The 72,089-nt window shown below is 35.0% G+C and overlaps 4 protein-coding genes across 4 annotated transcripts; 3 read left to right on the top strand and 1 right to left on the bottom strand.

Annotated features, from left to right (window-relative positions):
• Positions 1-15,704: 15,704 nt before the first annotated feature.
• On the top strand, positions 15,705-18,583 carry LOC139872059 (high mobility group B protein 3-like). Its single transcript, XM_071859863.1, has 7 exons — positions 15,705-15,795; positions 16,107-16,214; positions 16,321-16,378; positions 17,858-17,902; positions 18,001-18,081; positions 18,197-18,287; positions 18,469-18,583. The coding sequence occupies exons 1-6, from the start codon at positions 15,743-15,745 to the stop codon at positions 18,284-18,286; spliced, it is 435 nt and encodes a 144-aa protein (XP_071715964.1). The 5' UTR covers positions 15,705-15,742; the 3' UTR covers position 18,287; positions 18,469-18,583.
• A 780-nt stretch (positions 18,584-19,363) lies between these two features.
• LOC139871231 (uncharacterized) lies at positions 19,364-19,855 on the top strand. Its single transcript, XM_071858964.1, has one exon. The coding sequence runs from the start codon at positions 19,364-19,366 to the stop codon at positions 19,853-19,855; it is 492 nt and encodes a 163-aa protein (XP_071715065.1).
• Positions 19,856-20,477: 622 nt separating this feature from the next.
• On the bottom strand, positions 20,478-22,480 carry LOC139872244 (large ribosomal subunit protein uL6c-like). The gene is made up of 3 exons (XM_071860086.1): positions 22,353-22,480; positions 21,627-21,932; positions 20,478-20,970 (listed from the first exon to the last, which is right to left on the bottom strand). The coding sequence occupies exons 1-3, from the start codon at positions 22,379-22,381 to the stop codon at positions 20,634-20,636; spliced, it is 672 nt and encodes a 223-aa protein (XP_071716187.1). The 5' UTR covers positions 22,382-22,480; the 3' UTR covers positions 20,478-20,633.
• A 7,243-nt stretch (positions 22,481-29,723) lies between these two features.
• Positions 29,724-42,176, top strand: LOC139872818 (uncharacterized). Its single transcript, XM_071860744.1, has 11 exons — positions 29,724-29,870; positions 30,028-30,113; positions 30,536-30,641; positions 30,737-30,835; positions 30,934-30,999; positions 31,133-31,249; positions 40,401-40,475; positions 40,606-40,708; positions 40,941-40,988; positions 41,473-41,594; positions 41,805-42,176. Exons 1-11 carry the CDS (start codon positions 29,793-29,795, stop codon positions 41,901-41,903), a joined length of 999 nt encoding a protein of 332 aa, XP_071716845.1. The 5' UTR covers positions 29,724-29,792; the 3' UTR covers positions 41,904-42,176.
• Positions 42,177-72,089: the final 29,913 nt, after the last annotated feature.

Genomic DNA, 72,089 nt, shown 5'->3' on the forward strand with positions numbered 1-72,089 from the left:
ATAAATACGCCATATACACATACGTATAATTATTCCACTCACAATATTAACCCTTCGCCATTCGGGTTATATAATCCACATCATACGCACATGTGATAACGTACACACAAGGTGAAAACCTCGCCAAAGGTGGTTAACTAAAACGCACAACCGTGCCAATTGGACCTATACACAAGTCCATCAATCCACCTATATGTGAAGTGAGCTCTATAACCGAGAACCACTTCACCCGATCCGCACCCATCCTACACATACATATGCACATAGGATATTAACACTCACCTTGTCGCCTTGAAGAAATAGTAATCCGCAACTCGTCAATGGAAAGTACCTAATCCATTATCACAAATTCAACAACACACTTAGATTGGATTTACAAAACAACCCAATTTGACACTTAGTGCAAATTCGACCCAAATGCACCTCCAAGTATAAATTGCGCCCAAACTAACCAATAATCACTAACACAAGTGATAATGGTCCTAATATACCAATTAAACCCGAACACAAGTGTTAAACACTTATCGTTCTCAAAATCGCCTATAAACCCTAATTTTGACCCATAAGGTCAAAATCTCACCATTTACAAGTTTTGACACCAAAACATGTTTAACTCGGTTTTATACTTCAACTTAATCCATTTTAAGTTTATAAACCTATTAAATCAACAATCGGGTCAAAATCATCATCAAACCCTAATTTTGGCTCTAGTCAAAATTAGTCAACCCCATGAACCCTAATTGCTTCCAACATCTCAATAATCACTAAATGCTAGTGATTTCACCCAAATTACAAGTCTCACAAGCATGAACTTGTACACCAAGCCCAAAACCCGCTAATAACAACAATAAACCCTAATATTGGTGTTAATCTCCAATTAACAACTAAATGGGTTCTATCTATGAATCATACAATCAAAAGCCCCAAAATTGAATGAAGAACACAAAAATGAATTTCGGAGTTAGAGCTTACCACTAGTATCACCGTGTAGCTAAGAACGAGGAGAACACACTTGTCAACTACGCCAAAGATCAACTCCCGATCCTTCCTTTCCAAAAATCCTTTTGAATCCAATTGGGTGTTTGAGTTTGAGACGAAAAATGAAAAGAAAAGGGAAATTAAAATGAGAAATGAAATGAATGGATGAGGCTAAAGCCTCAAATCTGGCTCAAACGTGAAAAGACCAAAATGCCCTTGCTCCTCATTTAAAATTACACAAAACCGGCACCAGTTTACCCGTATTGCTGCGCCGCGGCCTAATTCGTCGCGCCGTGATGATTGCCTTGAACTGGGATCATTTTTAAACGAACTTCTGGTCTGGATTTCTTCGAAACGCCGCGCCGCGACCCTCTTTGTCGCGCCGCGACACCATGCCCTTTCTGATTCATTTTTCTCGCGTACAACTTCAACACACGAACAAGTCTCGAACCTTTCAACCACTAGTCGTACGTACACTTTACACCTATAAATCATGTACGGGGAAAAACGAGGTGTTACAACTCTCCCCCACTTAGACTCGATCACATCCTCGTGATCCTCGTCACTTAACCAAACGGACCACACTTCACGGTCCTCAAACATAAGTCCCAACCGACTTTCCTAAGCAATTTTTCCCAATTAATTGCCTTTAACAACTAAATCGTCACCCGCGATTTATCAAATTCCATAATTTCGAGCACTAGCACTAACTCAATCCCTCACATCGGGAAAACTCAACCAATCTCGTACCGAGATATCAACCCCTTAGCGTACCCTTACCGAGTACAACGCTAAAAGCAACCAAGTCTCAACCTAAGGTCGATAATCTGAAACGATGATGACCGAACCAAACGACTCCTTACGGATAACACCAAATCACTAACCATCCATTGTAGTGCGCAACACAACCAATACGCAACTACCGTAACATCATAATCCAACGGTTAAAACCGATAGCGCCCAAACGACTATGGCAACGCAAATCCCAAGGTGTACCAAATCGACTATTGTCACACCCGTAACAACACGTGAGCGAAACACGACTATCGCACCACTAATCACACAACATGGTCCTCACGACCCCACCATCAGTGTATAAAACAACCGATAGTTCCCACAACATGGTCCTTACGACCCCACCATTGGTGTATCAAACAACCAATAGATCAAACATCATGGTCCTTACGACCCCACCATCGATGTATAAAACAACCGACAGATCACGCAACCCGAAGGCTGGCCGAAAACACACGCGATCCACTACCATGATGAAGTCAGCGGACCCTGAAGGTCATGCTTCACCAATCTCGACACCGGATGAAGTCAGCGGACCCCTAAAAGTCATGCTTCACCGATATAACACTACGCCCATGATGAAGTCAGCGGACCCCGAAGGTCATGCTCCACCAATCGCATACGCCCATGAAGAAGTCAGCGGACCCTAAAGGTCATGCTTCATCAATCACCAATACCATGATGAAGTCAGCGGACTCCGAAAGTCATGCTTCATCAATCAACGCCCTTTTGGCCTCGAACAACGAGTAGCGTAACATCGCGCTCTGCTACGCCATAGTGAATCCTAACGGATACCACTAACCATTCACACACTCGAGCAAGAACCACCTATATAAAACATAGGCACAAAATAATAATTCTCTAGAAGAGAATCCGACACACACCTCCCTTAACCGAAGGATTTCACCTTGCTCACCAAACACGTCCATTATCTCTCAACGAGATTTACCACATTACCACCTCGGTGATAATTCAAATCCAAACCATAAGTACAATTTATCCGAAATTGTAATCTACCACAAATCGACCAAAACCAGGTCTCGACAACATTTTCCGGATCTACCAAAAGCATCATCCGAAATCTCACACTAAAACTTCCTCGTGCAGGAGTGTAACTCCCCCACTTGGAACTACGTCACATATCCATAACTCGTACAACCGTACAATGCTACCAAAGGTAGACTTTACAACCGATTGGGCTCACACGACCCATCACCATATCTTGCTCCAGCCTTGAGCACACGAAGGATTTCAATCAATCCTTAAACACTTCGAACAAAAAGTGTACCACGATTTCACAAACCACACCCTCGCAATCATCCAATTGCTCTAGTTTGTCAATTTCCACCCGATCACTCATGTACCTAAGGGTTTCACTTCGGTACCCTAAGTACAATGTAACCGCAACACAATCGAAGTCGAACACCACGCTAGTAGGTATAAAAGAGGCACCTAATGTCGCGTCACGTAGACTCCTTTACCAACATACATCGAGATCAAACACTCGATCTTTCCGGGTTCCAATCCACCCAACGAACCTCATGGTTCATCAACTTCAACACGAAAGCGAACACGCGCTTAACAATCGAACAACAAAACCCATTTCCATGGTTTGGTAGAAACATTTCCCAAATACTAAGGAATGCTTGGTTGCACCAAGTCTTACGCCCTTCGCCCGACAATCAAATGTCACCATAGGGTACTTCCATTAGGAACGTCACCCATAACAATAACATGCACAACACAATGCATTTAACAAACTCAAATTCAACGGCACTTAATAAATAATCAAAGGACATATTTATTAAAATGAAACGTACCTTAACGTCTCCTTACCGCACCCGTCCCCGCTAACTTGGGACATTAAGACTTACGATGTCCTTCTTCTTGACAATTGAAACACACCATACCATCACCATTTGGTACCGAACATTCCCAAGACTTGTGACCCCTCATGCCACAATTGTAACATCTAGATGCACTAGAATCCGGTATACCCATCCGCATACCACCCGTGTTCACACTCGGACCCTTAGTCCTCTTACTAAGAGCACCATACGAAACAACCCTTCTCTCACTTGAAGGTTCACCAATCTTTGATCGCGTATACGACTCGAAACCTCTAGCCACGGCGAATAATTCCGCAAAAGATTTCGCGTGACCCCGACTAATCTTATTCTTCAAGTCATCATTCAAGGTTCGATAGAAATCTTGCATCAACAAATTATCATTCCCCAAATACTTCGGGCAAAACGAGTCTTCGCCATAAAGGTCGTCTTGAGAGTATTCAAATCCATAGAACCCTGTTGCAAATTTCGCAACTCATTACGTATTTCTGACAAATCGGCTGAAGTCCGGAACTCCTTGAAGAATTCCTTCTTAAACCCGTTCCACGATAAGGCCATAAACGTTTCACCACCGACAAGATCGATCTTACCATCTAACCAATCCCTTGCCCTGCCCCGCAACAGACTAGTAGCGAGTCTCGTCTTTTTCTCGGAGGGCAATCAATAGTACGAAAACACCCTTCGACATCCGAGATCCAAGTTGTGCTTACCAAAGGATCCGGTTTCCCGTCATACATCGGGGGTTTAGTCCTCATGAAGCTCTTAAGACAACGCTCCATTTCACTACTACCCCGAAATTCGGAATACTTCCTATCCATTTCTTCTCGAAACGCACTCATTTGCTCCGCAACGGCGGCCGCAACTCTAGCGTTAAACTCAACGTCGTTCGTCTCGATCCCATTTCCCGTCGCCATTCTAAGGAATGCAAAGCGATTAGACCACGAACGTATAAAATCACACGCACAACACCGCCCCACCTTGCTAAACATTCGTCGTACATCACTTTTTAGACACGATTTGCACCCATAATAAGGTTTGCAAGTCCTTATTACGCATACACGCCGTATCGACTCGTTAGTACAACGACCGCCTCGCTTGATGATATATGCAAACGCAAACACAAACCAAACATAACACAAGAATCATTATCACAGCACAATAGCATATTAATAATATCCGCATTACTAATATAAACGTTAGTCAACCTATAAACAAAGCACTAACTAAACCCATTCCGACCAGTAATCCTAAGTCCCGCAACAAATTTAGCACACATAAAAGTCTAAGTCTAGGCACCTATCTCAAGTCGCCTAAATCCCTTAGACCATGCTCTGATACCACTTGTAACAACCCAACCCGTATTAAAACCGGCCCATAAAAAAAATTCCTTTTAATACGCGTTAAATAATACTTTAGGTCCCAATTGTGTTTCCATAAACATCTTTAATACAATAGAAGGTTTAATAAACCTTAAAACATTTAATACATTGATTAATTGTCTAAACGGACATACACGACTCGACTAGTTTAGTTTCCAACCAAAACCGAGCATGGTGATTTGGGACTACGCTACCCAAATCCTAATCAAGTACGAAAGCAAGATCTTCTAAAGCATACTAGTCAAGATCTCTAATTCCCATGCTTACCCGAGCCACCATCATGCGAACCTATAAAAATATCAACAACGAGAGGGTAAGCTAACGCTTAGTGAGTGAAAATATACTACATACATATATATGCATAAAATGGACACGCTACAATAATAATAAAATAGCGCATACCGAAGCATCAAAGTATAAGGCAAGCTAAACCTAGCATACCGTACGTTCACTAAGCACAAGCTAACAACACCAACAATATAGTAAGTTCGCAAACAACGTGTGAACAATGCCAACAAGCTACAACCAGAAGATTAGCTACATCACGTCAATACAACATTATACGTATACAATATATATATATATATATATATATATATATATATATATATATATATATATGTATATAAATATATATATATATATATATATATATATATATATATATATATATATATATTTATATTTATAACAACGCGTAAAACACCCAAGGTTAACCATAACGCTATGGTGCTACCGGCTCGTGGTTCACACCATACGCATTTGAGTCATACTCTTTTATAGTGCTACCGGCTCGTGGTTCACACTCGATGCTACCGGCACGTGGTTCACATCAATTATTTTATAGTGCTACCGGCACGTGGTTCACACTCGATGCTACCGGCACGTGGTTCACATCAATTATTTTATAGTGCTACCGGCTCGTGGTTCACACTTGATGCTACCGGCACGTGGTTCACATCCTATCACACACACATTATGGCACTACCGGCTCGATGGTTCATACCATAACATTCACAAATAAATACGCCATATACACATACATATAATTATTCCACTCACAATATTAACCCTTAGCCATTCGGGTTATATAATCTACATCACACGCACATGTGATAACGTACACACAAGGTGTACACCTCGCCAAAGGTGGTTAATCAAAACGCACAACCGTGCCAATTGGACCTATACACAAGTCCATCAATCCACCTATATGTGAAGTGAGCTCTATAACCGAGAACCACTTCACCCGACCCGCACCCATCCTACACATACATATGCACATAGGATATTAACACTCACCTTGTCACCTTGAAGAAATGCTTCCAAGTAATCCGCAACTCGTCAATGGAAAGTACCTAATCCATTATCACAAATTCAACAACACACTTAGATTGGATTTACAAACCAACCCAATTTGACACTTAGTGCAAATTCGACCCAAATGCACCTCCAAGTACAAATCGCGCCCAAACTAACCAATAATCACTAACACAAGTGATAATGGTCCTAATATGCCAATTAAACCCGAACACAAGTGTTAAACACTTATCGTTCTCAAAATCGCCTATAAACCCTAATTTTGACCCATAAGGTCAAAATCTCACCATTTACAAGTTTTGACACCAAAACATGTTTAACTCGGTTTTATACTTCCACTTAATCCATTTTAAGTTTATAAACCTATTAAATCAACAATCGGGTCAAAATCATCATCAAACCCTAATTTTGGCTCTAGTCAAAATTAGTCAACCCCATGAACCCTAATTGCTTCCAACATCTCAATAATCACTAAATGCTAGTGATTTCACCCAAATTGCAAGTCTCACAAGCATGAACTTATACACCAAGCCCAAAACCCGCCAATAACAACAATAAACCCGAATATTGGTGTTAATCTCCAATTAACAACTAAATGGGTTCTATCTATGAATCATACAATCAAAAGCCCCAAAATTGAATGAAGAACACAAAAATGAATTTTGGAGTTAGAGCTTACCACTAGTATCACCGTGTAGCTAAGAACGAGGAGAACACACTTGTCAACTACGCTAAAGATCAACTCCCGATCCTTCCTTTCCAAAAATCCTTTTGAATCCAATTGGGTGTTTGAGTTTGAGAGGAAAAATGAAAAGAAAAGGGAAATTAAAATGAGAAATGAAATGAATGGATGAGGTTAAAGCCTCAAATCTAGCTCAAACGTGAAAAGACCAAAATGCCCTTGCTCCTCATTTAAAATTACACAAAACCGGCACCAGTTTACCCGTATTGCCGCGCCGCGGCCTAATTCATCGCGCCGCGATGATTGCCTTGAACTGGGATCATTTTAAACGAACTTCTGGTCTGGATTTCTTCGAAACGCCGCGCCGCGGCCCTCTTCGTCGCGCCGCGACACCATACCCTTTCTAATTCATTTTTCTCGCGTACAACTTCAACACACGAACAAGTCTCGAACCTTTCATCCACTAGTCGTACGTACACTTTACACCTATAAATCATGTACGGGGAAAAACGAGGTGTTACAAGTTCCAAGAAGTTGACATGGTGATGCTTAAAGTTTCGCCATGGAAGGATATTATTCGGTTTTAAAAACGGGGAAAGTTAGCTCCTCGGTTTATTGGGCCATTTAAGATTTTAGCTCGTGTTGGTGAAGTTGCGTATCGGTTGGAATTACCTGAAGAGCTTGCGGGGATCCATAATACATTTCATGCTTCCCATCTCCGTATGTTGAGGAGCCGATTGCTATACTCGATGAGAAGGTCAAACGGTTGAGGAATAAAGAGGTGAGAACTTATAAAGTTCAATGGCATCGTAGTAAAGGTTCCGAGTTTACATGGGAGCCCGAAGAGTTTGTGTTGGTTTATCTTCCCTCTTGTCATGTGGCTTGGATCGCGAGGACGCGCTCCGATTCAAGTACGGGAGAGTTGTAAGACCCTAATGTTTATCGTACAGTGATGTAAATAGAGTACATGAAGTGTAGGAGACATTGTGTAAATAAACAGAGGTCAGTGACTGATCTGGGCATCGTGCGCTCCGGGCACATCTAAGGGAGCGCGTCGCGCACTCTTACTGTTGCTGAATTCTGCTTCTTTTAAATTGATATTTTTGAAGGGCTTTTTGATAATTTCACTTGAGGATGAGTTAGGGCTTTAGTTGCCAGTTGTTTTGGTGGTTGAAACACACTAAACATTATCACCAACCTTATCATCTCTCCAATTAAAGGTTCTAGAGTGAGAAACCCATTTAAGAGAGAGAGAGAGCTCGAATCGAGTAGGAAGAATTTGATTTCGGGCCAAAGCGCGTGTGTTAAAGTTGTTCATCTATCCACTAGCTACGTTGTGATTGTGGTGGTAAGCTCTAACTTTGATTTCCTTATTTTAATTGGTTTAAGGGTAGGGTTTGGGTTAGTGATGAACATAAAACCCATATTTGGTGATTTTGGGTGTTCTTGGGTAAGATTGGGTTATGAGGACCCAAGGATGACTAACCTAGGGTTTTGGAAATGTTAAATGGACTTATGAGTCATAATTTGTTGGTTAATTACTAGCACACCTAGTTATTAAGCAAATGGGTGTTAATGGGGTTAGTGGATGACCCGAAATAGGTGTGTGACTTTAAAATGGTTAAATGGGTAATAATTGACCTAGTTGGGAATGATGGGTATGAAATACCCTAATTGTGTATTAGTTAGTGTTGTTGGACCTTAGTCACTAGCTTTTAGTGATATGTGATGGTCTTGACCTTAAATGGACGGTTTTGGTGAAAATGGGGCATTTAATGCATCTAAGTCATTAAATGCACATGAGTGAATGGTTGGTGCTTAGTCCAACTAATTTGTGTGTTGATTGAGTACTTATTGTATTAGGTAGTTTGCCTTGAAGCTTGCGAAAGTATAAAACATTCACCGAAGGCGTTAAGGTGAGTGGAATGATTATATGCGTATGTATATAATGTATTTATTTGTATGCTATGGTATGAACCAAAGAGCTGGTAGTGCCATAGTATGTGTGATTGTGCTATGATGTGAACCAAAGAGCCGGTAGCGTCATAGTACGTGTGTTGTAGTGTGAACCAAAGAGCCGGTAGCACTACGGCACGAGTTGTTAGAGTGTGAATCAAAGAGCCGGTAGGACTTTAACGCGAGTATGACTCGGGTTGTGATGTGAACCAAAGAGCCGGTAACATCATAACCGATGCGTATGGTGTGAACCAAAGAGCCGGTAGCACCATGACGCGAGAATGGTTAACCATGGTTGTGTATTGTATTATAGCATATTGTATTATGTCGATTATATGTTATTGATTATGCTAGTTGTGGTTTTGGAGATTATTAGCTTCGTACTTGAGATGGTATGCTAATTGTATTGCTAGCATGTATGCGGTATGTGTGTAAGTGATTGCAAGTAGGTATATTATATATGTATGTGTATAATTATTGCATTCACTAAGCTTTAGCTTACCCTCTCGTTGTTTACCTTTTTATAGGCTCTAGCGTGGACAAGGGTAAGGGCGTTCGTTTGGATTAGTGATCCTGCTTTGTTTTGATAGAGGACGCTTTTGGCATATAGCTTTTGGAGTTCAACCAAGATTTGGGTAGTTTAACCCCCAAATACCATGCTCATAGTGTCGTTTGGAATTTAAACTAGTGTGGTCGAAACTCATATTTTTGTACGAAACTCGTATTACGGAATATGTGGGCCCGGTTTCATAAAACTTATTTTATTATTGAATCATGTGAGTTTTAACTGTTATAACATGTTGTGAAAAGCGTTTCGTCTAAATATGTCAGAAAGTGGGAGATCTTTATTTGAAAAATTGTAAATTCGGACAGAAGCTGCCAGACCACCTGCGCGCCGTGCACTCAGCTGTAAAAAATATATATTTCGCATATTCGGTAGGATATTGGGTTTGGTTGTTACAGTATTTTCGTCTATTTCTTTTCTTTATTTACAATATTGCTGAGATGGTCCCTGTGGGAATCAAATTGAGCAGGTCGTCACTTCCATAAGAACACAAAATCAAAATCTGGATTCATAGTAATTTGAGCTCGAAAATCAATTGAAACCTCATCTATATGCAGCGACTAACATGTGTTGTGAAGCAACTTCCATCAAAACACCATGAAATTCCTGAATTCGATCATGAACAGTTCGTATCCTTCTTTATGAACTTCAAAATTAAAAAACAAGATCTGATGTTGTTTAGCATATGAATCCTTCACAAAAGTGGTTGCAAATGTATCCACAAACACTCGACAATCATCATCAGACTTGAGTCATAACAGAAATTACGAATTTGAAGGATGAAGATTCGGTTGACTTTTTACACGAATCTTTGACTCCAAAATTTAAACTCGATACATCAAATTGAGATATGAGATTGTTCATATACCTTCTTGAGATGAAAATAAACAACTCTGCACTTTTACTTTTCTCGATTTCATTCTGAAACGATCCGGAGCTCAAGTCACCATGACTTTCTGAAGAACGACGAACTCGAGATCAATTTGCTCAAATATGTTGTTGTAGAACTGAAGTTGTGATCGATGAGGTTTAGAAATTGTATTAGAATCATGTTGTGGTAATCAATTAAAGTTAACACTCAATATTTGAAGATTTAGATTTTATGAGCTATGAACATTCATACGATTACTGTAGGAAGGAGGTTTTTATTTTATGTGGTTAGATTTATATCTATTTAATCGATATATAGTTTTAATCAAATCAAATGGACGTGTTTACTTATTAAGCATATAGTGGATTTAATTTTAATTTTGGTGGGTTTGATTTTACATATTAATTAAAGTGTTTGAAGAAAATAAAAACTTAGGGTTTGTTAATATTTTTTGGGGATAAAGATGAAGGTGAGGAAGATAAAAATTTTGGGAATAAAGATTTCAGCAATTTTGTTACAAACCACATGGATGATTTCAGCAACTTTGTTACAAACTACAGGGACCAATTCAGCAATATTGTAAATAAAGGAAAGAAATAGACGAAAATACCCTCTCATGTCTGGCACATGACTGGAGTTAACTGCATTTTTTGACGGCCGTCAGAAATAGGGACTAAATCAGCAACATTAACAAACCACTGGGACCAAATTCATCAAAAAAGCATAGGGACGAAACCAGCATTTTGGTACAAACCACAGGGACCATTTCAGCAATTTTGTCTATTTAGTTTCCTATAAACTGGTTATTTTCTTCTTGTTAATGGGGCCGGTTGATATGTAGCTTTAGTTTCTCCATTTTGTTGACTGTTTGTAGTATCTAGTGTAACAATTGTACTTGTTTGATAATTAAATCTGTTTCTATAAATGATATAAGTTTTCTGTATTTGCATTCCATATAGTATCGAGTATATATACAGCATAAGACTCCCTAACCACCTAACAATCTTTCCACATTATATGGGGATATACATTATATCTTTAAAATGATTGACACAATAGTTTACATATTTGAAATATATTCACAATATTGGGCTAATACACCTCGCAGTCGAATCAGGAGGTTGACAGATGTTGAGATGGTTTTGGAAATCATTAAAAAAGAAGTCTTGGAAGTCCTTTGGTAAAAGTTTTAGCAATCTGATATCTTGAAGGAACATTTAGGACTCTTACTTGACCGCGAGTAACTTTATCTCGGATAAAGTGAATGTCAAATTCGGTGTGTGTGTTGGTGTTGAATAGGGTTACTAGACAGAAAAAGAGCGCTAACGTTGTCATAATAGACCAAAGTTGCTTTGTGAACATGATGATGAAGTTCAAGAAGTAGATTGCGTATCCAACATGATTCGGATAACACATTAGCAACGCTCCTATACTCAGCTTCGGCACTCGAATGCAATAAAGTTGGTTGTCATTTAGATGACCATGACACCAAATTATCTCCAAAATATATACTATAACCAGAGGTGGATCTTTGGGTATCTGGATATCTTGCCCAATCGGACACAAATCGTGGTGTTATGGTGCCCCTGATGTAAGGAAGTAGCTTCCATGTATGAGTCATGTGGGTCATGCATATGAAGGCATATTTGCTGAACTGCATACGATGTCGGACCTCGTAAAAGTAAGGTATAGGAGAGCCCTCTCTAAGCTACGAAAATATGTCGGGTCATGGTAAGGGGAACCCTTACGGTACCTCACTTTAGCTTTCGTGTCAACTGGTGTGAAAGATGGTTTACATGTTAACATTCCTGTTCGAACCAGAATTTCCCTTGCATATGGTGATTAGTCCAGGAACACACCATTGGCGGTTTTCTTAACATCGCTAAGTTTAGCCATGAAGTGTTGACGAAGAGTATTCAAGGAGGATGTGATAGTTATATCATCGGCATATAGTAAGATGTATGTTATGTCACGTCCCATTTATAGATAAAGAGTGAGTGATCACACCGACTATGAGAAAAACCATGAGTGAAAAACATATTCCGCGAACCGTTAATACTGGACTAGAGGAGCTTGTTTCAAACCATGGAGTGATTTCTTTAAAATACAAACATAATCGCATATAAGATTCCGAAAACCCATTGGTTTAAGCATATAGACAGTCTCGTTAATTTTCTGTGCAAAAAAGCATTTTTAATGCTAAGTTGATGAATATTCCAATTAGGTGAGAGTGCTAAAGTGAGTACAATCTGTAAAGTTGCCGGTTTAACAACCGGGCTAAAAGTCTCAGTACAGTCGATGCTCACCTGTTGAGACCTGCCATCACCAACCAAACGAGCTTTGTATCTCTCAAAAGAACCGTCTGAATTTAAACTTATGTTTAATAATCCACATAGATCGAATAATATTCATATTAGGATTGCCGGGGAGTAACTCCCATGTATTATTATGTATGAAAGCACTAAATTCGTCGGCCATGGCCAACTACCAAATCGAGTCATTTAAACCTTCTTTGATATTTTTGGTATGGGAGAGGGAGTGGTAGATGTGTAAAGATTAAATTGTGGTTTTGGTTTTTAAATCTCGGGCATACTCCGGGTAGTCATGTTCCGAACAAGATGTGTTGGAGTAGAAGGATTAGTTGAGTTTGTAGAGTGTGTTGTATCTGTGGAAGTGGGCGTAGAGGAAACAGAAGGTAGTACATTATGTGATGGTTCAATAATAGATGGTTGAGTGTTGTTAGCAGATTGGGCCTCAACAACTGGTTATGGGTCGTAACTATGGGTTGAGGTATTGATATATGGGTCTCAGCAGTTTGTGGTAAAGGAGTATCAGTGGGTTGAAGTGCAGTGTGTTGGGCTGATGTGGTAGTGGTATTAGGTTTTTGGCCTAGATTAGTGGATAGGACTAGATCGCAGGGAGAACTATGGAGTGGGTTTGCTGGAAACAGTAAATGGTCATGTAAAAAGGTGTAGTTTTATGTGGTGTAGTTTGTCAAGAAAGCGAAAGGAAAAACATTTTCGTCAAAAAGGACATGACATGAGGTGATTATTTTCTTGGATTTGAGGTAATAACATATATAACTTTTATGTGAGTTGGGGTAACCTAAGAAGACGCATGGGGTTTACCTTGGTAGTAATTTTTTATTGTGGTGGCGGGTATTAAGGGATAACACAAACACCCAAAATTGCGCAGATGAGTATAGGTGGGAGTTTTGTTGAATAGAACATGAGTATGAGATGGGAAGAATATTCAAGAGATAAGTGGACATGTTTGGTGCATGATGCCAAAAATTGTGGTGGTATGGATGCGTGGACAATGAGGGTTCGAAGAATGTTGTTAATGGCTCGTATTTTTTACGCTCGAATTTTTCATTTTGAGGAGAGGTTTAAGGAAAAGAGAAACGAAATATCATTCTGTGTTGTTTACAAAAGTTGTGAAAATTGGAGTTTTTGTATTTCGTACCATTATGACATTATAAAGCTTTAATTTTAGTGGAGAATTGCGTTTGTACATATGTATGGAAGGTTGTGAAAATATTAAAGACTTAATTTTTTACCGATGGTAGTCCATAGAAAATTGGTACAGTCATCTAGAAACAATACATAATATTTGTGACCCGCAGAACTAGTGATTGGGGATGTCCACAGATAAGCATGCACAATTTCAAAGGGAGAGTAACTAGAAGTAGAATTTGCAAATGGTAAATTAACGTGTTTACAAGCACACAAGAATCACATAAATTTTAAGTCTTATTACATGAAATGGAAATTGAATTTTTATTTCTAAGTAAATGTAAAATAGAAGCGTCTGGATGTCCAAGACGCTTATGCCATAAATCTTGAGAAAAAAACTACAAGAGAGTCAGGTTGTTTTCCGAGATTCTTCCAGAATGAGTCCTGATCTAGCATCATAGAAAGAAGTTAATGGATTACTTTGGTGAATCATAGTACCAACACTTTCATAGTTATCATTCAAATGTGCAACAAGCTGTAAAACCAAATCATGTGGTTCTACTTTCGAACCAACATTAGTCATTTGATCCGACAACATCTTCAATTCCTGACAATATGCCGTTAGGTTCAGAAAATTGTCAAATTTGGTGTTCATAAAGGTATTCTTGAGAGCCAGAGCACGAGAGTGTTGATTGTCATGAAAAGGCTACCCAAGCGTTCCCAAGCTTTCTTGGCGGTAGTGTTAGGTTCAAGAATGATATTGAGTATTTCTTTTGAATTAGTGGGCATAGATCCACTGAAGAACACCTAGCGTCGGATCGATCCAAGTTTCCTTGGATATGGGTTGTTGATTTTCTTTTGGTAGTGACGGGTTTAAGTGGTTAGATGAGACAAGAGGTCATGAGCGCGACAATGAACTTTAAAAAGTTCTGATCATGCAGCATACTGATTTGCGTCAATTTCTAGTTTAATAGGAACGAACATTTAGGATGTAATTGGAAGGTTGGGTTATTGGGAATTTGGAAAAGGAAGCTCCCGTTATGGTTGATGAAAGAAGGATGAAGAAGAAGAGGAATATGTAGAGAGGGAGATGGGATTGGCTTGATTCCATATAAATGATATAATTTGTCTGTATTCCATATAGTATCGAGTATATATTATTATATACTCCATCTGTCCCATTCCAATAGTCCACTTTTATTTTTCAAAGTCATTTATATTAAACTCTGACTCAAAATATTTTTATTTGTGTTATATATTATTCGATAAAATTTATGTGAATGAATTAATGTTCAAATATGTTTTCATTAGTATAATTTTCATCAAATAGTATATAACACAAATAAACTTGTTTTAGGTCAAAATTGAGCAAAAAAAACTTAAAAGTCAAAACTGAACTATTGAAATGAGACGGAAGGAGTACAACATAAGACTCCATAATCACTTAACAATCTGTCCATATTATATGAGATATACATTTACATTCTATCTTTAATATGATTGACACAACCATTTACATATTTGAAATATATGCACAATATTTTGCTAATAGTTTCGAAAAAATAAAATAAAAATGATACTCGTATGAAAGTATGGAGTGAAAAATAAATAAATGACTTGCTTGAACTTCGGGGTCGTCTCAAACATATGAGTTTCAAGTCACAACTTCGTGAAGGGTAATAAAGGTAATTTGCTATGACACTTGACAGTGACCTGTAACAAAAGGGTACCCCAATTATTTCCCGCCCAAAAGCCTGAATAAAACTCGTACACCACCACCATAAAAAGCACCCACGCCATCACGTCTCTACACTTATCCCTCACATTTGGCACATACACAGAGTCTCACACTCAAACACTCACCAGATCTCAGAATCAAAACGTGAAGGAGAAAATGAGAGGACCAAAAAATACTGCTACCATTGCTGAGAAGAAGCTCAATCCTGCGTAATTTTCTGATTTCTCTTCTCTTTTTCAAATCCTTCTTAGTTTTCACTATATTTTGATTTATTTTATAATCGTAATTGTTTATATTCTATCAATTTCGTATAACTTCCTTCTAATTTCATGATACTGTCAGTTTTGTCGTATTATCTCCGTGTAAACTGATTTTAGAGCTTAATACTATGTAAACGGAGTTTTAACTTCTTGTAACGCTCAGTTTTCTACTCATAATTGATTATATGAATTATATATCTGATCAATTTGCGGTGTTTGATGAAATTTGAAATAATTCATTGCGATCGGTGTTGTTACAGAGCAACGAAGAGTATGAAGGCTGATAAGAGTACGGCAAAGAAGGACAAAGCCTCGAGCAAAAATTCAGGTGCTCCAAAGCGACCTCCATCTGCGTTCCTCATCTTCATGTATGTATCATTCGTTTTACGATTTAAAATATGGACGTTTTTGTTTATTTGATGAGATCTATCTGTTTTGTATGACCTAAGCGTTGTGTATTTTTCGAAATTACAGGGAGGATTTCAGGAAGGACTTCAAGGAGAATTTTCCTGATAACAAATCTGTTTCTATTGTACGTTTTGAATCTCATTCATATAGATCTCTTTGATTTTACTAGTTTAGTTAATATTTTTCTATGATGAGTTATTATAGTCCTTGCCTTAAGAGCTTAGTTTTGATCTACGATTGATGATGTCAGCTGTTACATACAGTTTGTGAGTTTGATGGTCTCTGTTGTATGTTTTGAAATTCACCGAGCTAGAACTTTTGTTTTTCTGTATAATTTGATTAATTAGGATCTGATTGTGCTTAATCATTGATGTAACTTGAAATATCTTGTAAAGAGCTTGATTTTGATTGTTAAGGTCTCATTATATGTTTTGCAATTGACTGCTATTGATATTTTCAAACTATTATGTTATGTATGATATGCTGAATCAAAATTTGAAGGTATTCAATTACAGTTGTGATTTGGAATAACTTGTTAAGAGCTTAGTTATGATTCTGAAACAAGGTTGTGATGGTTACTGCTGATAAGTTGTCTGCTGTAGCTTTAAAATTCACTGACGTAATTGAAAGTGTAATATAAACTAAATGTGTGTGTATGACAATATGAAATAGTAATGGATTGTACTTAATGTTATTTTTAACAACTCATTAAGAGGAGCTTAATTATGATACCTACACGATGTTAGGTGTTGGACTGTTGGTTAAATATTGTGAAGGTCCTTGGTTTATGATTTAATTTATAATCACTTAGATCTATTACAACAACAACAACAACAACAACAATACCCAATCCCGCGCCTGCGAGGTATGGGGGAGGTAAGGTGTAGACAATCCTTCCTCTACCCTAAACTAGAAGAGAAGTCGTTTCTGTTACCACGAGTCGAGAGAATTCTCCACCCACGGTAAAGGAAATTCATCCCCCTCTCTACTCCAGGGTAGAGAGATTGCTTCCGTGAGGACCTCCGGCTAAAAAAAAGACTCTTTTTTTTTTTTTTTTAAACTAGAAAATAGAAATTAAAAAATAAATTAAAACATACATAGATAAATAAAAAATAATAATAATAATAATAATAATAATAATAATAATAATAATAATAATAATAATAATAAAATATAGGGGGGACGCCATGAAAATGGTAGAATCAGATTTTCATGGGGTTTAAAGCATGCCTAAGAATCAATTTAGGCTCTGAGCGGCAGTCAAGACGCCACTAAAACGACGCTTGTCGTTGCCTCAGTAAATAGAGCCAAAAGACCTTGTGGACAGCAACTCGAGGGCATGCCGGGTGGAAGTTGTTGCGCAAGCAAAGAGCCAACCACCCTTAGCAAACCAAAAACCACTCATGCACCTTTACGGTAGACACCCCCGAAACCACCCAACTAAGAATCACTTAGATCTATTGACTTGATTAATTTAATCTAATATTGTTCTATGATTTAATGCATCAGAAGCTCATTATGCTTGATTGTATATGTATTATGAAACAACATGTCAATAGCATCATTTTGATTTCCGATTAATGAGTTTAGGTGATCGTTACAGGTTGCAAAGGAAGGTGGAGTTAAGTGGAAGGCTATGTCTGAATCAGTAAGATATATTCACTTAATCAAACTGTATCTTATTAATTATATCATGTATATGGAGCATTTGTGTAATGCTGTCTGAATTGTGTGTTTTGTGACCAGGATAAAGCTCCTTATGTGGCCAAGGCTGCCACAAAGAAGGCAGAGTATGGCATTGCCATGAAAAAGCACAATGATGATCTTGTAATATTCTTTATAGATATAGATTTTTTGTCACAATTTATGACTAATTATTTGTTTGCTTTCTGCTATATCTTTCAACCATATCTAACTGATTCTCTTTGCTATGAAAAATCAGAGTGAATCTACAAAGGAGAAGTCTGGATCAACATCCAAATCATCAGTAGACACTAATGATGATGTGGAGCAGGAGGCTAGTAGCACTTGAGGTATTCATCTAGACAAAACAGTTACAATAAGATGAAAATTCAATTTAAGCTAATTCATTGTGTGTATCTGAACTTATTTTTCAATTAATAGAAGTTGCCTTCTTGTAAATGGTGTACAGTTTAGTTTTACATAGCCTTTTAATCATGAATTGATATAAATTCTGCTTCAAATGTTTTGCAGATTGAGGAGGTTCGTGTGCTGTCGTAATGCAGCATATATATTGGTAGAATAAAGCAGGGTTTGCTGTTACTAGATGTTGAGTTTGTTTATGAATTTTAAGTAATTAGTATTGGAGTTTATGTCTATATAGTCTATATCATGTGTTGGTACTTTGCAGCCCTTAGTATTATAATGCACTGCTACTAATATCGTGTCTAGTAAATAAAGTGTTTTCTTATGATTTTCAAGAACAAATTATATTGTAGTTTCTGTTGGTTCTGTACAATGTCAACTCGATAAAAACTATATATAGAAATGAATGGACTATTGTTACAAGTTGCCCCAAATTTAGACTAGAGCTTAACTTTACATTTTATTATTGGTAGATTCTAAAAAATACTTTTCAGGTCTTAATATCACAAACAATTTTCAGTTTTCACCACTTGACATATCACATATATCTTATGTGATTAACAATTAAACAGTTCCTGCAATTTGGATTTGTTCAACCGAAAACAAAATTATATTGTTATTAATAAATAATAAATTACAACTGTAAATGTCCACGTCCTTATGACTATATTTATATGGTCAAGAGTCAAGAACAGCTGAGAAAGCTATATATGACACACACAAACTTTATATTAAGAAAATATATTTAAAAACACATATTCTCCCAACTCATACTTTCAATCTCATTGAGTTTCCAAAAAATTTGTTTTAGGTTTCATCTCTCAAAAGTCAAAGTTTTAATTCACATCTATTTCTGGTATGTTTTCTTATCATCCATCATGTTAATGTTATTAGATCTATTTCTTGTCAACAGATCTTTTTATGATATAAAATTTGACAGAAATTGTTATTTAACTTGTAGGATTTGTTTTGTTGATCTGAATTGTGTTAACTTAAGGTAATTATGGTAAGAGTTTCTGAAAATGTCAAAGTCAAAGAGGTTGGTGGTGGTGGTGGAACCATTAGAATAGGGGCAACCGGGAAAGTAAGTGCCTTGATGATGCAAGAACTTGACACCAACGTAGAAACGTTATCAAAGAAGCCCGATGTAATTCAAAGAATCCAAACTGCACCTGTTTCGATCGGTTGTGGAGGGTCAACAAAGAGGTTGCAAAGGATGATGTCATTGAATGTTGGCAGTTCGATCAATGTTCGTGATCAAGTTACACCAAAAAAGAAGAAAAACGCGAAGCAGGCGTTTCAGCAGATTCCAATTTTACATTCTGAAGACTTGTGGATGGATAAAACACCGATTCGAGGAAAAGAACAGAAGAATGTTACTCGACGGATTGTCGAAGCTGTGGACTTGAAGTGTGGGAAGAATGATGTGGATTGGCCTGTTTTCAACATTGGCAACCAACTTAGCAGGCTTAGTTTTTCCAAGATTTCGGATTGAGTTCGATATCATTTGATGTTTTATGTCATCAAAGTATAAAACTATTTTGTCTTTCTGAAAAAACCAATTAAGTTACATTCATTGAAAGGTCTCTTTCATTTTTTAATGGGGTTGGTGGCTTGTAAATGGATGCTTAGGATGCTTTTCTTGAGCAAGAATGCTGGCTGCATGTGCATAGGAAGAGTTTGATTGATGAATATAAGCTATTAAAGACATAATTGCCTTTATTATATTAAAAAAAAAAAAAAAAAAAAAAAAAAAAAAAATAACCTAACAATTTTGCATCTTTTTCATGATTAACAGAAAACCCTATTGGTTTTTTTCATTAATCATTTAAAAATCAAAATCTTTTAATGTTTGTTGAACCAATTATAAAGGTATGTGGGGTCATTTGTGTTTCTTACTCCAATAATTTGTTCTTTACCTCCTGTCAATCATAGGGATGAGTCTTGTAACTCAAGTCTTGCAAATGAAATTTGTAAACCGGAACCAAATTACCAAGTGCAAAGACTACTCTTTAGGGTCATTGTGAACTCAATAACCGCAGACGCATCAAAATCATCTTTTTTACCCGTTGGATTTCTTGAATTACCGAACGCAAATAAGTACACAAAATTGGATATGATCATTCAATCTAAACCATTAATTATCTTACCAAAAGACAAGCCTCAAGGTTTTTAAGTAAGATTGAAATACAATTTTCAACACCAAGAAATAAAGTAACAAAAGGGAAATTACATTGAGATTTGAACTCATGTGATGAATGCATAGCCATAGCCTACTTCTTCTTGCCTGCTTTGCCCTCCTTTCTTCTAATGATCTCATCTGCATATTTCACTCCCTTACCTTTGTATGGCTCTGGTGGTCTCCATTTCCTTATCGTCGCTGCAAATTGACCAATGTTTGACTTATCGTATCCACTTACTGTGATTCGAGTGTTGTCTTCAATTTTGACCTTTAAATCATCCGGAATTGTCATTTTTACGGGATGAGAGAATCCAAGATTCAATATTAATTCTTTCCCTTCGACTGTTGCACGATATCCTACTCCAACTAATTGAAGTTTCTTCTCAAATCCCTTTGATACACCAATCACCATATTGCTTGTTAGAGTCCTGAATAAAATCGACAAATATATTCAGTGTTGGGCGGTATAATCAATAAAATCATCACCTTAAAAGCTAAGTTGCACCTTAATCTATATGAAATCGTTTACCTGTCCCCAATTGTTACATAACAAATGAAAAGATACGTGATATACCCTCGGGTAACACTAGTTTTGTATAAGCTAAACTTGGATTCATATATCAGTGGGTCATTTAAATTGGCCTTACACTCTCAATGAAGTAAAATTAATTTTTCTTTTACTAAAATGGGTATGGGTCAAATGAGTTGAAATTCACCAAACTGTAATCAAATGCAAATAATCACATAAGTCGCTTTATTTTTAAAAATCAAGATTCGTAGTGTTAATTTGTAATATCTTGGTAGTTGTAATTTACTTAAAATGCTGAATACTTATGAACTAGAGAAAAAGAAAGTATAAAAGGCGTTTCAGGTCAACGGTCAACCCATTACCTAATTCACCCATTTCACCACCTCTAGTGTAACCAACACAAATTATAACCAGAAGTTTACAACCTCCGTAAGTGTTTAACAACATATTTCAAATCCAGTAAATCTCATATCATAAACTGCATTCACTTAAGGTGCAATATTATGACTGGAGATATAAATTATGGAAATAATTTAAGATCTGAGACTGCTTTACCTAAATAGACCGTGCATTTGGTTGGCCCTTCTTGTCTCAACTGCTTTACAGACCTTAAGAATTGCCTCCTGCCTATCGATCATTATTTCTCGTGGGTACGACAGTGCAAGTTCCCCTAAAGGACCCTTCACTTTCATGTCTTGGCCTTCAAGCGTAATTACCACATTCGACGGAACTTCAATAGGTTGCTTACCGATTCTCGATTCTTTACACTCCACAGTCTTCCTTCTGAAACCGAGACGTGTAACAGGTACGGTAGAAATGCATAATCCATTTCTCTCACCCAAAAAAGTAGACCCCAATTGGCTGCATCAAATGATACTAATATTTCATCCCCAAAATTTTAGCACAGGTTATCATTTTCTGATAAACAGCAGAAAATCAACTTCCACATATTTAGCTAGTAATAGTATAGGCGAAAATAGATTGCACAGTATGAACCCTAATTCAGCTGATTATAGCATATATGATCCCAATTTAAGAGATGACATTCTTGAACTGACATACAGAAAAGCAGATAATTTTATCATTAAATTAGAATTATAGAGGAAATCCAAATAAAAATTGACATATTAGAAACCCTAATTAAGCTGAAAATAACATGTATGGCCTAAATTGTATGAAAGCTTTCGCATTTATGAAACTAACATGTAGAATTTAACAGTGAAATAACAGAGGAATGAAAATGGAAAGAGTAAAGAGGGAAAAATTAGGGTTTTGAGATACCTGGTTTGAAGAGAAGAAGCAGCAGCCATTGTCACTTGTCACCAGAAAGATGATAATGATGATGCAAAACACCTCACAAGACTACTTTATCCTTTCACGAGTTTTTGAAGATAAGAAAGAAACAGATACTTGTGTGTACATTTTTATATGGTCAAAATCGCTTTTAATGGGATGGCAACGGGCGAGAAAAAACCCGTAAGTCGCGGGTATTCGATCCGCGATGGACGGGTAACATCATAAATACTTACTCGCGGGTACGGGTAAAAATTATACCCGCTAACGGGTCGCGGGAGGGTCGTGGGTGGGTAGACCTGGCAAAATGGACCCAAAGTCTTAAAAATGGGTCCATTGGGTTTACTTGAAGACCCAAATGGGTCCAAGCATATAACATAACAAATATCTTAAAGACCCAAATAGGTCCAATCACATAATACAAAAATTACTTGAAGACCCAAATGGGTCCAAATGGGTTCACTTCCAAAGAATTGTTTTTCGACGCTCGTTTTTCGGGGCGCGTATTCGGGGCGCGATTTCGGGGCGCGATTTCGGGGCCCGTTTTCGGCGCGCATTTTCGGCGACCGTTTTCGGCTAGCGTTTTCGGCGCGCGTTTTCTGCGCTTGTATTCGGCGCGCGATTTCGGGGCCCTATTTCGGAGCCCGATTTCGGGCGCCCGTTTTCGGCGCCCGTTTCGGCGCGCGATTTCGGCCCGCGTTTTCCGTCGCCCTATTTCCATCGCCCGCTTTCAGCGCCCGCTTTCGGTGCGCGTTTTCTGCGCGCATTTTCGGTGCGCGTTTTCGGGGCCCGTTTTCGGCGCGTGTTTTCGGCGCCGATTTCGGGGCCCGTTTTGGGCGGCCGTTTTCGGGGAGTGTTTTCGGCGCGCGTTTTCGGCACGCGTTTTCCGTCGCGCGTTTTCGGCGCGCTTTTTCGGCGGCCGTTTTCGGCGCGCGATTTTGGGACCCGTTTTCGGCGCGCGTTTTCGGGGCCCGTTTTCCTGCGCGCGTTTTCGAGGCCCGTTTTCCGTCGCCCGTTTTCGGCGCCGATTACGAGACCCGTTTTCGTCGTTCGTTTTGGGCGGCCGTTTTCGGCGCGCGATTTCGGGGCCCTTTTTTGCGCGCGATTTCGGGGCTCGTTTTCGGTCGGCCGTTTTCGGCGCGCGTTTTTCGGCGCGCGTTTTCGGGGCCCGTTTTCTGCGCGCGTTTTCGACGGCCGTTTTCGGGGCGTGTTTTTCGGCGCGCGATTTCGACGCGCGTTTTCGGCGCGCAATTTCGGGGCCCGTTTTCGGGGCTCCTGATCGGAAGAGATACATAAAAAATACAAACAAGAAAATTTTTACTAGCCCGACCCAACCGACCCGGGTCTCGACCCAACCCGTTCGACCCATTTTAATTCTGACCCGTTTCGACCCATGACCCATTTCGACCCGAACCCATTTGATCTTTGACCCAACCCGACCCATCTCGACCCGTTTTCCAGGTATAGTCATGGGTATATACTACCCATCATGGGTAAAACCCGATCCGCAAATCTGTGTACTTTTTTTAATTTATCCGTGAGTTTATGCATATACAGTAATTATTAAATTTTAAAGTGATTTTAGCTATAATATAATAATTATTAGATATATAATATTACATATAAGAAAAAAAAAAATTAAGTTATTTCACATGTAACTTATACATATATGTAAGTATGTAACTTATACATATATGGTTTATAATTAAATCTATAGCCTTTTCATTTTTTTTTTACCAAGTTGTATATTATTATTACCCGCGGGTTACGGGTATCCACGGGTCACGGGCATGGGCGAAATATTTTTACCCGCGGGCGGGTAACGGGTCTCAAAGAGAAAAAAAAACAACCCGATGAGCGCGTCGCGGGTATATAAGATCCGCGCCCATTACCCGCAGACGCCATCCCTATTTTATACCCTCCATTTCTTCCACATTCAATCTCTTTAGTTTAATTTTACAAATTACATTAAATTAAATTCATTTAATGTAATTTAATTAATTACTACGTAAATAATACGAGTATGCAAAAATGTTATATGTGTTTTCTTAATATAATAATATACTAATACTGTAATTGCTAATTCAGGCTAGGTTATATATGGTGATAACAATAAGAAAGATTGATAAACGCGGTATTGATTTAGACTCAATTCGTTATCCTCTCTAGAACTCTCACATTGAAAGGATCGATCATGCGCTCATTCATTGCACTGCATCTTCACATATATGCAGTGGCGGAGCTTGGACGTTGCGGTTGAAGGGGCCAAATTTTGCCTAATGTGTGCTATGTTTTTAGCAAGAAAAAACACTAACTTTGGTGGACAAAATCGCATATTTTATGCGCATTTTAGGTGACAATACCGATTCTAATTGTACATTATCTAAGTTAATTTCTTAAACTTTAGCTTTAAAATTTATTTGAAGGTGAAAATGACCAAGAGATATGAAAAAATAAGTAGATTGTTGATGAAAACAAAATCTGTGCGCCCTTCACCATTTTCGTAATATCTTCATCATACGGACTCCGATTTGGTTGATTCAAAAGCCCAAACGTCCGTAATTCAAAGGGCTACAAAATACCATTACTTACCGAAACTTTTGGAGGGGCGAGGGCCCCCTCCTGCCCCTAATAAGCTCCGCCCCTGCATATATGGAACCTTGTTCTACATCGGTGGAACCAAATCACCAACAACAATCCTCAAATACAAACATGGATGCTGCTTTTTCTTCTAACCAGTCCTTCGCGAACAGTGCTTTAGGTTCCATATTTGGCAAGCTAACAAATGGTCATGTGGCTACATACTTTGGAAACATTGGAACCTCATAAAGAAAAAAAAAAGCGTTTCGGCTACAATTTTATCCGAAATACAAACTCAAAGCTTTAGTTGGATATCCAAACAGTGCAAAAGGGCATCACTCGTGTGACATCAATGGTTAATAAACCCTGCATCATTTGTGGCATCATCCCATCATCGAACTTTGATTGGTTAATTCGGCTAACGCATCACTCCCCAAAATTTATCCTTCATGTTTCCTAGATATACTAACTATGCAACTATGTTTTTGTCAACTGGCTAATATGGTTTTGGGATCAAATGGGTAATTTATGGATAGCTTTGTCGGCTGCTCGATCAACACTGATATCTTTATCTTCCCAGCTTGTTTTTCAAGTCTATCCCATTGTCATATTCTTATTGTGGGCGCATAGTTACCTCTTTCTAATTGGGTGATGATTCGTACACCACCAAGTTTTAGCCATACACTGTAGTGACCCGAACTTTTCCATGTTTATATATATATTAAATGAAATTGTTATTTACATGATTAAGTGTTTCCAACATATTAAGCAATCAAACTTGTTAAGACTTGATTAATTGAAATAGGTTGCATATAGACCATTGACCACCCAAGTTGACCGGTGATTCACGAACGTTAAAACTTGTAAAAACTATATGATGACATATATATGGTTATATATATATAGTTAACATGATATTATGATAAGTAAACATATCATTAAGTATATTAATAATGAACTACATATGTAAAAACAAGACTACTAACTTAATGATTTTGAAAGGAGACATATATGTAACGATTATCGTTGTAACGACATTTAATGTATATATATCATATTAAGAGATATTCGTACATCATAATATCATGATAATATAATAATTTAAAATCTCATTTGATATTATAAACATTAGGTTAACAACATTTAACAAGATCGTTAACCTAAAGGTTTCAAAACAACACTTACATGTAACGACTAACGATGACTTAACGACTCAGTTAAAATGTATATACATGTAGTATTTTAATATGTATTCATACACTTTTGAAAGACTTCAAGACACTTATCAAAATACTTCTACTTAACAAAAATGCTTACAATTACATCCTCGTTCAGTTTCATCAACAATTCTACTCGTATGCACCCGTATTCGTACTCGTACAATACACAGCTTTTAGATGTATGTACTATTGGTATATACACTCTAATGATCAGCTCTTATCAGCCCATTTGAGTCACCTAACACATGTGGGAACCATCATTTGGCAACTAGCATGAAATATCTCATAAAATTACAAAAATATGAGTAATCATTCATGACTTATTTACATGAAAACAAAATTACATATCATTTATATCTAATCCATACTACAATAACCAAAAACACCTACAAACACTTTCATTCTTCAATTTTATTCATCTAATTGATCTCTCTCAAGTTCTATCTTCAAGTTCTAAGTGTTCTTCATAAATTCTACAAGTTCTAGTTTCATAAAATCAAGAATACTTCCAAGTTTGCTAGCTTACTTCCAATCTTGTAGAGTGATCATCCAACCTCAAGAAATCTTTCTTATTTACAGTAATATATCTTTCTAATACAAGGTAATACTCATATTCAAACTTTGATTCAATTTCTATAACTATAACAATCTTATTTCGAGTGAAAATCTTATTTGAACTGTTTTCGTGTCATGATTCTGCTTCAAGAACTTTCAAGCCATCCAAGGATCCTTTGAAGCTAGATCCATTTTTATCATTTTCAGTAGCTTCATCCAGAAAACTTGAGGTAGTAATGATGTTTATGACATCATTCGATTCATACATATAAAGCTATCTTATTCGAAGGTTTAAACTTGTAATCACTAGAACATAGTTTAGTTAATTCTAAACTTGTTCGCAAACAAAAGTTAATCCTTATAACTTGACTTTTAAAATCAACTAAACACATGTTCTATATCTATATGATATGCTAACTTAATGATTTAAAACCTGAAAACACGAAAAACACCGTAAAACCGGATTTACGCCGTCGTAGTAACACCGCGGGCTGTTTTGGGTTAGTTAATTAAAAACTATGATAAACTTTGATTTAAAAGTTGTTCTTCTGGGAAAATGATTTTTCTTATGAACATGAAACTATATTCAAAAATCATGGTTAAACTCAAAGTGGAAGTATGTTTTCTAAAATGGTCATCTAGACGTTGTTCTTTCGACTGAAATGACTACCTTTACAAAAATGACTTGTAACTTATATTTCCGACTATAAACCTATACTTTTTCTGTTTAAATTCATAAAATAGAGTTCAATATGAAACCATAGCAATTTGATTCACTAAAAACGGATTTAAAATGAAGAAGTTATGGGTAAAACAAGATTGGATAATTTTTCTTGTTGTAGCAATGTGAAAATTGGTAACAAATATATATTAATCATATCCTAGCTAACTTATATTGTATTATATATGTATTCTAATATATTATGTAATCTTGGGATACCATAGACACGTATGCAAATGTTTTGACATATCATATCGACCCATGTGTATATATTATTTGGAACAACCATAGACACTCTATATGCAGTAATGTGGGAGTTAGCTATACAGGGTTGAGGTTGATTCCAAAAATATATATACTTTGAGTTGTGATCTAGCCTGAGACGTGTATACACTGGGTCGTGGATTGATTCAAGATAATATATATCAATTTTTTTCTGTACATCTAACGTTGGACAACTAGTTGTAGGTTACTAACGAGGACAGCTGACTTAATAAACTTAAAACATCAAAATGTATTAAAAGAGTTGTAAATATATTTTGAATATACTTTGATATATATGTACATATTTGTTATAGGTTCGTGAATCGACCAGTGGCTAAGTCTTACTTCTCGACGAAGTAAAAATCTGTGAAAGTGAGTTATAGTCACACTTTTAAAATCTAATATTTTTGGGATGAGAATACATGCAGGTTTTATAAATGATTTACAAAATAGACACAAGTACGTGAAACTACATTCTATGGTTGAATTATCGAAATCGAATATGCCCCTTTTTATTAAGTCTGGTAATCTAAGAATTAGGGAACAGACACCCTAATTGACGCGAATCCTAAAGATAGATCTATCGGGCCCAACAAGCCCCATCCAAAGTACCGGATGCTTTAGTACTTCGAAATTTATATCATGTCCGAAGGAGGATCCCGGAATGATGGGGATATTCTTATATATGCATCTTGTTAATGTCGGTTACCAGGTGTTCACCATATGAATGATTTTTATCTCTATGTATGGGATGTATATTGAAATATGAAATCTTGTGGTCTATTGTTACGATTTGATATATATAGGTTAAACCTATAACTCACCAACATTTTTGTTGACGTTTAAAGCATGTTTATTCTCAGGTGAATATTAAGAGCTTCCGCTGTTGCATACTAAAATAAGGACAAGATTTGGAATCCATGTTTGTATGATATTATGTAAAAACTCATTCAAGAAACATATGTCGATGTAATATATTTCTATTGTAAACCATTATGTAATGGTCGTGTGTAAACAGTATATTTTAGATTATCATTATTTGATAATCTACGTAATGCTTTTGAAACCTTTATTGATAAAATAAAGGTTATGGTTGTTTTAAAAATGAATGCAGTATTTGAAAAACGTCTCATATAGAGGTCAAAATTTCGGAACGAAATCAATTAATATGGAACGTTTATAATCAATATGAACGGGACATTTCATACACCACTAGTTGTGCTTTAAAGCAATGTACTGTACAACTGTCTGATGCACGTTTAGTGGTGTATGACTAAAAATGATGGTGTACGAATCAGCTCCCTTTCTAATTTAGTTTAGTCTCACTCATGTAATGTTATACTATAGAAACAATATGTATATTCATATTCATATTAATATTAATAAGAGATTCTCTTGCTTTTGAAAAAATAAAAAATGTTATTGTACAAAAAACACAAAATATCTCATAAATATATTATACGTTTTAATTTTTTTTCAGTTTTACTTATACTTTTTACCTTTTTTTTTTCTTTCCTTTATACAATAATTAAGGATATAAAAGAACATGATGTTATTATTTTTATCTGTTTATAAAAAATATGATTTATAAAAAATATGATGAATTTGGCATAACTAAAACAATGAATATGTGATTGATGAGTAATTGTTGTTGCATGTGTTCATATACACGAAATCTCAACCACTTTATTCAAATGATAAAGACAAAAAATAAAGAGGTTGACATAAAAAAAAGAAAAAAAAGATTTTGTGAAAAAAAAAAGACAAAAAAAAAAATTTAAATAAAAAAAAATAAAAAAAAAGATTAACATTTTAATGAAAAAAACTCGAATTGACTAATGGGAGCCTTCATTTTGTTCTGTCCAGCTGGATTCAAATTTGAGCTTCTATTTGACCCAATATAATGACGGGCTTTGATATTGGGCCTCAGCCTTTCAATCATCCGTTACCAATTTACTTTCCAATTCTCCACTATACGCTGACTGGTGCTGCTACTGTTTGGTTTTCAGTGAACAGTGAGCACACAAGTTTTATCTTTAGAAAATGGCGTAATTATATCCATTTGTATCTTCAAAAAATCAAATAAAAATGGCGTCTGGTGCTGTTTACTCTTCACCGTCACACATTATACGCTCCACTTCTCCTCCTTCAACGTCAAACTTTTTGGTATCTTTTTACATACATGTTTCCCCTTTATTTGAATTTCGGTTTCATTTTTCAAATTTTATTATCATGATGTAATAATAAATATAATAAATAATTAAAATTAAATAATCACCCTAATTCATGCGTATCTAAGTTTAATTAATTGTTTGTGTATTAGGGCGTGTGCTGTTCATTACATATTCGAATTGGGAACAATCATTCATTTCCGGTTACTAGTTTAACCCAAACCCAAACCAAAACCAGGTATTTTATTAATTAGGGTTTCAATCATTTCCCACATTGCATGAATTATATGATATATACAAAAATATATATTTAATTCCAAACTCTATTTACATGGTCATGATTTAGGGAGTGTCTGTATGCAGGATTAAAGTTAGTGACTTGAAGCTGCAATCATAAAATTTGGATATACTTTTGATTAATTAGGGTTAGGATAATCATATTTGAAGCTTGTAATAAATTGCATTTGCAAAAGTAAAATAAAATAAAAGATTTGGTTGATTTAATTTAATTTCAATTTTTCATCCATCGTAGAATTGCATTCTTATCATCCACAAAATTGCAATTTGGATGTCCTGTTTAATTCCAATGATGTATCCATTAAAGTAATCATATATCCGATTTGTGGTTCTGTTGATGCTTATTTTGGACATAATAAACAGGAGAAATTTGGTATGTGCAGTCAATCAAGATACCGAGGACGCATTTAAAAAGACGGTAGAAGTTGACAGACTTATAGATTTATTGAAGAATTCAAGCGATCGAGAAGTGAGCACACGTTTTCATACTTATTTTCATTAATTTTCATCTACTGATTATCGTCTCATGTAAAAAGCTAACATGTATATATGTTTTGAAAACAGCTTCAAAATGTTGTTGTAGAAAATATTCTTGCTTTTAATGAGGATTTTTGGATACGACTTGCAGCTAGAACAGACACCTGCATATCAGACGACGATAAAGTACAATTTCACATTTGAATTTGAGTTGCTTAAAATATTAGTTGATTTTCCGCTCCTAATTAGTGAAAGTTGTGATGTGATTTTTTTTGTATTTGCAGCAAGACTTGGAAGAATTGGCTTCATCCATCATGACCATAGTTGACCGTGTTGTACACAAGACTAATGTACCGTTCTTTAATCATTTTAATAGCATATTTACTCGCACATTTGTCTGTTTTATGATTGTAGCATGCCCTTAGGAAGCTAACTAGTTATTGGTTATCTAACTGCATTTATATCATAAATTTCTTTATACAGGAAAAAATCGAGTCAGCTACTGACGTTCTCAAGGGTATTTTAAGACCCGTTGTTAATGAAGACGAAGAGATTTCTTGGCCCCCTCGGGATCCTAATGCCATCAATCTCATGGAAAAAGTATGCCCTTCCCTCATCAAAATGGGTTATGTTTTCAGTATCGTGTCGATTTGGGCAAATATACATAATTAGAGTAACAGGAGATGGGTCTAACTGTCAAATGGCTAAATAGACCCCAAATTATATATTTAATACTTACAAGTTACAACCTTTGACTAGAGAATCAGTGATTTAGCTTTTGTAATCTCATTTAACACAAGAATTAGTAAAAAGGTACAAAAGTGAGGATAAAAGGTCCCAACCCGACATGTGAACATATTCATTTTGACCAATTACTAACTGCCCAGCATATCCATTTTGTCACTGTTGAGTTACGCAGTGGATTTTGCTTGAATTGAAGAGTGTGTTTTGTTATAATTCAGTAGGCTTATAACTACCTTTAATGGTTATAAGAACAAAGAGAGAAAAAGAGAGAAGAAGGAGAGAAGAAATATTGATATTGATATTTCAAGAGAAATGGTGCACCTTAAATGGTTACCATACATGTCTATTTATAGTATAAAATATTACTATGCAAGAAATATAATAATAATAAAATTAACATCCAATCTAGATATTTTATAACACTCCCCCTTGGATGACAATTTTATTAGAGAATAACTAGTACTGCCTCGTTAAAAACCTTGCTAAAGAAAACTCATTAGGATAAAACTTTAGCTAAGGGAAAAAGAGTGCAGCATAAAGTTGACTCCCCCTCAAGTAGGCAACGCCTGAGTTGTTACATCTTCTGAACATGCCTCATGCCAATATTATGAACGTGTGTTCTGAAAATAGCAGTTAGCAGTGCTTTGGTATAAAGATCAGCAGAGTTGTTGATTGAACGTATCTCATTTTAATCTGGTTGTCTTTTACGATATCTTGAGTATATGAGAAAAATCTGAGGTTTTCATCTGAAACTGTATCATCTAAATCTTTTATGTACAAGTTTGGCCCTCGTGATTTGTCTACAGTCTCCTTCATGGTTTGTTCAAACCGTTGTTTCAGTTCCTATTCCCTTTCAGTCTTTTTCTGAGCCTTACCAATATACCATTCTTTTCCATCAAACTTATGACCGTTAAGACCGTTTATAGCTTTAGCGCCTCGTCAGCATTTATGTTTTGTTCTGTCATTTTTGATACTCTTCTTTCATTTGTATTATGTAAGCTGTATTATCTTCATAGATAGTTGTTACGCTTTTATAGCGTTCTAGTCCACAAGAATCAATAATGATTTGTATCATTGATCTTAACTAAAATCATTCCCGAGTAGCTTCATGTAATGCAATCACTTCGGCATGATTTGATGATGTTGCAACAAGTGTTTGTTTTGAGAACGTCATGATATTGCGGTGCCTCCATTTAGGAATACATATCCAGTTTGAGATTTAGCTTTATGTAGATCGGATAAATAATCTGCATCTGTATAACCAAACAAATCTTGTTTCGAGTTGTTAGAATAAAATAATTATAAATCAGTAGTTCTCCGAAGGTATCAAACTATTTGTTTGATCCCATTCCAATGTCTTTTGGTAGGGGCTGAGCTGAACCTTGTCAACAAATTAACTGCAAAAGAAATGTCAGATCTTGTATAATCTATAAGATACATAAGAACCTCAATTGCACTAAAATATAGAACTTCCGATCTGTTAAAATTTTCATGATCTTCGCAGGGATGAAATAGATCAGTGTCAATATTGAGTGATCTAACAACAATGAGTTTGTCTTTAAAAAAAATGTTTTAAAATCTTTTCGGTATAAGTTGTTTGATGTACAAGTAAACCATTAGGCATATGCTCAATTTGCAATCCAAGGTAATACTTGGTTTTTTCAAGATCTTTCATTTCAAAATAATTCTTTAGAAGTTGAATGATTTCATAGATCTCTTTATTTGTTCATATGATGTTAAGAACATTGACATAAACAACTACGATCTCATATCCGAACATTGTTTTTATAAAACATACGTGCAAAATAAGTTTATATTTATACCCCTTTTTTTTATCAAGTAGTCATTTAATCGGTTATACCACATACGTCCCGTTTGTATAAACCCACTTAGAAATCTTTGTGATTTAATGGAATATATTCCCTTGGGTTTTACATTAGATGCTTATGATACCTTAACCCTTTAGGTATATTCATATATATCACTATTAAGTGATCCATACAGATAAGTAGTAACAACATTCATGAGATGCATTTAAATAACTACCAGGTTGATTAAGTATCTAATAAGTAATTGTATCCATTACAACAACAACAACAACAGTACCCAATACCACTTGAGTGGTGTATGGGGGAGGTGAGATGTAGACAATCCTTCCCTTATCCGAGAATAAAAACAAGTCATTTCTCCACCCAGAAAAGTAGAGAAAGTCATCCCTCTCTTTATTCGGCGGATAAAGAGATTGCTTCCGAGTGGGCCTCCGGCCTTTTTTATTTATTTATAAAAATAGTAAAAAAAAAAAAAAAAAAAAAAAAAAAAAAAAAAAAAAAAATATATATATATATATATATATATATATATATATATATATTGAGACGCCATGAAAATGATAGAATCAAAATTTCATGGGTTTAAAAGTCTCCCTGAAAATCAATTTAGGCTCTAATCGGCTAAAAAATAAAAATACTAATACTAGTACTAGCGTTAGTAAAAAATAGTTAAAAGCAATAGTAATAATATTAATACCACAAATAATATTAATAATTAATATTAACACACCCATAATACAATAATAGTAATAATAATAATAATAATAATAATAATAATAATAATAATAATAATAATAATAATAATAATAATAATAATAAAAGTAATAGTAGTAGTCGTAATAGTACCAGTACTAGTAATACCAAGAGTATTATAGTAGTAGTAACAATAATAAAAATAATACTAATAGTAATAGTAATAATAATAATAATAATAGTAATAATAATAATAATAATAATAATAATAATAATAATAAAAATAATAGTAATAATAAAAATAATAATAATAAAAATAATAATACTAATAAAACTAACAATAATAATATAGAGATAATAATAATAATAAATAAAGTAATAATAATAATAAAAAAAGTAATAAAAAGCAAAAAAAAAGCAAAAGTAAGAAACCTAATGAGAAATACTATTAAAAATAAAAAAATAACATAAAAGGACGTAACCCTACTCGACTATTCTAATTCTAGCCCTCCACGCACTCCTATCAGAAGTCATGTCCTCAGTCAGCGAAAGCTCCCTCATGTCGAGCCTAAGTCTATCCATCCACCTACGTGTAGGTCTACCCCTTCTCCTTACGCCATCGACCGTGAGTGCCTCGACTCTCCTTACCGGGGCAATACGAGGTCGCCTCATCACATGCCCAAACCATCGAAGCCGTTCTTCCCTTAGCTTGTCGATGATGCTACAGACTCCAAGGTTTTCCCTAAACACACCATTTGGGATCCTATCTAACATGGTTTTACCACACGTCCACCTAAGCATCCTCATTTCTGCTACTTCCATCCTTCTCTCTTGGGCCTTCGTCATTGGCCAACATTCTGATCCGTACAACATGGCAGGTCTAATAGCTACTTTAAAGAATTTCCCTTTTAATTTGAGTGGGATCTTCTTGTCGCACAAGACCCCTTTCGCCGCTCTCCACTTCAACCAACCTACCTTAATACGATGAGTCACGTCTTCGTCTATCCTCCCCGATTTGTGGAGGACCGAACCTAGATATCTAAACGACTCTTGTGGGTGCAAGATCTGGTCCCCAATGTTGATAATCCCTCCACCATTTAGTTCATCCTCACTCCTACTGAATTCGCACCTAAGATATTCTGTCTTTTGTCTGCTGATCCGTAACCCATTTTGTTCTAAGGCCTCCCTCCATTGTTCTAGTCTTCTGTTAAGCTCCTCATTTGATTCTGATACAAGCACGATATCATCGGCAAAAATCAGACACCAAGGGATGTTCTCTTGTATTCCTCGAGACAGCTCGTCTAGAATCAAAGCGAAAAGGAAAGGACTAAGGGCCGATCCCTGGTGCAAGCCTACTTCTATCGGGAAATACTCTGTGTTTCCCACAGGCGTCCTGACACAGGACTTCGCCCCATCATACATATCCATAATAGCTCTAATATATCTACTTGGGATACCCCTAACATTAAGTGTCTTCCAAATCAGCTTTCGCGGTACGCTATCATAGGCCTTTTCTAAGTCTAAGAAGACCATCTCTAGGCCCTTTTGTTTCTCCCTATACTTCTCCATAACGCTTCTTAAAATATGAATTGCCTCCATCGAAGAGCGCCCTGGCATGAAACCAAATTGGTTTTCTGAAACCGTAGTCTCGCGTCGAAGTCTAGTCTCAATCACTCTCTCCCAAAGCTTCATAGTATGACTAAGTAATTTTATGCCTCTATAATTACCGCAGATTTGGGCATCCCCTTTATTTTTGTAAATAGGGATAATCTCGCTGAGTCTCCATTCCGTAGGCATTTTATAACTTCTAAGCGTCTTATTGAAAAGACACGTCAACCACCTGACACCATCCTCGCCCAGGCACCGCCACGCCTCTATTGGGATCTGGTCAGGTCCTACAGCTTTGTTTCTACCCATCTTTCGTAGTGCCGAACTTACTTCTTCCTTCCTGATTCTCCTACAGAAACTGTTGTTCCGGAATTGTCCTATTCCCAAGTCCTGCGGAACTTCTTGGCGCCCAGGTCCTTCACCCACGAAAAGAGTTGAGAAATACCCTTCCCATCTTTTCCTAATTTCTTCTTCCTTCACTAAGGTTTGACCGGCTTCATCCTTGATAAACTTGATGTTATCTATATCCCTCCTCCTACGCTCCCTAGCTTTTGCAATCCTGTAAATATCATTTGTATCCATTACAGGAGGATAATTTTTCCTCCTAATTCATTTCTGGTCTTTGTGGGAAATATTGAGTTACAAGTCTAGTTTTGCCTTGTAACTTCATTTGCACATTTCTTTTCGGATAAAAATTCATTTGTATCCCATACGTTTCACATCTTTAAAAGTGATAACGATTGATCCGAAAACTTTTCTTTTATCGAGCGATTCTAATTCAGCTCTTATTGCTCCTTTCCATTGAGCTCAATCATGTCCATTTTGTATATTCAATGACAGATTTTAGTTCCAGATCATCATCTTTATTCATGATGTCATTGTAACATTATATGAAAATATCTCATAGAGATTTTAGTTTCATTTCGGTTCCATAATATTGCATAATTTATCGCAATTTTAGTATTTACATTTATCAATATCCTCTGCAGAAGGAATATTGATTTGTGGTTCTTCTTGAACACTTTCTCTTACCTCATTATCAGCTGATTTTCTTTTTCGAGGATTTTTATCTTCGGAACCAATTGATCTTCCACGTTTGATGCGTGGCAAAGACTCAACAGTGACATTATTGCCAGCTTTTGGAATTTCAGTTCGAGCTGGAGCATTTATCGCTGGTATATATGATTTAGTCACTTTTTTATATCTGTAAATGCATAAAGTAATTAATTTGCAAGTTCTTGCATATGCATTATTTTTGAACTTTCGTTTCACATTCTTTTGTGCGAGTTCAATATACCTTAATTGATGTTCACATCATGAAGCATCATTTTATTTTTTATTTTTATTTCTCCCCCTAATCTAGGTAACAATGTTTTATTAAAATGACAATCAGCAAAACGTGCTGTAAAAACATCACCCATCATGGGTTCAATATATCTTATGATTGAAGATGTTTTATATCCAAAATATATTATCATCTTTCTTTGAAGAACCATTTTATTGTGTTGTGGTGATACAATTGGAACATACACTGCACAACCAATGTTTTAAGGTAGAAAATATTTGGCTCTTGGCCAAAATCAAGTATTAAGTGAAAATATTTACGACTTTCACATGGTATAATGCGAATTAATGTCGCAGCATGTAAATTTACATGTCCACATATAAATATTGAGAGATTTGTACTCATTATCAATTGTCTAGTTATTAGCTGTAAGCGTTTATCTATTGATTCAGCTAAACCAATTTTGTGTATGCACATGAGCAACTGGATGTTCAACAACAATCCCTGTAGATATATAATGATCATTAAATGCTTGAGATGTTAACTCACCAGCATTATCAAGTCTCATCCTTTTAATGGTGTAATCAGAATAATGTGTTCTCAATTTAATAATTTGTGCAAGAAACTTTGCAAATGCCATATTACGGCTTGATAACATACAAATATGAGACCATCCGCTAGATGCGTCTATTAGAACCATGAAATATCAAAATGGTTCACATGATGGATGAATTGGTTCATATATCTTACCTTGAATTCTTTCAAGAAACATTTGTGATTCTTTTTCACAATATACTTTTCATTAATCACCATATGTGCTTTCCATTAATCACCATATGTGTTTTTTTTTTTTATCATATATCCTTTTCACCATATACGCTTTTAATCATATGCGCTGTGTTTTTCACCATATGCGCTTTTAATCATATGCGATTTTCATCATATGCGTTGTGCTTTTCATCATATTCGCTTTTTATCATATGCGCTTATCATATGCGATGCGCTTTTTATCATATGCGCTTTTTTATGTGAATAGTAAATTAATTAATTTCATTTTACTATTCATATGAATTAATTTAGATTTACTATTTTGTTAATTGAGTAATATATATATACATCATATACTTGTGACTCCGAAGGCTCAAATGAATTTGACCATATAGTTATATGTTGTACCTTGCACATTAATTTTCAGTAGAAGCTTTAGATGCATATTATTTTCAGTAGAAGCTTTAGATGCACTTTTTTTTTTAATCACCAAATACCACAAACACTTTGTTTGCGTTTGTTCATAGTCATCAATGAAAACCATTTTCTTTAATTTTATTTTATACAATAAAATTAACGCATCATTATTCTTTTCAAAAACAATAATCTATTGTTATTGTTCACTTGTGCCATGTTTAACAACAAAAGTCAACAACCTCTGTCTTGTTTGTTGTGGCAACCAAAAACAACCTTTGCTTTTGTTACCGAGAATCCAAGACCAAAAAACAATTAATTTTTAATTAATCTTTTATCAAAACCATAAATGATTTTATTGATCTACGTTGATATGGCCATAAAGAATTGACGGCTGACTTACTTTTGTAAGTGTATTTCGGCTATCATCCCGAAAACGCACAACGACCTTTTTTTTTTTTTTATGAACTATTTGTTTCATATCTAGCTTAGGCAATTATTGTGAACATTTGGTCCCTATAAGAGCATTTATTTTTTAGACTTTTAGTTGATTTGTACTTGTCACAATTAGGGATAGCACCCGCGGGTCGTGGATGCGGATCCATTGGATCCATCACCCGTACCCGCAGATTTTTTTTAAGAGACATCCAATTGAACCCTTGTTCGTTGAAACAATTTGACTATATTTTTACTCCCCATTATTAAACGGGTCATTTTGATGCACACTCTTAAAAAAATAATTTGTTTTTTAAGTTTTATTATTCAACCTCCTTTTTTCAACGGTCACGTTTTTAACAAAACATTTGACAAGTTTGGAAAAAAGTTTTTTATTGATTATCATCAAAAGTTTTCTATTGTCACTCTACTGGATGAAATTATGGCATACAACCAAAATTGCAACCCAACACTACATAAGAACAAAAAGGTTGTTTTTAATTAACATATGTATATGTGTTAAACTCGGAATAATAATAACTTATTTTAGAAAATTAACATAAGACATGTTGAAACATTTTTGTCACATTTAGCTCATCAAGTCTAATACTTATCATTGATAGATTTTATCACGTCTAGGAGATGTTTACTTTTTTCTTGTATTAAGTCCTACTTTCATTTACCTTTGTTTGGAAAAAAGTTTTTTTTTTACTTTGCTTTCCCCCTTTCTGTAAAACTCATTTAAACACTTTCTTTGTTTTTTTTTTTAAAAAAAAACTTCCTTTTTTTTACGTTACCCGTAAATTATAAATATATAAAAAAAACTTTTTGTTTAAATTTTTTTTCTAGTTTTTAAAAGGCCACTTGACCAATTTTTTTATTCTTTCACAACACCTGATATCGTGATCGTGACCTTTCACCAAAGCAAGAGATATTCTTGATAAACTAAACACGGACTCGTGTTTGAAATTGTCGGCCACAAAAAAATTCATTTGATAAAAGTATATATTTTTTTTAGTTATAGAAGGAGACCACTTCATTTTCAATACTTCATTTTTGGCAAAAAACTATTCCATTTTACCATCCCTTTTTTTTCTTACTTTAACTTTTAAGATATACTTTTAATAAAAATACAAACTACTTTTTCTTATTTTAACTTTTAAGATTTACTTTTAATAAAAGTACAAACTACTTTTTCTTATTTTAACTTTTAAGATTTACTTTTAATAAAAATACAAACTATTTTTTTATTTTAACTTTTAAAATTATAAATTTAAGAATAAACATTAGTATGCATGAAATAAATAATGATTAATTGCATAAGTAATCATAAATGTTAGATAACATATAAAGACCCCGTCGTATTCGTATTGATCGGAATTAATCTCGACCCATGGTACCGTGTTGTCAAATGACGTGTTGCGTACATAAAGTACCGTGTTGTCAAATGACGTGTTGCGTACAATCATGAGGTCTTATTAACATAAATATAAATGTTAGTGAAGTTAATAAGAGTTAGATTACAGAAAATATAATTCAGGTGGTATAACCGACCATATATAACTTAAATAACATAAATATAAATGTTAGTGAAGTTAGTAAAAGTTAGATTACAGAAATATAATTCAGGTGGTATAACCGACCATATATAACTTAAATAACATAAATATAAATGTTAGTAGTCCAAAATTTGATATATTCGAGTCTGAAAATTATTAATAATTTCATACCTTGATTAGTGATTCGTGATCGTTTGAGATATCTTTTAATTACACTAAGCTTTTCGTGCTGATAACGTGTTATAATTCAGTAGGTTTATAACTACCTTTAATGGTTATAAGAACAAAGAGAGAAAAAGAGAGAAGAAGGAGAGAAGAAATATTGATATTGATATTTCAAGAGAAATGTTTAACATTTTTTGTAATTTTTCTACCATAATACTCAACTTAAATATTTGATCATCATTACGTATCAGGAAGTAAAACAACGTGAGCAGGAAGGCCAATTGGATGAGGGATTTTTATCAGAAGTCAATGCACAACTACGACAGGTGAATTTGTTCACTCGTGTTTCTTTTTTTTTGTCTTTGTAGTCAGCGTAGCTGTTTTTTTTCCTTTTTTATAACTTTTTGGCAAGTAATATTTAGGGGTTTTATAATCATTTAACTAACAAAATTTCAGGCTAAGGAAGATGGAGACAAGCCAGGTCTTGAGGCAATGCTACAAAAAGTATTGCAACTTTATGCTTCGAGAGTCCTCTCGAAACGTAGTTATGCTACAAAAGGTACTAAATTGAAAATGATTTCGTATGAGTTTCTCTTTCAAGATTTTGTCACTGAAATACTGTAGTTACTTGTATTTTAAGTAGCTTGCAACTAGTAAACTAGAATTGTGATAACTGAATTGGCAAATATGTCCTCCATATATGTGAAGTTCATCATAATTATTTCTGAAAGACACAAAACAAAACCAATAAAGACATTAGTTTAAGTTAGTGTGGGAATCATATGATGCAGGGAAGGAAGTTTTACAAGCCGAGCAGTTTCTTGAGGAGATTATTAAAGGTACGAATTGTTTAGTTTCTTATGTTCGTTATCTGTATATGAATAAAAGATAAAAATTCCTAATTTATTTCCAACAATATATTTTTGGTATATTGTATCACATATAGGGTATGTTTGGCAAAACTAGCTGGTAGCTGTTGTTGATAGCTGGCAGCTGTTAGTTTTTTTATATATATTTAGCTGTTTTGTGGAACGTAGAGTAGTTGAAACTCTTAAAATAAAGAGTAAAATGACAGAAAAATCTATGAGCCTTTTCTCAAACGCTAGTTTTAAACGAAGCTTTTTATTAGATAAGAGCTTTTTCATAAAAGCTATAAGCTCCTAAAAGCTCTAAAAACCTCTGTGCCAAAAGCTATAAGCTATAAGCTCCTATAAGCTATAAGCTTTTTATTAGATAGGAGCTTTTTTATAGAAGCGTTTTTATAGATATGATTAAAAACTGTTTATCTACAGCTCACTTAGTCTACTTATCGTTCCATTGCAGCTCCGGAATCAGAATGGAATAACGTGTTGATTAATCATTTAAGTTGTGGTAAAGGGAATATCACTCCAGATGAACTTTATACCGTCATAAAGAAACGAAGAGAAAGAACACTCATTCGAACGGTTTGTACACTAGAAGCTTTCTTAATCTAGTTTCCATTTGAAGATCAGCAGCATTAAATTATTTACTTTCCAAACATTCTTTTGTTGGATTTATCCAAACATAATAACCACCCACTTTCTTCAGATAACTACCCTCGACCAATTTAATTTACTACAATAAATGTTAATACATATAGTTAATGTACTATTTTTAATTGTAAATGCCGACAGGAAGGAGGTTCGTATCAGCAGCGTGTTCTTATCGAGTTCTTGAAAGGCATCCAATCAAGAGCAGAAGAAATCACCCAGGTTCTACAAGGAAAGCCATGATCATAACTCAAAACTAAGGTTTCTTTTTTTCAAGATGCTCATTGCGTTGTCGAAATGAATTTCGGCACTTGAGAGATTAAGCTGTTGAGTTATTCAAGATTATACATGCATATTGCATATACTGAGTAAATACATAGAGTGTAATCAAGTCAAGAGATTTTTGGATTCTCTTTATAGAAAACAAATCACTGTATTTGATTCTTTAATAAGTTTATCTTCATAAGAAAAAGGAAGTAAAGGAATATATATTTTTTAAGTAGGATCCATAAATATTTTGTAGGGCCTCAGTACAATCTTGCATTTCCGAATTTCATTATTACATATGTACAACAACAACAAAACCCAATAGCACATGAGTGGTGTATGGGGGAGGTGATATGTAGACAATCCTTCCCCTATCCGAGAATAAAGACAAGTCATTTCTCCACTCAGAGTGAAACACTCTCAAAAGTAGAGAAAGTCATCCCTCTCTTTATTCAACGGATAAAGAGATTGCTTCCGAGAGGACCTCCGGCCTTTAAGTAGGAAAAAGTTTAAAAAAAAAAAATACTAAAACAAAAATAATAATAGACGCCATGAAAATGGTAGAATCAAATTTCCATGGGTTTTAAATCCTGCCTGGAATTTAATTTAGGCTCTAAGAGTTAGTCAAGTCGCAAATCCATACAAATTCAAAATCAATTACTCCGTATAAATAAACCAAAATGAAGATTGAAGTACACCTCTTTTTTATTCGGTCCTACGAGTTGTGTTCTTTGAAACCATGATTGAGATGAAATGATGACGCAAAGTCAAATTCAAGTCAAGGGTTGCCAATGAAACACATTGCTACCTATGATCTTTAACAAAAGTTATTATAGCTAATTAGTACCGAAGGGACCCGTGGTTTCACGGGGATTGTATAAGAAAAATTGTTGAATGATATTTTATAAATGACAAATGTTATTTAACATAAACTTGGATGTTATATAATGAGAATGTAGATAACATAGCATAATTGATCAAGTTGAAGAAAATAGAAAACACGAATATTTTAGCGAATAGTTATAATAATCAAATTAAAAAAAGTACAAACCAAACACATAGTCTCAAAATATAAAAACTTAACAAAGGAAAGAAAAACATTCTTAACAATTCATTCATTCTCAAGATCAACACATATTCTTCCTTGTAGTTCCTTCTTGTAACTCATCTTCTTCCTTGTAGTTCCTTCTTGTAACTGTTAAGAAACAAACATCAACATCAAGATGTAATATGTAGAAAAATTGCTCAATGTGTTGATACGGGTTTTAGAATTGTTAAAAGAAGCTTAACTTCATCGCTTGAGCTATTTTTTAAGAAGTTACACTAGAAAATTGTAATGCTTACTTGAACTTGTCTTGGGCTCTCGAATCGGTTGATCATTATCTTATTGATTGCAAATATGATCGTGATGTTTGGGCCAGTCTTCATAAGTGGTGGAATTTTGGTTCGTGTTCATTCTCAAATGTTGGCGATATTGAGGGTAATCTAGCTCACTCCTCGTCTACTCTTGGTCATAAAATTTGGCAAGCCGTAGTTTGGGTGTGCGCTTATTACTTGTGGAAAAATCGAAATTTGATGGTCTTTAGTAAAGATTTGTGGAGTGCGTCGGTTTTAGTGAGTGAGATCCAAGTTAAGTCTTTTGAATGGATCTCGAATCGGATTAAAGGAAAATCTATCGATTGGCTTAATTGGCTTGTTAGTCCCCAAAAGTTTTTAGATTTGTAATCGGATTGCTAGAGTGTGTCAAATTGCACTCACTTGTATTCTCGTGATCTAATTTTGGGTCGGTCATTCTTGTTTTGACCGGCGCCTTGTATTGTAATTACTCGTTCTTTAGTTTTAATCTACTTGCTTTTAAAAAAAAAAAATTATGCAGAAAAGAAAACATTGACAAAATTACATTTACCTAACTATTCGTACTTAAAAAAGATAATTTTTTGACATCCAGCTAATTCAAATCAAAATAATGAAAGGGAATATAGTTATACCTTATATTGGATGAAAAATCCCATATTCTTAACCAACAAAATCAAATATGAGATTGCAACTGCATTAACAAAAACTAAACCTGAGATTAGAACAAAAAGAAAGCATAAAATGAAATAAAAAAAATTTAAAAGCAAAACGATTATAGTACATAAAGGGATAAACAAAAGCTTATGATGGCAGCGATAGCTACTAATAAAACGATTATAGTACATAAAGGGATAAACAAAAGCTTATAGCAGCGATAGCTACAAATAAAATAATGTTTATAAAATCATATATTATCGTTAAAACGTTATAATGCTATCTGAAATTAGGCGGCAATATAAACAATGGTAACTCTATTCTCCCATTTCTTCATTGTAATCAGCAATCAAGAGAATAATATCTTGAAAGTGAAGGGTTCCCTTAAATATAACCCATCAAGAATGAAAAGTACACATTTTAGAGAAATAGAAAAAGATTCGAAATTTGTTCATCACCGAATTCAGGTGTTTAAAACACAGTGAGTTTCTTTACCATTTATTATAATCAACATTAGGCTCCATTATATTCTGCAAAAAAATGAATATACATCTAAACTAAGAACTTTTATAAAACATAACATATTTACTTTTCTTGACTTTTAATATAAACATGAAAATTTTACTAAAGAGCTCTATTTTCTGAGTCATGTAGAGTTTCTTTAGCACCTCGATTTTCATTTTACCACAAAACAAAATTTGATAATCAAGTATTTATGTAAAAGAACTTGAATGAAGCACCTGACATTTTCAATTTGAGATAGTGCCCAACTGTCATCGAATAAATCCATCATCAAGTAAGCAAAATTCCCATAAAACTTACATTTGATGGTTGGAAAATTCCCATAAAACATTCATCTTCAGATTTGAACAAACAAATTCCAGCCAAATTGATAGCTGCGATACCACCAAATCAATTAGTATAACAGTTTCTTAGATAATGAGTTTTGAGCACAAATATTTCATGAGATACTGTTGGCACATTTAAACACACTTACTAATAAACCACACCAAAGAGGATCTTCCTAACATAAGTATAAGTACCTGACTTGTAATTGCCACCGTTATATAGTAGAACTCCTTTTGCATAACGAATATGTGAAGCAAACTCGCAGGCTTTTAACTCGAAGTCTTCAAGACCACCAAGATCCCATAAAGTAAGATCTATACCATAATGATGACTTGGATAATCAAGCATAAGTGTATGTATTCTGAAAACAACATAAGAGAATAGTATTATTTTTCAAGAGTTTCTTGGTCGTTTCCTAAAAAAAAATACACAAAGTTATTTACCGAAACAAAACTTTAACTACCGATTTGTTTCATCGAACACCTGCAGTGGGTCAAAAAAGATGCATACTTTGATTCAAGACAAAGTGCCTAACAAAAATAGGTTACAAAAGCATCAATAGCATCAATAGGAAAAAATTTCAACTAATGTGATTATCCTACAATAAAACCATTTACAAAACTCCATAATGAATATTAAATTAGGTATTAAGAAAAACATAAAAACCTTACACATGCTTATAGCTGAATTTCTCTCCATCATTTCATCAAAACACATAGTGTGCGCCAAATAAAGTGATTATATTTTGTTTTAATCACAAACTTTAGCAAATTTATTACACATCAAAAGTTACCAAGAGCAAAAGTAGCTGGAGTAAATCATTGAAAATAAAGTATGAAATCAAACATTGTATCCAAACAAACTGTAACCTTACACTATCAGAAACGGCTAAACTTCAAAGTCGCATAAAAAGATATACCATTGTAAGTACTATAAGGTTATACCTGGAAAAAAGTTAATGAACAGAACTTGACAATCTGAAAAAACGAATTGTTGAAGCTTAGTAAATGCTAGATAAGAACTTCAGAAGAAAAAAAAAGATGAGTCTATTAGTAAAAAGAATACACATAAATATACATCATCCTCAATACCAACTGTAATCCTATCGTAGTAATTTAAAAGATGCCCATCATAGGTAAATATTTTTACATCATTAACATTTCCTGCCATATCCACTGATTGCGATACACTCTCCACACTTCTATTAGAAGCATTCATAAAGACTCATCAACTGGACACATGACGATCATAAAAGTTCTATAACTGTATGTCTTTTAACCCAATGTAACAACACATTAATTTTCCAAGAAAAACACATAAAATACCTGTTTCAAGAAGATGATCAATTTGAAATTTATTTCAAACCTCAATAAAACAACCACAAAAGTAAAAAATTGAAACACCTGAGGAAGAATATACTCTGTAACAACACATCTATTGTACTTACCGGTGAGAAAATTCAAAAAAGCTTCCATTTTATTGTATAGATGTTTAACTCTACAGGTAGAAGGCGGTAGAAGCATGGACTGCAGGTAGGAGATGGAGAAGATGATGGGCACCTTCTACAAATTAAGTTCCTTTGATAATTGTGCATGGTCAGAATTTTAAATTTTAAAATTTAATAAAAAAATTTAGATATTTTTTTAATAACTCATCTATTTTTTCCTTTACTATTTACTAAATAATTACAACTCATTATATTATATTTAATAATAAAATAAATCTAAATTATGACATCATTACATGAGCTCTCCTTTTTTCTATTTTTTTTTTTTTTTAAACTTAGGAAAGACTTATAAATGACATCATTGTCATAGTCTAATATAAGATTAGAATATATTATTTTTTTCTATATATGATTTTATTGCATATTTTATCGGAAACAAAGAAGAAAGGTCAAGTTAGATTGATTAAATTTTTTCGAATACATAAATTAATACAACGTATGTAATGAAATGTCCCGTTCTTATTGATTAAAAACGTTCCATATTAATTGATTTCGTTGCGAGGTTTTGACCTCTATATGAGACGTTTTTCAAAGACTGCATTCATTTTAAAACAAACCATAACCTTTATTTCATCAATAAAGGTTTAAAAAGCTTTACGTAGATTATCAAATAATGATAATCTAAAATATCCTGTTTACACACGACCATTACATAATGGTTTACAATACAAATATGTTACAACAAAATAAGTTTCTTGAATGCAGTTTTTACACAATATCATACAAGCATGGACTCCAAATCTCGTCCTTATTTAAGTATGCGACAGCGGAAGCTCTTAATAATCACCTGAGAATAAACATGCTTAAAACGTCAACAAAAATGTTGGTGAGTTATAGGTTTAACCTATATATATATATATCAAATCATAATAATAGACCACAAGATTTCATATTTCAATACACATCCCATACATAGAGATAAAAATCATTCACATGGTGAACATCTGGTAACCGACATTAACAAGATGCATATTTAAGAATATCCCCATCATTCCGGGACACCCTTCGGATATGATATAAATTTCGAAGTACTAAAGCATCCGGTACTTTGGATGGGGTTTGTTAGGCCCAATAGATCTATCTTTAGGATTCGCGTCAATTAGGGTGTCTGTTCCCTAATTCTTAGATTACCAGACTTAATAAAAAGGGGCATATTCGATTTCGATAATTCAACTATAGAATGTAGTTTCACGTACTTGTGTCTATTTTGTAAATCATTTATAAAACCTGCATTTATTCTCATCCCAAAAATATTAGATTTTAAAAGTGGGACTATAACTCACTTTCACAGATTTTTACTTCGTCGGGAAGTAAGACTTGGCCACTGGTTGATTCACGAACCTATAACAATATACACATATATATCAAAGTATGTTCAAAATATATTTATAACACTTTTAATATATTTTGATGTTTTAAGTTTATTAAGTCAGCTGTCCTCGTTAGTAACCTACAACTAGTTGTCCACAGTTAGATGTACATAAATAAATCGATAAATATTATCTTGAATCAATCCACGACCCAGTGTATACGTATCTCAGTATTGATCACAACTCAAACTATATATATTTTGGAATCAACCTCAACCCTGTATAGCTAACTCCAACATTCACATATAGAGTGTCTATGGTTGTTCCGAAATATATATAGATGTGTCGACATGATAGGTCGAAACATTGTATACGTGTCTATGGTATCTCAAGATTACATAATATACAATACAAGTTGATTAAGTTATGGTTGGAATAGATTTGTTACCAATTTTCACGTAGCTAAAATGAGAAAAATTATCCAATCTTGTTTTACCCATAACTTCTTCATTTTAAATCCGTTTTGAGTGAATCAAATTGCTATGGTTTCATATTGAACTCTATTTTATGAATCTAAACAGAAAAAGTATAGGTTTATAGTCGAAAAAATAAGTTACAAGTCGTTTTTGTAAAGGTAGTCATTTCAGTCGAAAGAACGACGTCTAGATGACCATTTTAGAAAACATACTTCCACTTTGAGTTTAACCATAATTTTTGGATATAGTTTCATGTTCATAATAAAAATCATTTTCTCAGAATAATAACTTTTAAATCAAAGTTTATCATAGTTTTTAATTAACTAACCCAAAATAGCCCGCGGTGTTACTACGGCGGCGTAAATCCTGTTTTACGGTGTTTTTCGTGTTTCCAGGTTTTAAATCATTAAGTTAGCATATCATATAGATATATAACATGTGTTTAGTTGATTTTAAAAGTCAAGTTAGAAGGATTAACTTTTGTTTGCGAACAAGTTTAGAATTAACTAAACTACGTTCTAGTGATTACAAGTTTAAACCTTCGAATAAGATAGCTTTATATATATGAATCGAATGATGTTATGAACATCATTACTACCTTAAGTTCCTTGGATAAACCTACTGGAAAATAGAAAAATGGATCTAGCTTCAACGGATCCTTGGATGGTTCGAAGTTCTTGAAGCAGAATCATGACACGAAAACAAGTTCAAGTAAGATCATCACTTGAAATAAGATTGTTATAGTTATAGAAATTGAACCAAAGTTTCAATATGATTATTACCTTGTATTAAAATGATAACCTACTGTAATAAACAAAGATTTCTTGAGGTTGGATGATCACCTTACAAGATTGGAAGTGAGCTAGCAAACTTGAAAGTATTCTTGATTTTATGTAACTAGAACTTGTAGAATTTATGAAGAACACTTAGAACTTGAAGATATAACTTGAGAGAGATCAATTAGATGAAGAAAATTGAAGAATGAAAGTGTTTGTAGGTGTTTTTGGTCGTTGGTGTATGGATTAGATATAAAGGATATGTAATTTTGTTTTCATGTAAATAAGTCATGAATGATTACTCATATTTTTGTAATTTTATGAGATATTTCATGCTAGTTGCCAAATGATGGTTCCCACATGTGTTAGGTGACTCACATGGGCTGCTAAGAGCTGATCATTGGAGTGTATATACCAATAGTACATACATCTAAAAGCTGTGTATTGTACGAGTACGAATACGGGTGCATACGAGTAGAATTGTTGATGAAACTGAACGAGGATGTAATTGTAAGCATTTTTGTTAAGTAGAAGTATTTTGATAAGTGTATTGAAGTCTTTCAAAAGTGTATAAATACATATTAAAACACTACATGTATATACATTTTAACTGAGTCGTTAAGTCATCGTTAGTCGTTACATGTAAGTGTTGTTTTGAAACCTTTAGGTTAACGATCTTGTTAAATGTTGTTAACCCAATGTTTATAATATCAAATGAGATTTTAAATTATTATATTATCATGATATTATCATGTATGAATATCTCTTAATATGATATATATATATTAAATGTCTTTACAACGATAATCGTTACATATATGTCTCGTTTAAAAATCATTAAGTTAGTAGTCTTGTTTTTACATATGTAGTTCATTGTTAATATACTTCATGATATGTTTACTTATCATAGTATCATGTTAACTATATATATATCCATATATATGTTATCATATAGTTTTTACAAGTTTTAACGTTCGTGAATCACCGGTCAACTTGGGTGGTCAATTGTCTATATGAAACATATTTCAATTAATCAAGTCTTAACAAGTTTGATTGCTTAACATGTTGGAAACATTTAATCATGTAAATATCAATCTCAATTAATATATATAAACATGGAAAAGTTCGGGTCACTACAGTACCTACCCGTTAAATAAATTTCGTCCCGAAATTTTAAGCTGTTGAAGGTGTTGACGAATCTTCTGGAAATAGATGCGGGTATTTCTTCTTCATCTGATCTTCATGCTCCCAGGTGAACTCGGGTCCTCTACGAGCATTCCATCGAACCTTAACAATTGGTATCTTGTTTTGCTTAAGTCTTTTAACCTCACGATCCATTATTTCGACGGGTTCTTCGATGAATTAAAGTTTTTCGTTGATTTGGATTTCATCTAACGGAATAGTGAGATCTTCTTTAGCAAAAAATTTCTTCAAATTCGAGACGTGGAAAGTGTTATGTACAGTCGCGAGTTGTTGAGGTAACTCAAGTCGGTAAGCTACTGGTCCGACACGATCAATAATCTTGAATGGTCCAATATACCTTGGATTTAATTTCCCTCGTTTACCAAATCGAACAACGCCTTTCCAAGGTGCAACTTTAAGCATGACCATCTCTCCAATTTCAAATTCTATATCTTTTCTTTTAATGTCAGCGTAGCTCTTTTGTCGACTTTGGGCGGTTTTCAACCGTTGTTGAATTTGGATGATCTTCTCGGTAGTTTCTTGTATAATCTCTGGACCCGTAATCTGTCTATCCCCCACTTCACTCCAACAAATCGGAGACCTGCACTTTCTACCATAAAGTGCTTCAAACGGCGCCATCTCAATGCTTGAATGGTAGCTGTTGTTGTAGGAAAAATCTGCTAACGGTAGATGTCGATCCCAACTGTTTCCGAAATCAATAACACATGCTCGTAGCATGTCTTCAAGCGTTTGTATCGTCCTTTCGCTCTGCCCATCAGTTTATGGATGATAGGCAGTACTCATGTCTAGACAAGTTCCTAATGCTTGCTGTAATGTCTGCCAGAATCTTGAAATAAATCTGCCATCCCTATCAGAGATAATAGAGATTGGTATTCCATGTCTGGAGACGACTTCCTTCAAATACAGTCGTGCTAACTTCTCCATCTTGTCATCTTCTCTTATTGGCAGGAAGTGTGCTGATTTGGTGAGACGATCAACTATTACCGAAATAGTATCAAAACCACTTGCAGTCCTTGGCAATTTAGTGATGAAATCCATGGTAATGTTTTCCCATTTCCATTCCGGGAATTCGGGTTGTTGAAGTAGACCTGATGGTTTCTGATGCTCAGCTTTGACCTTAGAACACGTCAAACATTCTCCTACGTATTTAGCAACATCGGCTTTCATACCCGACCACCAAAAATGTTTCTTGAGATCCTTGTACATCTTCCCCATTCTAGGATGTATTGAGTATCTGGTTTTATGAGCTTCTCAAAGTACCATTTCTCTCATATCTCCAAATTTTGGTACCCAAATCCTTTCAGCCCTATACCGGGTTCTGTCTTCCCGAATATTAAGATGCTTCTCCAATCCTTTGGGTATTTCATCCTTTAAATTTTTCTCTTTTAAAACTCCTTGTTGCGCCTCCTTTATTTGAGTAGTAAGGTTATTATGAATCATTATATTCATAGATTTTACTCGAATGGGTTCTCTGTCCTTCCTGCTCAAGGCATCTGCTACCACATTTGCCTTCCCCGGGTGGTAACGAATCTCAAAGTCGTAATCATTCAATAATTCAATCCACCTACGCTGCCTCATATTCAGTTGTTTCTGATTAAATATGTGTTGAAGACTTTTGTGGTCGGTATATATAATACTTTTGACCCCATATAAGTAGTGCCTCCAAGTCTTTAATGCAAAAACAACCGCACCTAATTCCAAATCATGCGTCGTATAATTTTGTTCGTGAATCTTCAATTGTCTAGACCCATAAGCAATCACCTTCGTTCGTTGCATTAATACACAACCGAGACCTTGCTTTGATGCGTCACAATAAATCACAAAATCATCATTCCCTTCAGGCAATGACAATATAGGTGCCGTAGTTAGCTTTTTCTTCAATAACTGAAACGCTTTCTCTTGTTCATCATTCCATTCAAATTTCTTCCCTTTATGCGTTAATGCAGTCAAGGGTTTTGCTATTCTGGAAAAGTCTTGGATGAACCTTCTGTAGTAACCAGCTAGTCCTAAAAACTGGCGTATGTGTTTCGGAGTTTTCGGGGTTTCCCACTTTTCAACAGTTTCTATCTTTGCCGGATCCACCTTAATACCTTCTTTGTTCACTATGTGACCGAGGAATTGAACTTCTTCCAACCAAAATGCACACTTTGAAAACTTAGCGTACAATTCTTCCTTCCTCAATACTTCTAACACCTTTCTCAAATGTTCACCGTGTTCTTGGTCATTCTTTGAGTAAATAAGTATGTCATCAATGAAAACAATGACAAACTTGTCAAGGTATGGTCCACCCACTCGGTTCATAAGGTCCATGAACACAGCTGGTGCATTAGTTAAACCAAACGGCATGACCATAAACTCGTAATGACCGTAACGTGTTCTGAAAGCAGTCTTTAGAATATCATTTTCTTTCACCCGCATTTGATGATACCCGGAACGTAAGTCAATCTTTGAATAAACAGACGAGCCTTGTAGTTGATCAAATAAGTCATCGATTCTCGGTAGTAGGTAGCGGTTCTTGATGGTAAGTTTGTTCAACTCTCGGTAGTCGATACACAACCTGAATGTACCATCTTTCTTCTTGACAAACAAAACAGGAGCTCCCCACAGTGATGTGCTTGGTCGAATGAAACCACGCTCTAAAAGTTCTTGTAATTGGCTTTGCAGTTCTTTCATCTCGCTGGGTGCGAGTCTGTAAGGAGCACGAGCTATTGGTGCAGCTCCTGGTACAAGATCTATTTGAAATTCAACGGATCGCTGTGGGGGTAATCCCGGTAATTCTTTCGGAAATACATCGGGAAATTCTTTTGCAATGGGAACATCATTGATGCTCTTTTCTTCAGTTTGTACTTTCTCGACGTGTGCTAGAACAGCATAGCAACCTTTTCTTATTAGTTTTTGTGCCTTCAAATTACTAATAAGATGTAGCTTCGTGTTGCCCTTTTCTCCGTACACCATTAAGGGTTTTCCTTTTTCTCGTATAATGCGAATTGCATTTTTGTAACAAACGATCTCTGCTTTCACTTCTTTCAACCAGTCCATACCGATTATCACATCAAAACTCCCTAACTCTACTGGTATCAAATCAATCTTAAATGTTTCGCTAACCAGTTTAATTTCTCGATTCCGACATATATTATCTGCTGAAATTAATTTACCATTTGCTAATTCGAGTAAAAATTTACTATCCAAAGGCGTCAATGGACAACTTAATTTAGCACAAAAATCTCTACTCATATAGCTTCTATCCGCACCCGAATCAAATAAAACGTAAGCAGATTTATTGTCAATAAGAAACGTACCCGTAACAAGCTCCGGGTCTTCCTGTGCCTCTGCCGCATTAATATTGAAAACTCTTCCGCGGCCTTGTCCATTCGTGTTCTCCTGGTTCGGGCAATTTCTAATAATGTGGCCCGGTTTTCCACATTTATAACAAACTACATTGGCATAACTTGCTCCGACACTACTTGCTCCGCCATTACTCGTTCCGACACCATTTGTTCCTTTCGTTCTATTAACCCCTGGTCCGTAGACCTCACACTTCGCCGCGCTATGATCATTTCTTTTACACTTGTTGCAAAATTTGGTGCAGAACCCCGAGTGATACTTTTCACACCTTTGGCATAGCTGCTTCTGATTGTTGTTGTTGTTGTTGCAGTTATTATTGTTGTTGGGATGATTGTTGTAGTTGCTGTTGTTGTTGTTGTTGTTGTTGTTGTTGTTGTTGTTGTTGTTGTTGTTGGGCCGTTTGTTGTAGTTGCGATTGATGTTGCGATTGTTGGGATAATTGTTGTGATTATTGTTGTAATTGCTGTTGTTGTTGTATTGGTGATTCTTATCACCGTTTTCCTCCCACTTTCTTTTGACTTGCTTCACATTGGCCTCTTCAGTAGTCTGTTCTTTAATTCTTTCTTCAATCTGGTTCACTAGTTTGTGAGCCATTCTACATGCCTGTTGTATGGAGGCTGGCTCGTGTGAACTTATATCTTCTTGGATTTTTTCCGGTAATCCTTTCACAAATGCGTCGATCTTCTCTTCCTCATCTTCGAATGCTCCCGGACACAATAGGCACAATTCTGTAAATCATCTTTCGTATGTGGTAATATCAAATCCTTGGGTTCGTAACCCTCTAAGTTCTGTCTTGAGCTTATTGACCTCGGTTCTGGGACGGTACTTCTCGTTCATCAAGTGCTTGAATGCTGACCACGGTAGTGCGTACGCATCGTCTTGTCCCATTTGCTCTAGATAGGTATTCCACCATGTTAACGCAGAACCTGTGAAGGTATGTGTAGCGTACTTCACTTTGTCCTCTTCAGTACACTTACTTATGGCAAACACCGATTCGACCTTCTCGGTCCACCGTTTCAATCCGATCGGTCCTTCGGTTCCATCAAATTCCAAAGGTTTGCAGGCAGTGAATTCTTTGTAGGTGCATCCTACACGATTTCCTGTACTACTAGATCCAAGGTTATTGTTGGTATGTAGCGCAGCCTATACTGCGGCTATGTTTGAAGCTAGAAAAGTACGGAATTCCTCTTCATTCATATTCACGGTGTGTCGAGTAGTCGGTGCCATTTCCTTCAAAATAGTCAAATGGAACAAGTTAATCATACAGAATATTAAGAGTAGTTAATAGTATTTCGTAGCATAATATGAACTCATTTATAAAAGCTTTTTCTTCATATTAGCGTTTTATAAGTTTAAATTCGGGTAGTACCTACCCGTTAAGTTCATACTTAGTAGCTAATATACAATTCAACTACTACAATTCTATATGAAAAACTGATTATAATAATATTTCGCGTTCAAACTTTTACACAATATTTTACAAACTTACAATACTGCTTATTTTACATATAGCATGAAATATAGCACACAATAAATTTGATACAAGATGGTTGTGAAGATAATTCTAGCTAGTACACAAGTCGTTCAGCAAAGGCAATAAAGACACGTAATTCATACGTCCAGAAACAAGTCATGCATTCTGGTTTTACTAAGATTACTTCCCATCCTTGGTCTTGTGGAACATAACCGTTATGGCCGTTGATAAGACAGCGTGTTGTAACGTCATCAAAGGGATGAGGGTTACGTAATGTCCAACAGTCCCGTAACAATCTAAAAACCTCATTTCTTACCCCAATTACCGACTCCATCACTTGTGGGAACGTTTTGTTTAATAGTTGTAGCCCGATGTTCTTGTTCTCACTTTGGTGAGAAGCGAACATTACTAATCCGTAAGCATAACATGCTTCTTTATGTTGCATGTTAGCCGCTTTTTCTAAATCACGAAGTCCAATATTCAGATATATTGAGTCAAAATAATTTCTTAACCCATTGCGTAAAATAGCATTTGGGTTCCCCGCAATATATGCATCAAAGTAAACACATCGTAACTTATGGATTTCCCAATGTGATATCCTCCATCTTTTGAACGAAAGCCTTTTATAAACCAAGGCATTCTTGGAACGTTCTTCGAATGTCTTACAAACTGATCTCACCTTAAATAGTTGTGCCGAAGAATTCTGACCGACTCTAGACAAGATTTCATCAATCATGTCTCCAGGTAGGTCTCTTAAAATATTGGGTTGTCTATCCATTTTGTGTTTTTATACTGTAAAATAGACAAGAGTTAGATTCATAAAAAAAATACTTATTAATACAAGCAATTTTTACATATATCATAAAGCATAAGCACACTATATTACATATATTACACCACACGAATACAACTATCTTATTCCGACTCGCTTGTTTCTTCTTCTTCGGTTTTGGTTCGTTTTGCCAAGTTTCTAGGGATATATGATGTTCCCCTAATACGAGCCGTCGTTTTCCACATTGGTTTAGAAAAACCTGGTGGTTTAGAGGTTCCCGGGTCATTGTTACAACTTAAGGACTTCGGGGGTTGACGATACATATAAAGTTCATCGGGGTTGGAATTAGATTTCTCTATTTTTATGCCCTTTCCCTTATTATTTTCTTTTGCCTTTTTAAATTCAGTTGGGGTAATTTCTATAACATCAACGGAATTCTCGTCGGAATCCGATTCATCGGAGAATTGGTAATCCTCCCAATATTTTGCTTCCTTGGCGAAAACACCATTGACCATAATTAACCTTGGTCGGTTGGTTGAGGATTTTCTTTTACTTAATCGTTTTATTATTTCCCCCACCGGTTCTATTTCTTCATCCGGTTCCGATTCTTCTTCCGGTTCCGATTCTTCTTCCGGTTCCGACTCTTCTTCCGGTTCCTCTTCGGGAACTTGTGAATCAGTCCACGAATCATTCCAATTTACATTTGACTCTTCATTATTATTAGGTGAGTCAATGGGACTTGTTCTAGAGGTAGACATCTATCACATAATATCAAACGCGTTAAGAGATTAATATATCACATAATATTCACATGTTAAAAATATATAGTTTCCAACAAAATTTGTTAAGCAATCATTTTTCAAGTAAACACGGTCGAAGTCCAGACTCACTAATGCATCCTAAAAAACTCGATAAGACACACTAATGCAAAATTCTGGTTCTCTAAGACCAACGCTCGGATACCAACTGAAATGTCCCGTTCTTATTGATTAAAAACGTTCCATATTAATTGATTTCGTTGCGAGGTTTTGACCTCTATATGAGACGTTTTTCAAAGACTGCATTCATTTTAAAACAAACCATAACCTTTATTTCATCAATAAAGGTTTAAAAAGCTTTACGTAGATTATCAAATAATGATAATCTAAAATATCCTGTTTACACACGACCATTACATAATGGTTTACAATACAAATATGTTACAACAAAATAAGTTTCTTGAATGCAGTTTTTACACAATATCATACAAGCATGGACTCCAAATCTCGTCCTTATTTAAGTATGCGACAGCGGAAGCTCTTAATAATCACCTGAGAATAAACATGCTTAAAACGTCAACAAAAATGTTGGTGAGTTATAGGTTTAACCTATATATATCAAATCATAATAATAGACCACAAGATTTCATATTTCAATACACATCCCATACATAGAGATAAAAATCATTCATATGGTGAACATCTGGTAACCGACATTAACAAGATGTATATTTAAGAATATCCCCATCATTCCGGGACACCCTTCGGATATGATATAAATTTCGAAGTACTAAAGCATCCGGTACTTTGGATGGGGTTTGTTAGGCCCAATAGATCTATCTTTAGGATTCGCGTCAATTAGGGTGTCTGTTCCCTAATTCTTAGATTACCAGACTTAATAAAAAGGGGCATATTCGATTTCGATAATTCAACCATAGAATGTAGTTTCACGTACTTGTGTCTATTTTGTAAATCATTTATAAAACCTGCATGTATTCTCATCCCAAAAATATTAGATTTTAAAAGTGGGACTATAACTCACTTTCACAGATTTTTACTTCGTCGGGAAGTAAGACTTGGCCACTGGTTGATTCACGAACCTATAACAATATATACATATATATCAAAGTATGTTCAAAATATATTTATAACACTTTTAATATATTTTGATGTTTTAAGTTTATTAAGTCAGCTGTCCTCGTTAGTAACCTACAACTAGTTGTCCACAGTTAGATGTACAGAAATAAATCGATAAATATTATCTTGAATCAATCCACGATCCAGTGTATACGTATCTCAGTATTGATCACAACTCAAACTATATATATTTTGGAATCAACCTCAACCCTGTATAGCTAACTCCAACATTCACATATAGAGTGTCTATGGTTGTTCCGAAATATATATAGATGTGTCGACATGATAGGTCAAAACATTGTATACATGTCTATGGTATCTCAAGATTACATAATATACAATACAAGTTGATTAAGTTATGGTTGGAATAGATTTGTTACCAATTTTCACGTAGCTAAAATGAGAAAAATTATCCAATCTTGTTTTACCCATAACTTCTTCATTTTAAATCCGTTTTGAGTGAATCAAATTGCTATGGTTTCATATTGAACTCTATTTTATGAATCTAAACAGAAAAAGTATAGGTTTATAGTCGGAAAAATAAGTTACAAGTCGTTTTTGTAAAGGTAGTCATTTCAGTCGAAAGAACGACGTCTAGATGACCATTTTAGAAAACATACTTCCACTTTGAGTTTAACCATAATTTTTGGATATAGTTTCATGTTCATAATAAAAATCATTTTCTCAGAATAACAACTTTTAAATCAAAGTTTATCATAGTTTTTAATTAACTAACCCAAAACAGCCCGCGGTGTTACTACGGGGGCGTAAATCCGGTTTTACGGTGTTTTTCGTGTTTCCAGGTTTTAAATCATTAAGTTAGCATATCATATAGATATAGAACATGTGTTTAGTTGATTTTAAAAGTCAAGTTAGAAGGATTAACTTTTGTTTGCGAACAAGTTTAGAATTAACTAAACTATGTTCTAGTGATTACAAGTTTAAACCTTCGAATAAGATAGCTTTATATATATGAATCGAATGATGTTATGAACATCATTACTACCTTAAGTTCCTTGGATAAACCTACTGGAAAATAGAAAAATGGATCTAGCTTCAACGGATCCTTGGATGGTTCGAAGTTCTTGAAGCAGAATCATGACACGAAAACAAGTTCAAGTAAGATCATCACTTGAAATAAGATTGTTATAGTTATAGAAATTGAACCAAAGTTTGAATATGATTATTACCTTGTATTAAAATGATAACCTACTGTAATAAACAAATATTTCTTGAGGTTGGATGATCACCTTACAAGATTGGAAGTGAGCTAGCAAACTTGAAAGTATTCTTGATTTTATGTAACTAGAACTTGTAGAATTTATGAAGAACACTTAGAACTTGAAGATAGAACTTGAGAGAGATCAATTAGATGAAGAAAATTGAAGAATGAAAGTGTTTGTAGGTGTTTTTGGTCGTTGGTGTATGGATTAGATATAAAGGATATGTAATTTTGTTTTCATGTAAATAAGTCATGAATGATTACTCATATTTTTGTAATTTTATGAGATATTTCATGCTAGTTGCCAAATGATGGTTCCCACATGTGTTAGGTGACTCACATGGGCTACTAAGAGCTGATCATTGGAGTGTATATACCAATAGTACATACATCTAAAAGCTGTGTATTGTACGAGTACGAATACGGGTGCATACGAGTAGAATTGTTGATGAAACTGAACGAGGATGTAATTGTAAGCATTTTTGTTAAGTAGAAGTATTTTGATAAGTGTATTGAAGTCTTTCAAAAGTGTATAAATACATATTAAAACACTACATGTATATACATTTTAACTGAGTCGTTAAGTCATCGTTAGTCGTTACATGTAAGTGTTGTTTTGAAACCTTTAGGTTAACGATCTTGTTAAATGTTGTTAACCCAATGTTTATAATATCAAATGAGATTTTAAATTATTATATTATCATGATATTATCATGTATGAATATCTCTTAATATGATATATATATATTAAATGTCTTTACAACGATAATCGTTACATATATGTCTCGTTTAAAAATCATTAAGTTAGTAGTCTTGTTTTTACATATGTAGTTCATTGTTAATATACTTTATGATATGTTTACTTATCATAGTATCATGTTAACTATATATATATCCATATATATGTTATCATATAGTTTTTACAAGTTTTAACGTTCGTGAATCACCGGTCAACTTGGGTGGTCAATTGTCTATATGAAACATATTTCAATTAATCAAGTCTTAACAAGTTTGATTGCTTAACATGTTGGAAACATTTAATCATGTAAATATCAATCTCAATTAATATATATAAACATGGAAAAGTTCCTGTCACTACATGTAACGACCTGACTTTTTCGACTTACTTGTTTGGACCGACTTAGTACTTGCTTACATTGTCGTATCGATTTTACCGTACATTCACTGTGAGTCATAGCTTCCCTTTTTACTTTTCTATTTTTGGGACTGAGAATACATGCGCTTTTTATGTTTTACATACTAGACACGAGTACTTAAACTTTACATATGTGTGGGTGACATAACGGCACAAAGATTCCCCTTAGCTCGGTAACGTTTAGTCATTGGTTTATGAACCGGTGAACGCGAATCTTAGATATGGATCCATAGGGTTTGACATCCCCACTCGGGCTAGTCGCGCTAGCATTCAACGGGTGTTTAATACTTCGTAAACAGACGCACTCGCCAAGTGTACTTTTAGGGGGTAATAATAAGTTAAGTTAGTTACTGGGTGCCCACGAATAAGCATATACTTTATCATACTGATTTGAAATACTGATTTATACTGCTGGTTGAAGCACTGAAATCTCGTGGTCTATATTAAATTATTGATTACAAACAAACTATAGCTCACCAACATTCGTGTTGACCTTTTAAGCGTGTATTTCTCTGGTGCTTAGACGTTGTTGCTTCCGCTGTTAGACTTGCTGTCTTGGTGTTATAGACTTGATGTTACAGACTCATTGTGTTAGACTCCCGCTGCATTACTTAGAGATGTATCAATCATGGAACTTTTATTTTGCATTCGCAACTTATGTTATTTTGAATAATGGCTTTGTAACGACCTTTGTGTCACGTTATCTTTTGTAAAACGTTATCCTTTCATGAATGCAAAACTCGTTTTAAAACAGCATGTAGTATTATACCGTGTAATGAACCTGTTGTTGACGATTCGTGCATGATGGTTTTGTACGGGGCGTCACATTTGGTATCAGAGCATTGGTTGTAGGGAATTATGTTGCATTAGTGAGTCTTGACTGAGTTGAGTAGGATTCGCTAATAGGACTAATCTACAACTTGCTCGTTTACTTGTTTATGTGGAACTGCTGCATGCTACTGCTTACTTTTACTGCTATATGACCTTGCTGTATGCTGTTGCTTATTCTCGCTACTGCATGCTACTATCTGCTTTTTGCATGTTACTTCTATTTGATACTGTTATTATTGCCATGCTATGTACTACTGTAGACGATCTAGGCTGATGTAGTTATTATTCCTGATTACGTTCTTGCTACATGTCTGCTATTCGCTGTACCGACTTGGAAAATTTATCTTTCCAAGTTCAGATATTTTTCTGAACCTTTTTCCCACTCGTCTAACCCTAAGGACTAGTATTGTAATCCACCTGTTACTACAGTTCCACTGTTCCAGAGATCGAAACATTACTTCACGCAATCTAGGAGGAGTACCCCTCGGATTACACGCCCACTAAAGTTGATCCTCGGAGGAGGAGATATGTGAAGACTTGTCAGAGTAACCGCACCCCGAGCTCACCCTAATTAGCCACGTACAACGTATGAATATTAGAAGGTTGTTCAGTTTCCGCAAGTTGACTCGTATCCCGTACGCTATCATGACCGTCAATTATCTCTTTCATTCTTCACCACTACTCGACGATCTAACGACACTTATGGACTTAGGACCCTAACACTCTTAGGCATTGGAGAAGTCGGGAAGGCATCTCCTTTCATAAGGACGGAGTGTTTTCCACTGATGCTCAGCTATACCCAAAGACTTGGGAGTTGCCTCAAAACATATTGTATTACTACTTGCTACACGTACAACTCGACGCAAGACCCAGATTGAATTTCTAGAAAAGAACCTAACGACGTTACCTGAACCCGAACATTTTGAAGAATTTTCGGGACATTTAGGCATTGATGCATGACCTACGGAACCTACGCACCCTCACCGAGAAACCGTGAGAGTAATTATGTATATTTTGTTTTGAGATAGCATAGATAAAGCACCGTTAGGTGAGATTGAGTAGAACTTGAAATGATCACGTTACATTGGCCATGTGGAGTGATATTGGAATGAACGTATGATCTAGTACAATATAATGACGCCAGGGCAGTGTGATTATATTGAAGTAGATCATGCAGAAGTCCCAATGATACTACATAAGGAATATGAAGTGATTCAAAGAAAATTTTGGTAGGAACCACTTGAGTATACGCAAGATGGTCGGTTAGAGGTAGGGGAGGAATAACCACGTAGCCCAGATACTGTACAAGAAGGATCTTGATTGCAGAATTGATAACCCGAAAATTTGTTATAGATATAGACACCCTGGACACTTAAGGAAAAAGTTCTCAAATAGGAAAAACACTGGACTTACTTGCGGTAGAGCAATCGTTATCTCAGCTATGGAGACTCGCATGGATCCTGATTTTAGTTAGGGTACGTTTCGTCACAACGTTTTATTGTCTCGGAGTTGTTTAATACTAGAGCGATAGAAACCTTATATCTAAGAACCTTAGTGTTATGACTAATAAGCCATTAACAACCATGAGAGTTAAGTATTATATAGGACAAGCTAATGGTAAGCTGGCAGAGATAGAGGAATAATTTAAGGTAGTACCTTAAAATTAACAGGTGGGTCATTTGGAGACGACCTCATGTCAACAAACTTGGAAGTTTTAAAGTAGTAGTTGGAAAGGATTAGTTACCTACGCACAAGCAGATGTTATTTGAGAAGATTGATAGAATTTTTCACGGTAGTATAATAAGATTTGGTTGGAATGAACCTTAAGATTAACCTAACACCCATCAATTAGGGAAGCTTGATGTAAGAGTTGGAATGGACTTTAGGATTAACCTAATACTCATCAAGTTAGGAAGCTTTGATGAAATAGTTGGAACGGACTGGCTTTCAAGGATGAAAGCTGAAATGTCCCGTTCTTATTGATTAAAAATGTTCCATATTAATTGATTTCGTTGCGAAGTTTTGACCTCTATATAAGACGTTTTTCAAAGACTGCATTCATTTTAAAACAAACCATAACCTTTATTTCATCAATAAAGGTTTAAAAAGCTTTACGTAGATTATCAAATAATGATAATCTAAAATATCCTGTTTACACACGACTATTACATAATGGTTTACAATACAAATATGTTACAACGAAATAAGTTTCTTGAATGCAGTTTTTACACAATATCATACAAGCATGGACTCCAAATCTTGTACTTATTTAAGTATGCGATAGCGGAAGCTCTTAATAATCACCTGAGAATAAACATGCTTAAAACGTCAACAAAAATGTTGGTGAGTTATAGGTTTAACCTATATATATATCAAATCGTAACAATAGACGACAAGATTTCATATTTCAATATACATCCCATACATAGAGATAAAAATCATTCATATGGTGAACACCTGGTAAACGACATTAACAAGATGCATATATTAGAATATCCCCATCATTCCGGGACACCCTTCGAATATGATATAAATTTCGAAGTACTAAAGCATCCGGTACTTTGGATGGGGTTTGTTAGGCCCAATAGATCTATCTTTAGGATTCGCGTCAATTAGGGTGTCTGTTCCCTAATTCTTAGATTACCAGACTTAATAAAAAGGGGCATATTCGATTTCGATAATTCAACCATAGAATGTAGTTTCACGTACTTGTGTCTATTTTGTAAATTATTTATAAAACCTGCATGTATTCTCATCCCAAAAATATTAGATTTTAAAAGTGGGACTATAACTCACTTTCACAGATTTTTTACTTCGTCGGGAAGTAAGACTTGGCCACTGGTCGATTCACGAAGCTATAACAAATATGTACATATATATCAAAGTATGTTCAAAATATATTTTCAACACTTTTAATACATTTTGATGCTTTAAGTTTATTAAGTCAGCTGTCCTCGTTAGTAACCTACAACTAGTTGTCCAACGTTAGATGTACAGAAAAAAATTGATATATATTATCTTGAATCAATCCACGACCCAGTGTATACACGTCTCAGGATAGATCACAACTCAAAGTATATATATTTTTAGAATCAACCTCAACCCTGTATAGCTAACTCCCACATTACTGCATATAGAGTGTCTATGGTTGTTCCAAATAATATATACACATGGGTCGATATGATATGTCAAAACATTTGCATACGTGTCTATGGTATCCCAAGATTACATAATATATTAGAATACATGTATAATACAATATAAGTTAGCTAGGATATGATTAATATAGATTTGTTACCAATTTTCACGTTGCTACAACAAGAAAAATTATCCAATCTTGTTTTACCCATAACTTCTTCATTTTAAATTTATTTTGAGTGAATCAAATTGGCATGGTTTCATATTGAAATCTATTTTATGAATCTAAACAGAAAAAGTATAGGTTTATAATCGGAAATATAAGTTACAAGTCGTGTTTGTAAAGGTAGTCATTTCAGTCGAAAGAACGACGTCTAGATGACCATTTTAGAAAACATACTTTCACTTTGAGTTTAACCATGATTTTTGGATATAGTTTCATGTTCATAAGAAAAATCATTTTCCCAGAAGAACAACTTTTAAATCAAAGTTTATCATAGTTTTTAATTAACTAACCCAAAACAGCCCGCGGTGTTACTACGACGGCGTATGTCCGGTTTTACAGTGTTCTTCGTGTTTCCAGGTTTTAAATCATTAAGTTAGCATATCATATAGATATATAACATGTGTTTAGTTGATTTTAAAAGTCAAGTTAGAAGGATTAACTTTTGTTTGCGAACAAGTTTAGAATTAACTAAACTATGTTCTAGTGATTACAAGTTTAAACCTTCGAATAAGATAGCTTTATATGTATGAATCGAATGATGTTATGAACATCATTACTACCTCAAGTTTTCTGGATAAAGCTACTGGAAATGAGAAAAATGGATCTAGCTTCAAAGGATCCTTGGATGGCTTGAAAGTTCTTGAAGCAGAATCATGACACGAAAACAAGTTCAAGTAAGATTTCCACTCGAAATAAGATTGTTATAGTTATAGAAATTGAATCAAAGTTTGAATATGAGTATTACCTTCTATTAGAAAGATATCTTACTATAAATAATAAAGATTTCTTGAGGTTGGATGATCACTCTACAAGATTGGAAGTAAGCTAGCAAACTTGGAAGTATTCTTGATTTTATGAAACTAGAACTTGTAGAATTTATGAAGAACACTTAGAACTTGAAGATAGAACTTGAGAGAGATTAATTAGATGAAGAAAATTGAAGAATGAAAGTGTTTGTAGGTGTTTTTGATCGTTGGTGTATGGATTAGATATAAAGGATATGTAATTTTGTTTTCATGTAAATAAGTCATGAATGATTACTCATATTTTTGTAATTTTATGAGATATTTCATGCTAGTTACCAAATGATGATTCCCACAAGTATTAGGTGACTCACATGGGCTGCTAAGAGCTGATCATTGGAGTGTATATACCAATAGTACATACATCTAAAAGCTGTGTATTGTACGAGTACGAATACGGGTGCATACGAGTAGAATTGTTGATGAAACTGAACGAGGATGTAATTGTAAGCATTTTTGTTAAGTAGAAGTATTTTGATAAGTGTCTTGAAGTCTTTAAAAAGTGTATGAATACATATTAAAACACTACATGTATATACATTTTAACTGAGTCGTTAAGTCATCGTTAGTCGTTACATGTAAGTGTTGTTTTGAAACCTTTAGGTTAACGATCTTGTTAAATGTTGTTAACCCAATGTTTATAATATCAAATGAGGTTTTAAATTATTATATTATCATGATATTATAATGTATGAATATCTCTTAATATGATATATATACATTAAATGTCGTTACAACGATAATCGTTACATATATGTCTCGTTTCAAAATCATTAAGTTAGTAGTCTTGTTTTTTTACATATGTAGTTCATTGTTAATATACTTAATGATATGTTTACTTATAATAATATCATGTTAACTAGATATATATCCATATATATATCATCATATAGTTTTTACAAGTTTTAACGTTCGTGAACCACCGGTCGACTTGGGTGGTCAATTGTCTATATGAAACCTATTTCAATTAATCAAGTCTTAACAAGTTTGATTGCTTAACATGTTGGAAATATTTAATCATGTAAATATAGTTTTCATTAAACATATAATCATAGAAAGGTTCGGAAAAGTTCGGGTCACTACAAAAGCGAAGGTTATTTATAGTGAGAAGATTATTCGTATACCTCGCGAGAATGGTGAGCCATTAATAGTTACGGGGAGAGAAGTAGCACGAAACTGAACCTTATTAGTTGCATGAAGGCACACGAGGTCATGAGAAAAGGACATTGCTACTTATCTTGGGAAGTGTCTGACTTGTTCCAAGGTCAAAGCCGAACATCAAAAGCCATCCGGGTTACTTCAACAACCCGAAATCCCACAATGGAAATGGGAAGGAATAACAATGGAATTCATCACGAAGCTACAGAAAACGGAAGGCGGTTATGACACTATCTGGGTTATTGTTGACCACCTCACCAAATCTGCTCACTTTCTAGCCATGAAAGAAACCGATGCAATGAATAAACTTGCACAACCATACATAAAGGAAATTGTATCCCGTCACTTCAGCATCAAATCCTATATTAAAGACTATTCAAGAATCTTATTTGATACTCATTCTTACGCGACTCTAAATCCTAACTTATTCTGAGAGATTTCTTATTTGATGATAATCACACCATCATCCTTCTTACTTCGATATTAGTCATACCAGTTCAAAATTTTCCAAAATCAATGGGTGGTTAATTCTCATCCTCATACTCTCCCATTCGTATCTTACTTATAAGCAACAGCTTCACACTTAAGCATTTTTGGTCAAAGGACTTATGCCCTACTAATAGTCATCAACCACATTTAAACTCAATAGTTTCATTACCTCGTGACATTGTTGCTCAAATATCACCCGAAATTTTCAAAAAAAAAAAAAAATCTTTTACTCGATCCTCATCAATATTTTTTTTCCAACTTGTAACCTCCAAAATATGAAAATTTTGTTTGCCAAAATTTTACACACACTATTTTACTGTGCGATCCTCTCAAAGTTTTATAAAAATATTTTATTGCCATTCGTACCAATTTTAGAAATCGTATATGTTATATATAATAAAGTAAATAATTACTTATTTTTGACTAGTACATATGAAATTTTACTTTCACTTTTACAAATCAATTATTTTATTCAAAAGATATTTTACTTAGAATAGTGCATGTTTACTAAGAACTTCGTTTCTTTTCTTACATTATCACCTTAAACGATTTTATAAAATTTTCGTTGCTTGTTATATAAAATTTTTCGTGTTATTCGTATCCCAGTCATCATGAAGACTTCACAACCGTCGAAACCGAGAGATACATGTGTGTGATAAAGGCACTTACTACCGCGTCATGCAGAGCCTTCGTGCATCCACTAACACTTAAACCATTCAAAATTATTGCGTTACTCAAGGATCTTATTTGCCACATCTGTTAGAACGATACTCTTTCTTACATAACTCTAAGTCCTGACTTATTCCAGGGGAATTCTCATTTAGTGATATTAACACCATCAGTATTCTGACTTTAATATTAGTCATAACCTGTTTGGCATTTTGCAAAGTCAAGAAGCGATTAACTTCTCGTCCTCATGCTCTATCCTTCATACCTCACTTTTAGCAACGGCTTCGCACGTGAACATTTTTGGCTCAAAGACTTGTGTCCTGATAATTATCAAAACTACATTTAATCCATTAGTTTTCATTACCTAGTAACATGTCACCCGATGATTCAAATATTTTTCACTCGAACTTTTTCAACTCGTAACCTATGAAATATGAAAAACTATGTTTATCAAAATTTTTACACGTTGTTTATTTGTGCGATCCTCACAAGATTTATGGACAAATGAAATTAATAAAATTTTTCTGTCGCTTATGCGATTTATAAAATCATATATGTATGTATATAATTAAGTTAATAAATTTACCTTTACTTATTTCGGTTAGGTTATACCTTCAAATTATTTAAAAATCGCTCCTTTATTGAGTTGTTTAACTTAAGTCAAATAGTTTTGTGCAAAATGGTACACGTTGTACACACTTCAAATTTACTAAGAACTTCGTTCCATTTATGTTGTCACATCAAACGTTTAAAGGGTTTTCAAAACTTCCTTGGTTGATTTTATTAAAAGTTTTCGTATTAGTCCACACCATGTATAGAACACACTTCTTCTCGTCCCCCGTTTAGGGATGAAGCTTACCATTAAGATATTTGTTAAAAACTCTTGAGCCACTTTGAATGGCAGTTTTATAAAATTTGTTAAGAAGTCTTTGCGCTCATAAAATGTTCCTTTTAAGGTTAGACATGGCAAAATCGCAGGCCGATAAATCAGTTTTCTGAGGTCCACTCAGTGGTCACCCCATTGTAGGAAAGGCACTAGGTGAGTTTCTAATCTCAATATTTCATGGCTAATTGCGACACCCTCGTCAACATCATCTCTATGAATCAATATATGGAGGTACAAGGAATCATTTTTGGAGATTCTTTTCACTTGGAGTAAACCATTCTTTAGGACCAAGAGTTCGCGTATCTTCTCATCCGCATATCCCCTTAAGTATAAGGATACATTCAGAATGAACCACTCGAAGAGTTCACTCTCGTTCAAAGATCACACCTTTCGTGCGATTTTCTTTCAGAAATGTAATATAAGATACTTTAAGAATCTATGAATATTGTTATCCTCTTGGGAGGGGACTGCTTAAAACATCTACGACACTGATGTGGTTACTCTATATATTTCTTTCTTCGTTGGTTGCAACTATATGTTGCTCTAGTCGATGTTAACCATAACTTCAATGGGTAACTGAAGGGATATAGTTACATTCGGGAACTATGCTTTCGTTCCATCCAAGGATAAGTTCACATGCAGTATGTTGTGATCACCATATTTTCCATTCTACCTGTCAGCTTTGTATTGCGACATAAGCGCTCAATGTTTTAGATGAGTTGGTAACATTAATGATGCATTTCATGCATCCAGCTTACTGAGGATGCCTATAAGGCTAAAAACATCATCTTTCCTTTTGTGGGTATATATTCGGATGACATATTCAGGTTAACAAGAAACGAAATCAATTTGTTGATCTCTTAGGACAAGAGACTTAATTAATGGCATATACCTAATCTTACTTTTATAGCCCAAGTACCTTTTAAGGTAAATAGCTCACTTTTGAGCCCACGATTCTCTCGGGACTTTGATATGCTCCTTCTTCCTTAACTTAGGTACCGTTGTGAAACAACCCAACCCGTATTCCATACGATAATATTTTTTTTAAATAATACACATTTATGCGCCAATTAAATATGTAAACCATTCCACAAGTTCCATTTAAACGTACCACAATTTAAATGTTTACAAAGGCACGAAGGCCATTAATTAAGTTTATTACAAGTTCGACCCACTGCAAATGATAGTTTATAATACAAACGACACTTCGAGCATGGTTTGGGACTAAACTACCCAAAACGTTAGGCCAACTTCAAAGCTCCAACAAAACATCATCAAGGGACACCTAATACCCGATAACCCCTTTGCCCTTGTCCGTACCTGTATCTAAAAAGATAAACAACGAGAGGGGTAAGCTAATGCTTAGTGAGTGCAACAATTATACATTTACATATACAACCTACTTACTTGCAATCACTTACGCATTTACCGCATACATGCTAGCATTATAAATAATCATACCATCACAAGTATAATACTAAACCTTCCACCATACGAGCTAGCATAACAATAGCATATAGTTTAAACAATATAATATGCTACAATCCACACACAACACAACCATGGTTAACCAATGGAACGAGGGAACGGTGTTTAAAGACCGTCGGAGTTCACAACAACCATTAGTGCACTTAACACTTCGTACACTAACCCCACGGGTGGCATCTTAACACGTCGATACTTCACCCCGGGTGGTGCCTTAACACTTCGACACTTCACCCCGAGTGGTGTCTTAGCACATCGACACTTCACTCATTACTTCTCTCGGAGTGGCATCTTAACACATCGATACTTCACTCCCGAGTGGTGTCTTAACACATCGACACTTTACTCACCACGTGAGGAGTGGTGTCTTAACACGTCGACACTTCACAACTCAACTACACAAATAAATACATCATATATGCACGCATATAATTATTCCACTCACCTTAACACTTCGGTGATGATTATGCACTTCCGAAACTTCAAGGCAATGTACCTAATACATAAGTACACATTTAATTACACAACTAGTGGAACTTACCACACTACATAACACTTGAGCATTTAATGACCCATTTGCATTAAATAGCTCACCTACCTCAAAACCGCCCATAAATGGCCAAGACTCATATTAAATCACTAAAGCTAGTGATTTAAGTCTACTAACATTAATTAATTGCAACTTAGGGTAATTCATACCCATTTCACCCAAACTAGGTCAACATTACCCCTTTTAACCCATTTTAACACTCTTTCAACATTAAACAAGTGTTTTAAAGCTTAACAACACCATTAATACTTACAAATCTTAAATCATAAGGCCAAACCCTAGGTTATAGCTATTTAAGATTTCCTTTCACCCACATAACCCAAGTTCACCCATTTTAACCCCAAATGGGTCATACAAGTCTCTAGTGACCAAAACCCTAACCATAAACCAATAAAAACTCGAAACATAGAGTTAGGACTTACCGAGACTATCAATGTGTAGCTAGAGACACAAGGAACAACTTTAACACTTGGGTTTGGGCAAGATTCAACCTTCTTCTTCACCAAAATGGCCCCTCTCACTCTAAAAGTATCACTCTCTCTCTAAGATTGATTTTAATTAATTGGAAATGAAATGAATGAGGAGAGGATAAGCTTGAACCAGCATTTACTCCCCCAAAACCGGCCATAGGTGAAAAGACAACAAAGCCCTCAAAAGATTCCATTTTAAATGGACAAAATTGTAAAACAGCGACAAATGTCGCGATCCGCGACAACATGTCGCGATACGCGATACCATAACGCGATAAACATTTTTGAAACGCGACACTTTCACAGAAGTGAGAAAACCCTAACCATCGCGTTCTAACATAGTTTGTCGCGTTTCGCGACGAACTGGGTCGCGACACACTAACCCAAAACGCGACAACCCTACTGTTGATTTCTCCCAGATACCCATCGCATTCTAACCTGTTCCGTCGCGTTACTCGACACACCAGGACGCGATAAACTCATTTGAAACGCGATGATATGCCTGATTGAACATTTTCTACATTTTTAACTCTTAACCAAACATAATCAACTACGGATACAATAATTAAACGTTCACGAGGATAAATACGCACCTTACAACACATTCGGAAAGAACGAGATGTTACAACTCTCCCCCACTTGAATCGGAGCGCGTCCTCGCGATCCAAGCCGCATGACAAGCCGGAAGATAAACCAAAACAAACTCTTCGGATTCCCATGTAAACTCGGAACCCTTTCAGTGTTGCCATTGCACTTTGTAGGTTCTAACTTCCTTGTTTCGCAACATCTTAACCTTTTCATCAAGGATTGCAATCGGTTCTTCCGCATACTCTAACTTGTTATTCAACGTTATCTCGTCTAAAGGCACCCAAGTCGAGTCATCCGCAAGACACTTACGAAGATGGGAAACATGAAACGTGTTATGGATTCCCGCAAGTTCTTAGGGTAACTCTAGTCGATAAGCAACCTCGCCAACACGTGCCAAAACCTTGAAAGGACCAATAAACCGAGGAGCTAACTTTCCTCGCTTTCGAAACCGAATAACACCCTTCCATGGAGAAATCTTAAGCATCACCATATCACCTTCTTGGAACTCAATCGTTCTCCTACCTTTATCAGCATAAGACTTTTATCTATCTTGCGCCGCTTTAAGTCGAGCCCGAATCATCTCAATCTTACTATTCGTCTCTAAAACTAAATCGGTACTCCCGATTTCTTTTTGACCCACTTCTCCCCAACAAATGGGGGTTCGACATCTACGCCCATAGAGCATCTCATAAGGTGGCATTCCAATACTAGTGTGGTAACTATTATTGTACGAGAATTCCACCAACGGTAAGTGCTCATCCCAACTTTCACCAAAATCAATAATACACGCCCTTAACATATCCTCCAACGTTTGGTTCGTACGCTCGGTTTGACCGTCCGTTTGAGGATGATACGCCGTGCTCATTTTCAATTG

This window comes from Rutidosis leptorrhynchoides, chromosome 10 (genome assembly GCF_046630445.1).
Source record: "Rutidosis leptorrhynchoides isolate AG116_Rl617_1_P2 chromosome 10, CSIRO_AGI_Rlap_v1, whole genome shotgun sequence".
NCBI lineage: Eukaryota > Viridiplantae > Streptophyta > Magnoliopsida > Asterales > Asteraceae > Rutidosis > Rutidosis leptorrhynchoides.

Bases quoted from the DNA above. Each gene is read 5' to 3' on its own strand.
- LOC139871231 (XM_071858964.1), top strand. From the start codon at position 19,364: ATGGTAAGAGTTTCTGAAAATGTCAAAGTCAAAGAGGTTGGTGGTGGT.
- LOC139872818 (XM_071860744.1), top strand. From the start codon at position 29,793: ATGGCGTCTGGTGCTGTTTACTCTTCACCGTCACACATTATACGCTCC. The intron at 31,000-31,132 runs GTACCGTTCTTT...TTCTTTATACAG, and splicing joins GTGTTGTACACAAGACTAAT to GAAAAAATCGAGTCAGCTAC. The intron at 41,595-41,804 runs GTTTGTACACTA...AAATGCCGACAG, and splicing joins AAAGAACACTCATTCGAACG to GAAGGAGGTTCGTATCAGCA.
- LOC139872059 (XM_071859863.1), top strand. From the start codon at position 15,743: ATGAGAGGACCAAAAAATACTGCTACCATTGCTGAGAAGAAGCTCAAT. The intron at 15,796-16,106 runs GTAATTTTCTGA...GTGTTGTTACAG, and splicing joins GAGAAGAAGCTCAATCCTGC to AGCAACGAAGAGTATGAAGG. The intron at 16,215-16,320 runs GTATGTATCATT...TCGAAATTACAG, and splicing joins TCTGCGTTCCTCATCTTCAT to GGAGGATTTCAGGAAGGACT.
- LOC139872244 (XM_071860086.1), bottom strand. From the start codon at position 22,381: ATGGCTGCTGCTTCTTCTCTTCAAACCAG. The intron at 21,933-22,352 runs GTATCTCAAAAC...CATTTGATGCAG, and splicing joins GCTTCTTCTCTTCAAACCAG to CCAATTGGGGTCTACTTTTT. The intron at 20,971-21,626 runs GTAAAGCAGTCT...GATTTTATTCAG, and splicing joins CAAATGCACGGTCTATTTAG to GACTCTAACAAGCAATATGG.